This window comes from Triticum aestivum, chromosome 5B (genome assembly GCF_018294505.1).
Source record: "Triticum aestivum cultivar Chinese Spring chromosome 5B, IWGSC CS RefSeq v2.1, whole genome shotgun sequence".
NCBI classification, from domain to species: domain Eukaryota; kingdom Viridiplantae; phylum Streptophyta; class Magnoliopsida; order Poales; family Poaceae; genus Triticum; species Triticum aestivum.
In genome coordinates this window covers 643,516,976-643,589,064 of record NC_057807.1, presented here as the reverse complement: position 1 = coordinate 643,589,064, position 72,089 = coordinate 643,516,976, and the positions used below count along the sequence as shown (strand labels likewise).

The window sequence follows — 72,089 nt, the reverse complement described above, 5'->3', positions numbered from 1 at the left end:
TGAAGTGTGAAGATTCATGGCTTTCAAGCCAAATGATCAATCTTATGGCCACATTCATGGCATAGTTTGTTCAAATGATCTCATATTGTGCACAAGGGTGCATATTGGAATGGCAAACAATGTTGCCTAAGGAAGTTTTCATTTTCTTTGGACGAAAAAACCATTTTCCATTTTCTGAGTGCCTGAAATGAGTTTTTTTTGTGAAGGACCTACCATATATTTGTTGCAAAATTGGACCTAATCAATTTTATAAAATACTAGGACATATTTAATTCACAATTGACAAAATGGTTGGGTGTCAAAAGTTTTGATCCACCTCTGGTGAAAAAGACAAATTCCCGTCGATTCAGTTGGAAGCGGGTCAAATTTGAACTGCAGCTGCCTCATAGTTTGCTCTTTATTTTTTTCCAAAAATCATATCTAGGTAAATAAGTATCTATTTAATGAGAAATACATGGTTTGATGGCGAGACATCGAGGTTTGGACGGTGGCCGAGGGCCCCAACTCTAGAGCGCGTAAGCTCGCATGCCTGCCGCGTGGTCACCGCGTGACCGTGGCGTTGCCATGTGTTTTGGGCTGCCTAGGCATGTCTAGTGGGTTGGGCACTCCCCGGTTAGGTGCTAGGAAGAAAATCACAACATAAGATTCTCACGAGGAGACCGATCGATGCTCAAACATGAATAAGCAGCCAAGTGTTTGATTTGCGGTACGGGAAATGCACATGGCTAATGGGCGTGAGTTTTGGCTGAGGATGATCAGTTACTAAGAACACCGTCTTCACAATTTTTCACCTCAAAAGGAGGAGCCTGGGTGGTACTTGCTTTACAAAGTACCACACTGGACATAAATACGAATGTTGAAGCTGGGCTCAAAATAATGAATGGATTGAGCTGGCATTTGGTGGAGGATGGTTATTTGGGCATAGGAAAGCACTGTAGAAAATGGATACCATTTGGACATGCAAAAGTGGTACTTCCTTCACAAAGTGCTGCTCTGAACAGAATAGGAAAATGAATATTTTGAATTATTTTTGAACTAGGCAAGGAATGTTTTTGACATATTTGATGAAGATATGATCCAAAACATTTATGAGATTTTTTTGGGAATTTTGGGAATAACAGAAATATAGGTTGCTTCACAACCTAGAGCAAAAACTGCCACATGGACATGACACATAGGCAAAATTGATGAGATGGCGCCTAGTCATCACAACCCACCACAATCTACAAGGCTATGACCATCTATATTGGTCATTAACAACTAGAAATAAGGCAGCAGACTAGCACTGTTTGCTTTGTGACCATTTCGTGTAAGGAAATTACGACCTTTCTGACCAAAATGGTCGCAATGGTTTAGGGTTTGGAGCCCCCCAAACAGCTTTTGACCAATTGGTCTGAAATGGTCATAGATCTATGATCAATTCTTCCAGGGTCACTGACAGAAGGTCACTAGTTGACATATTTCTAGTAGTGCAACTAAAGTGGGAGAGACAGACACCCGCTAGCCACCTTATGCAACTAGTGCATGTCAGTCGGTGGAACCTATCTCACGTAAGCGTACGTGTAAGGTCGGTCCAGGCCACTTCATTCCACAATACCACTGAAGCAAAATAAGACTAGTAGCGGCAAGAAAGTTTACAACATCTACGCCCACAACAAATTGTGTTCTACTCGTGCAATAGAGAACTACGCATAGACCTAGATCATGATGCCACTGTTGGGGAACGTTGCATAAAATAATTATTTTCCTACGTTCACCAAGATCAATCTATGAGTTCATCTAGCAACGAGAGAGGGGAGTGCACCTACATACCATTGTAGATCGCGAGCGGAAGCGTTCAAGTGAACGGGGTTGAGGGAGTCGTACTCGTCGTGATCCAAATCACCGGAGATCCTAGCGCCGAACGGATGGCACCTCCGCGTTCAACACACGTACGATCAGTGTGACCTCTCCTCCTTCTTGATCCAGCAAAGGGGGAGAGGTTGATGAAGATCCAGCAGCACGACGGCGTGGTGGTGGATGCAGCAGGGTTCCGACAGGGCTTCGCCAAGTGACTACGGGAGGAGGAGGTGTAGCAAGGGGGGAGGGAGGCGCCTGATGTCAGGGTACGGCTGCCCTCCCACCCCCCTCTTTATATAGGGACCCCAGGGGGGGCGCCGGCCCTGGAGATGGGATCTCCCAAGGGGGGCGGCGGCCAGGAGGGTGGAGTGCCCCCAAGGCAAGTGGAGGCGCCCCCTCCCCTAGGGTTCCCAACCCTAGGCGCAGAGGGGGTGCCCAGGGGGGGCGCACCAGCCCACCAAGGGCTGGTTCCCCTCCCACTTCAGCCCATGGGGCCCTCCGGGATGGGTGGACCCACCCAATGGACCCCCGGGACCCTTCCGATGGTCCCGGTACAATACCGGTGACCCCCGAAACTTTCTCGATGGCCGAAACTCGACTTCCCATATATAATTCTTTACCTCCAGACCATTCCGGAACTCCTCGTGACGTCCGGGATCTCATCCAGGACTTTGAACAACTTTCGGTTTGCTGCATACTCATATCTCTACAACCCTAGCGTCACTGAACCTTAAGTGTGTAGACCCTACGGGTTCGGGAGACACGTAGACATGACCGAGACGGCTCTCTGGTCAATAACCAACAGCGGGATCTGGATACCCATGTTGGCTCCCACATGCTCCTCGATGATCTCATCTGATGAACCACGATGTCGAGGATTCAAGCAACCCCGTATACAATTCCCTTTGTCAATCGGTACATTACTTGCCCGAGATTCGGTCGTCGGTATCCCAATACCTCATTCAATCTCGTTACCGACAAGTCACTTTACTCGTACCATAATGCATGATCCCGTGACCAGACATTTGGTCACTTTGAGCTCATTATGATGATGCATTACCGAGTGGGCCCAGAGATACCTCTCCGTCATACGGAGTGACAAATCCCAGTCTCGATCCGTGTCAACCCAACAGACACTTACGGAGATACCTGTAGTGCACCTTTATAGTCAACCAGTTACGTTGTGACGTTTGATACACCCAAAGAACTCCTACGGTGTCCGGGAGTTACACGATCTCATGGTCTAAGGAAAAGATACTTGACATTGGAAAAGCTCTAGCAAAACGAACTACACAATCTTGTGCTATGCTTAGGATTGGGTCTTCTCCATCACATCATTCTCCTAATGATGTGATCCCGTTATCAATGACATCTAATGTCCATAGTCAGGAAACCATGACTATCTGTTGATCAACGAGCTAGTTAACTAGAGGCTCACTAGGGACATATTGTGGTCTATGTATTCACACGTGTATTACGATTTCCGGATAATACAATTATAGCATGAATAAAGACAATTATCATGAACAAGGAAATATAATAATAATCCTTTTATTATTGCCTCTAGGGCATATTTCCAACATATGAAACATATATAAATTCAGATTTATGATATCCAATTCATTCAACCATTTACTCATAGGATATACGTGAAGCACGTGAGTAAATGACAAACTACTCCGAAAGATATAAGTGAAGAGCACTTAGTAGTCAAATAATTAACTAGCCATGGGAGGATTCTTTTTCATTCAAGATTTCAGATCCAATGATTTTATTCAAACAACAAGTAAAATTGAAAATACGCTCCAAGCAAAACACATATCATGTGACAAATAAAAATATAGCTCCGAGTAAGGTATACCGATAGTTTTGAAGACGAAAGAGGGGATGCCTTCCGGGGCATACCCAAGCTTAGGCGCTTGAGTCTTCCTTGAATATTACCTTGGGGTGCCTTGGGAATCCCCAAGCTTAGGGTATTTCCACTCCTTATTCTCCTCATATCGATATCTCACCCAAAGCTTGAAAACTTCAATCACATAAAACTTAACGGAACTTCATGAGATAGGTTAGTATGATAAAGAGTAAACCATTCACGTTGGTACTTCCAAAGAAAAGGTTCATAATTGTTATCACACAATGCCTACTATACCTTATCATTTCTACAATTTATATTGAAAAATATAAGCCATAGAAACTAGAAAACAAGCAAACTATGCAATGAAAACAGAATCTGTCGGAAACAGAACAGTATGTAATCATCTGAACAGCAACCATACTTCTGCTACTCCAAAAATTATTAAATAAATTGGTGCACGTGAATAATTTGTCTATTAATCATATGCAAAAAGAGTCAACCTAAAAGCACTCTCCAGTAAAAAAATGGCATCTATTCTCGTGAGCGTAAAGTTTCTGTTTTTTACAGCAAGATTGCAAAAACTTCACCCATGTTTTCCCAAAGGTCTTACTTGGCACTTTATTGAAACAAAAAGCTATAAAACATTATTACTACAGTAGCTTAATCATGTAAACACACAAAATCAGTAAGGTTAAATATTGGGTTGTCTCCCAACAAGCGCTTTTCTTTATTGCCTTTTAGCTAGGCATGATGATTTCAATGATGCTCACATAAAAGAAAAGAATTGAAACATAAAGAGAGCATCATGAAGAATATGACTAGAAAATTTAAACATAACCCACTTCCTATGCCTAGGGATTTTGTGAGCACACATTTTAGGGGAACAAGAATCAACTAGCATAGGAAGGCAAAACAAGTATAACTTCAAAACTTAAAGCACATATAGAGGAAACTTGATATTATTGCAACTCCTACAAGCACGTATTCCTCCCTCATAATAATTTTCAGTAGCATCATGAATGAATTCAACAATATAACCATCACATAACGCATTCTTTTCATGATCTACAAGCATAGAAATTTTTCTACTCTCCACATAAGCAAAATTCTTCTCATTCGAAATAGTGGGATCACTAATTCCTAAAGTTGACACTCTTCCAAACCCACTTTAGATGATAGTATTATTAATACTCCAAAATATATAAGTGAAGTTCATTGTGAATTCTACAATTAATATAGACTAACCAATATCCAAGCTCAAAGTATGTAAGTGGGGCACACGAAGCATTCTATAAAACCATACTCAAAAGATTTAAGTGAAGCACAAAGAGCAATTCTATAAGATCATACATAAAAGATATAAGTGAAGCACATGAAGTATTATATAAATCAATGAAGGGCTAACTCATACTAGTATGGTTCTTAAGGGAAAAAACAAAAACACAAAGGACACACATCATGTGAACAAAACAAAAACCGAGGTATACCGATATTTGTTGAAGACGAAAGATGGGATGCCAACCGGGGCATCCCCAAACTTAGATGCTTCAGTATCCTTTGAAATATTTACTTGGGGTGCCTTGGTCATATCCAAGCTTTAACTCTTGCCTCTCTTTATTCTTCTCATATTGATAGCTCCTCGATCATCGAACACTTCATCCACACAAAACTGTAGCAAAAACATTGTGAGATCCGTTAGTGTAATAAAGCAAACTACCACTTTAAGGTACTGTAATGAACTAATTCTTTATTTATATTGGTGTTAAACCTACTGTATTCCAACTTCTCTATGGTTCATACCCCCCGATACTAGCCATAGATTCATCAAAATAAGCAAACAACACGCAAAAAGCAGTATCTGTCAAAAACAGGACAGTCTGTAGTAATCTGGAAGTTTAATAAACTTCTGTAACTCCAAACAATATGAAATAAATATGAAAATTTGAAAATTTGTACAGAAGTAATGTGCAAAAAGTTTCAGACCTATTTGACCTTCCAGTAAAAAATGTAAAATCGCGCGCTACAACCAAAGTTTCTGTTTTTGTTCTGCACATAGTAAACAAGCAATCTAATCATCCTAAAACCAAAGCTTGGCACATTATTTTTATAATACAATGGATATATACAAGGGGGTAATTTTTTACAGAGAAACTTCCATGGAAAATTCGACATTGTTTCCATGAGCATGAACACAAGTGCTCATGGTCGACCCTCACTTCTTCAATGCATAACTTTCCAATCACTTCTCTTTTTGAAAAACTTTTTAGGCATGAGAGGCAAGTAATTTTTTTATTTTCATTCTTTAATTTTTTTTGTATGTTCACCCAAAACTAAAGAGAAACAAAAAGAAAAAACGAAATCTATTTAGTGAAGAAAGCAAACAAGCACACACGAGAATATCAACCCCACGCAATTGCTCCCTGGCAACGGCGCCAGAAAAGAGCTTGATAATCCCCAAGTGTAGGGAATCATCATAGCAATTTCCAAAGGTGGAAGTGATAAGTATGGAGTGTCGAACCCACAAGGATATAAAGGTAAGATCAATATTCTCTCAAGTCCTATCTGCCACTGATATGACTCTACATACACCAAACGTTTGCTTCCAACTAGATACGAGAAATAAAACTACGTTGTGTGTATGAAGAGGATAACTTTGCATAAAAGTAGGTGTTGTTATCATAAAGTTAGAATATATTACTAAATATTATAAATAGCGAGTGTGGAATAATGATGGATCGGTATGCGGAATTATCCTAGGCAATTGTTAACAAGACCGGTAGTCGTCATTGCAATTTCATATGAGGGAGAGGCATAAGCTAACATACTTTCTCTTCTTGGATCATATGCACTTATGATTGGAACTCTAGCAAGCATCCACAACTACTAAAGATCATTAAGGTAAAACCCAACCATAGCATTAAAGTATCAAGTCCTCTTTATTCCCATACGCCATGACCCACTTATCTGTGTTTGTGTTTCAGTCACTCACGCAACGCAGACAATAAGTAAACCAAGGACATATTGCAACACCCTATAGTGGGAATCCCTCATGCTTGCGTGACACAGAGGGCACATAGGACAGCACCAAAATAAAACATACAATCATACCAATCTAGATAATCAATCAACCCAAATACAAAAGATATGTACTCAAAGCATCATAGGATGGCAACACATCATTGGATCATAATATGTGGGATAAAGCACCATGTTCAAGTAGGCATTACAGCGGGGTGCGGGAGAGTGGATCGCGTAAAAGAGATGAGGATGGTGATGATGATGGTGATGTTGATGAAGACGATCACCGCGGCGATGATTCCCCTCCCGATGGCACTCTGGCGCCACCGAGAGAGAGGAGGAGAGGTCCTCCACCTTGTGCTTCCTCCTACATGCCCCCCTGGATGGGGAGAGGTTCCCCCTCTGGTCCTTGGCCTTCATGACGGTGATGGCCCCTCCGGGATCCTCCTCCATGGCCTCCGGTGATGATGGCACCCTCCGGCGGGGTGCCAAAGAGGGCCTAGATTGATTTCTCGTGGCTACAAAGGCTTGCGGCAGTGGAACTTCCGATCTAGGTCAAATTCTGGAAGTTTGCAGATTTATAAGAGAGGTTGGCGTCGAGAACAAGTCAGGGGGGCCCACTGGGAGTCCACGAGGCAGGGGGGCACGCCCCAGGGGGGTGGGCGCTCCCTCCACCCTCGTGGGGCCCACGGGACTCCCCTCCCATAACTCTTCGTTCCAGTATTTTTTATATTTTCCAGAAAAAATCTCCGTTGAGTTTCAGCCCATTCCGAGAACTTTTATTTCTGCACAAAAACAACACCACAGTTGTTCTGCCGAAAACAGCGTCAGTCCGGGTTAGTTCTAATCAAATCATACTAAAATCATATAAAACTATTGTAAACATGGCATGAATAGTTCATAAATTATAGATACGTTGGAGACGTATCACGTCCCCCTCCACACTTTACGCCTCTAGTCATATTCATGTAGTGCTTAGGCGAAGCCCTGCGCGGATCACATCACCATCACCGTCACCATGCTGTCGTGCTGACAGAACTCTCCCTCGACACTTTGCTGGATCAAGAGTTCGAGGGACGCCATCGAGATGAACATGTGCGGAACTCAGAGGTGCCGTACGCTCGGTGCTTGATCGGTCGGAACAAGAAGAAGTTCGACTACATCAACCGCGTTGTCAAATGCTTCTGTTTTCGATCTACAAGGGTACGTGGAGACACTCTCCCTCTCTCATTGCTATGCATCTCCTAGATAGATCTTGCTTAAGCATAGGAAGTTTTTTGAAATTGCATGCTACGTCCCCAACAGTGGTATCAGAGCCAGGTCTATGCGTAGATGATATGCACTAGTAGAACACAAAGAGTTGTGGGCGGTGATCATCATATTGCTCACCACCAAAATGTCTTATTTTGACTCAGCAGTATTGTTGGTTAAGCGGCCCGGACCAACCTTGCATGAACACGTTCATGAGACCGGTTCAACCGACAGACATGCAACTAGTTTTGCATAAAGGTGGCTGGTGGGTGTCTATTTCTCCAACTTTAGTTGAATCGAATTTGACTATGGTCGTTGAAGGTTAAAACATCAAACTTCATAAATCACTGTTGTGGTTTTGAAGCCTAGGTAAGAACGGTTCTTACTAGAGGCCCGTAGCAGCCATGCAAAACTTGCAACAACAAAGTAGAGGACGTCTAACTTGTTTTTGTAGGGCATGCTATGATGTGATATGGTCAAGACATGATGTGATATACATTATTGTATGAGATGATCATGTTTTGTAAAAGTTATCGGCAACTGGCAGGAGCCTTATGGTTGTCTCTTTATTGTATGAAATGCAAATGCCATGTAATTGCTTTACTTTATCACTATGCGTCAAGCCGGTGATGATAGTTGTAGAAGCAATAGTTGGCGAGACGACTGTCGGTGTCAAAACCGGTGGATCTCGGGTAGGGGGTCCCGAACTGTGTGTCTAAGGTTGATGGTAACAGGAGGCGGGGGACATGATGTTTACCCAGGTTCGGGCCCTCTCTTTGGAGGTAATAATCTAGTTCCTGCTTGATTGATCTTGATGAATATGAGTATTACAAGAGTTGATCTACCACGAGATCGTGATGGCTAAAACCCTAGAAGTCTAGCCTGTATGATTATGATTGCCTCTACGGACTAAGCCCTCCGGTTTATATAGACAGCGGACGGGACTAGGGTTGTACAAAGTCGGTTACAGAGAAAGGAATCTTCATATCCGGGCGCCAAGCTTGCCTTCCACGCCAACGAGAGTCCCATCCGGACACAGGTGAGAGTCTTCGGTCTTGTATCTTCACAGCCCATCAGTCCGTCCCATGTCAATAGGCCAAACGCCCGAGGACCCCTTAATCCAGGACTCTCTCAGTAGCGCCTGAACCAGTCTTTCAATGACGATGCATTCAACGTGCAAATTATCTTCGGCATTGCAAGGTGGGTTCCTCCTCCGATTACTTTAAAGGACCCGATTTAAAGAGCAGTATTCGGCTTTCCATTTAATGTTGCGCCCATCGGCTTCCACACCTTCATGACTTCAGCTTCCACGTGTTGAGCGAATACGAGAGGTCGGGGTATTTTTGCACATACCACCCTGACCATGTAAGAAAGTGGTCTATTTAAAGAGATGAGGATCTTCAGATCCATTCCACACCAAGCGAGGAATCCTTAGAGCTTGCTAGGAGAAACCATTCCAACATGTCTAGCGCTCCCAGCTCTTCCTCCCGTCCCCACGGCCCAGGAAAAGGCGATTGGGAGAAATGTTCTGTATCCCAGAGTCAGCTAGTGAAGCTTCAGACACGGGGATTTCTTCCTTCCGCGGATCTACTCCTTGTTCGAGCAGGATTGACTTCCTTCGATGGCGGGGCTCAGGCAGAGAGTTTCCCCAATCCATCCAGGGGGACGAGTGTGCTTCGTCCCCTACTTGTTGAGAGGCGTTGGATTTCCAATCCACCCGTTCCTCTGAGGGCTTCTGGAGTATTATGGCCTCCAATCGCACAATTTCACTCCTGCCTCCATCCTGCACATCACGGGTTACGTTGCTATTTGTGAGCTATTCCTGGGTTGTGAGGCCCATTTTGAATTATGGAGGAAACTATTCTGCCTCGTCGCTCATAGCCAAGAGGGATCAATATTTGAAGTGGGCGGAGCCGAGGTATGGCGCATCGCCGGGACCGAATACCTGTCCGGCACACCGAAGAAGGCATCCGAAGAGTGGCCTTTCGAATGGTTCTATATTGGGGACGTCTCCCTTCCCGACCCAGTCTGAATGGGTCTTCCCGAATTTTTAAGTGTTCCGTTGAAGAAACACCATAGCTGGCGCCTTCGGAGCCTCGGGGAGGAAGATAGCGCGGAAGTCCGTCAATTGATGAGCAAGATAAAAACGCTCGTCCAGTCCGGATTATCAATAGTCGAGGTAATGGCGACTTCCATAGTACAAGGGGTTCAGCCACTCCAATACAGAAGGCTTCCCATGTGGCACTATAACATGGAAGATGATGCCTCCTGCTATGGTCGAAAGGGCCCGGACACCCCCGCGGCTTTGGCCAAAATACTGGCCGAACTATACAAAGGGGAGAAAGAGGAATTCATTCGTATTAAGCGCCGAGACGGATTTTCCATGTACAATCCTCCTAGCTGGGTGAGTTCCAATCCCACTACTCTACCCAATTTACTCCCTGAGTCACTCTCCATGGACATTAATCCGTCCATTTGTAACAGGAATGGCGGAAGATCACCAAGGGGCTCCACAACCCCGCCCCACAGCCAGAGGACCACAACCGGGACCTTGATCCCGGATTCAAAGAGGATCCAGATATATTCATGGAGCTCGAGGATGGGGTGTTCTACCAGGCGAGCTATGACGGCATGGAAGTGGCCATCACCGCCGACTATCCCGGTCTTCTTCCTGCCTCACAAGTAAGTAATCAGGAGTCATCTCTTTCGAAAGAGCTTCCTCATTCTGCCTCACCCATCATACTATCTCGTGCTCCAAAGGGGAGGCGTTCGGCATGCCACTTCGCACCAGAGGCGACTCCAAAGAGAGCGGCGCCCGCACCGGGCAAGCTTTCAAAGAGGAAGGCAAGCAAAGACACATCGGAGCCGTCATCAAAGATGCATGGCTTCGTAAATATGCCCTTTGGTAGTCACATCCAACTGTGACATTATCCGTTCGTGTCTTATCAGGAAGAGCATTCACCGAACTATGTCCGAGAGTCATGCCAGTCACACTCCAAACAGCCAGGTTCCAGACCCTGTCGTAACAACGAGGGCTGATATGGGAGTGCCGCCGGATTGTCCTTTGGCGGAGGATTCGGATGATGTGTCCATCACAAAATCGGAAGTGGAGAGGGCATGAACCATCGGCGCCGGAGGGCCACTCTTCGCGACCCCGGCTTTACAATAGAGGCATTCAATGCCTCCAGCTCAGGTGATGCGTACATCCGAGCTGCTCGAGATGGGCTTGCCAGAGCCACAGACCAATATTTGAGAGATACGCGGGTGAGCTCACATTATATACCAGTAGCCCCCGAGACTTGAAGCAGTTGATTCAGCTGATTTAAGGATCATTGCAAAACCAGGTTCTTGCAGAGAAGAACAACATGTTGTCTCAAGAGCTAGAAAAGTGTCGGACCCAGCTAGCTTCTGCGATGGCCGAACTGGAGAAATCCAAGAAGGCATTGCCTGGTAATGTGTCCCTCCATCGAGAAAATCGAATTATATACCATCAATGCTAACACAGTTGCATATCTTATGACAGGATCTCAGATCCTCTGGGAGAGGCACCGGAAGTCGCACGAGCAGGTGAAGAAGAAGCCAAAAGGCAACTAGCCGCGGGCGAATGTATACTGACACGGGTCAGGGAGGAGAAAAACAAACTCCAGGATTCGAACACCCACCTGGGCGAAGAACTAAAAGATGTGCGGGCCCAGCTGGCTGACTCTGTGAAGGAAAATAAGAGGCTGCAAGGCGGCATATTTAGTATGTGTTCAAACTTACCTCTGCGTAATTTGGCGAGGGCAGGAACTGACAGAGTTATGTCTGTAGGTATGCTGACTGGCCGTCCCGAAGAGGAGATGTCTGGATCTTCGGGCGATCTGCTACAAGAGCTGTCACAAATGCACGGCCGAGCTCGGCAGGCGATGCAAAGTGTCGCCAAGGCCTTATGGCCATCCGCCTTCCCTCTAGGAAGTATGGAGGATCTTGTACAGCTATTGAAGGGAGCGCGACGGCGTTTCCGATTGTGGAAGATACCGTCCTGCCAGGAAGGTGCGCAAGAGGCCTGGGCCATGGTGAAAACACAGTACACCAAGCTTGATCCGAATCATATGGCCCGGGTCGGGCCTAAAGGGTCAGATGGAAAATAAATTCCAGTTAGTTTGGTGTATGACCAGGTAAAGATAGCCGCCAAGTATTCCCAACAGGATTGTAAGCTAGATAGCCTGTTAGATGGCATAGAGGAAGAAATTTTTGAGTCCAAGTGACTATGTACTTCAATTGACAAATTTGTACCTAGCCAGATTGTAAAACGATTATCATGGCGGACCTTTTCGCTTCGACCTCTGGGCCTGAAGGTGTGGGGTGTTTCCGAATACCCGCTCGGTAATATAGACCGGGGTACATGTGGAAATCGGGCGTAGGGGTCATAGTTGCTTGAACAGACAAGTTGTATCCGGCTAGCTATGTTATATTACATTGTAATTGTAAGAAACATCTTCCAGAGAGAATAGTTCTGTTAAGGGTTCCTTTCCCTGGGTGAGCATGCATTAATGTGCATGCCTGAACTATGATTGAAAAATCGCAGCATACGTAACATCTGGGGGTTCATAGTGTAATGAGCAAAATACATCTTTAGTCCATCGACCGAATATTCCCTTAAGAACGCTAGCTTTTGGCTTCACCCAGTCTGAGGTACACATCCGGATGACCCCACAGTAACAATCGCAGAGTTGCTCCCTGATACGTCTCCAACGTATCTATAATTTATGAAGCATTCATGCTATTTTATTATCTACTTTGAATGATTATGGGCTTTATTATACACTTTTATATTACTTTTGGGACTAACCTATTAACCGGAGGCCCAGCCCATATTGTTGTTTTATTACCTATTTCAGTATTTCGAAGGAAAGGAATATCAAACGGAGTCCAAACGGAATGAAACCTTCGGGAGCGTGATTTTTGGAACGAACATGATCCAGGAGACTTGGAGTGCAAGCCAGGGAAGCATCGAGGAAGCCACGAGATAGGGGGCGCGCCCGCCCACCCGGGCGCGCCCTCCGCCCTCGTGGGCCCCTCAAGGCTCCCCCGACCAACTTCTTTCGCCTATATATTCCCTTATACCCTAAAACCATCGAAACAGAAGATAGATCGGGAGTTCCGCCGCCGCAAGCCTCTGTAGCCACCAAGAACCTCTTGGGGGCCTATTCCAGCACCCTGCCGGAGGGGGATCCCTCACCGGTGGCCATCTTCATCATCCCGGCGCTCTCCATGACGAGGAGGGAGTAGTTCACCCTCGGGGCTGAGGGTATGTACCAGTAGCTATGTGTTTGATCTCTCTCTCTCTCTCTCTCTCTCTCTCTCTCTCTCGTGTTCTCTCTATGGCACGATCTTGATGTATCGCGAGCTTTGCTATTATAGTTGGATCTTATGATGTTTCTCCCCCTCTACTCTCTTGTAATGGATTGAGTTTTCCCTTTGAAGTTATCTTATCGTATTGACTCTTAAGGATTTGAGAACACTTGATGTATGTCTTGCCGTGCTTATTTGTGGTGACAATGGGATATCACGTGATCCACTTGATGTATGTTTTGGTGATCAACTTGCGGGTTCCGCCCATGAACCTATGCATAGTGGTTGGCACACGTTTTCGTCTTGACTCTCCGGTAGAAACTTTGGGGCACTCTTTGAAGTATTTTGTGTTGGTTGAATAGATGAATCTGAGATTGTGTGATGCACATCGTATAATCATGCCCACGGATACTTGAGGTGACAATGGAGTATCTAGGTGACATTAGGGTTTTGGTTGATTTGTGTCTTAAGGTGTTATTCTAGTATGAACTCTATGATAGATTGAACGGAAAGAATAGCTTCATGTTATTTTACTACGGACTCTTGAATAGATAGAACAGAAAGGATAACTTTGAGGTGGTTTCGTACCCTACCATAATCTCTTTGTTTGTTCTCCGCTATTAGTGGCTTTGGAGTGACTCTTTGTTACATGTTGAGGGATAGTTATATGATCCAATTATGTTATTATTGTTGAGAGAATTTGCACTAGTGAAAGTATGAACCCTATGCCTTGTTTCCTACCATTGCAATACCGTTTACGCTCACTTTTATCGCTTGCTACCTTGCTATTTTTGTAATTTCATATTACAAATACCTTTATCTACTATCCATATTGCACTTGTATCACCATCTCTTCGCCGAACTAGTGCACCTATGCAATTTACCATTGTATTGGGTGTGTTGGGGACACAAGAGACTCTTTGCTATTTGGTTGCAGGGTTGCTTGAGAGAGAACATCTTCATCCTACGCCTCCCACGAATTGATAAACCTTAGGTCATCCACTTGAGGGAAATTTGCTACTGTCCTACAAACCTGTGCACTTGCAGGCCCAACAACGTCTACAAGAAGAAGGTTGTGTAGTAGGCATCACTGCATTTATGCCCTAGCCGAACTAACTGGAACATAGGGCATAAGCACAGGAGCCAGGCAACCCAGCTTGGCCAAAACTTAAGTCATATCGATGCATATAATGGCGAAGAAAAGGTACATACGAGGAAAGGGCACATATGTGGTGAGCTTAATGCTCGGAAAATAATAATAATAAGCTTCTGTATGAGAAGCCCCCAGGTATGATGAACGTACATATTTGAGGATGTGTACGTCTTAGGTGCATGTTTTAGTCGTACGAAAGCTTTAAGGCTAAAAAAGAGAAAAATGAGAAAGCGAAAAGAGAGGGAAAACATAATGGAAACAAAAGGGAGAAGGAGACGAACAAAGAGTTCGGCGCTAGGCATAGAATCTTCGGAGTCTGGCCGCGTTCCATGGGTTTGGCTCTAGGCGATTGTCTGATGCATCACGCAGGCGGTACGCTCCTCCAGTGAGAACTTTGTCAATGATTGGGCGACCTCGGTTCTCTAGAAGAAATGGAAATCAATGATTGCCCCAACCTTAAATCTTTGCCTGAGAGCATGAAGAACGTCACTGCTCTTAGAAAACTGAAGTTGAATGAGTGCAAAGGCCTGGAAACATTACTAGATCATTGGGATAGTTGACTTCTCTAGCAGGAATTTTAATCCACGACTACCCCAACCTGACATATTTGCCTGAAAACATGAAGAGCCTTACTGCCCTTAGAAAACTAAAGTTGAATGAGTGCAAAGGCCTGGAAACATTACCAGAATCGTTGGGACAGTTGACTTCTCTAGCAGAAATTTCAATCCACGACTGCCCCAACTTGACATCTTTGCCTGAAAACATGAAGAACCTCACCTCTGTTAGAAAACTGGAGTTGGTAAAGTGCAAAGGCATGGACACATTGCCGAGATCATTGGGACAGTTGACTTCTCTAGAAGAAATTTTAATCTTTGATTGCCCCAACCTGACATCTTTGCCTGAAAGCATGAAGAACCTCAGCGCTCTCAGAAATTTGATCTTGATAAAGTGCAAAGGCCTGTAAACATTACCAGGATCGTTGGGACAGTTGACTTCTCTAGAAGAACTTCTAATCGGTGATTGCCAGAAACTAACATCTTTGCCTGAAAGCATCAATAACCTCATTGCTCTTAAAATACTGAAGTTAACAGAGTGCCAAGGCCTGAAGATATTACCGGAATGGTTGGGTGAGTTGACTTCCCTAGAAGAAATTTTAATCAACCATTACCCCAACATGATATCTTTGCCTGAAAGCATGAAGAACCTCACTGCTCTTAAAAGTCTCACATTGCTAGTGTGCAATGGCCTGGAGATATTACCAGAATGGTTGGGACGGTTGACTTCTCTAGAAGAAATTTTACTTGGCGATTGCAACAACCTGACTTATTTGCCTGAAAGCATGAAGAACCTCACTGCTCTTAAAAAGCTAAGCTTGGTAAAGTGCAAAGTGATACGTCTCTGTCATATCTATAATTTTTGATTGTTCCATGCCAATATTATTCAACTTTCATATACTTTTGGCAACTTTTTATATTATTTTTTGACTAAATTATTGATCCAGTGCCCAGTGCCAGTTCCTGCTTGTTGCATGTTTTATGTTTCATAGAAACCCCATATCAAACGGAGTCCAAACGGGATAAAAACAGACGGAGAATATTTTTGGAATATTTATGATTTTCCGGAAGAAGAATCAAAGCGAGACGGTGCCCGAGGGGGCCACGAGGCAGGAGGGCGCGCCCCTGACTCTCGTGGGCACCTCGTAAGGCGGTTACTGCTCTTATTTGGCTGCAAGAAGCTATTTTTCGGAGAAAAATCTGGGCAAAGGTTTCAATCCAATCGGAGTTACGGATATCCGGATATATAAGAAATGGTGAAAGGGCATAATCTGGAAACGCATAAACACAGAGAGACAGAGAGACAGATCCAATCTCGGGGGGGGGGGGGGCTCTCGCCCCTCCCACGCCATGGAGACCATGGACCAGAGGGGAAACCCTTCTCCCATCTAGGGAGAAGGTCAAGGAAGAAGAAAACGTAGAAGGGGGACTCTCTCCCCCTTGCTTCCGGTGGCGCCGGAACGCCGCCGGGGGCCATCATCATCACTGCGATCTACACCAACACCGCCATCATCTTCACTAACATCTCCATCACCTTCCCCCATTTATATTCATAGCTCCACTCTCCCGCAACCTGCTGAACCCTCTACTTGAACATGGTGCTTTATGCTTCATATTATTATCCAATGATGTGTTGCCATCCTATGATGTCTGAGTAGATTTTCGTTGTCCTACCGGTGATTGATGAATTGCTATGATTGGTTTAATTTGCTTGTGGTTATGTTGCTGTCCTATGGTGCTCTCCGTGTCGCTCAAGCATGAGAGATTCCCGCTGTAGGGTGTTGCAATACGTTCATGATCCGCTTATAGTGGGTTGCTTGAGTGACAGAAGCATAAACCCGAGTAAGGGGGTGTGGCGTATGGGATAAAGGGGACTTGATGCTTTAATGCTATGGTTGGGTTTTACCTTAATGATCTTTAGTAGTTGCGGATGCTTGCTAGAGTTCCAATCATAAGTGCATATGATCCAAGAAGAGAAAGTATGTTAGCTTATGCCTCTCCCACATAAAACTTGCTATCGGTCTAGTAAAGTAGTCAATTGCTTAGGGACAATTTCACAACTCCTACCACCACTTATCCACACTCGCTATACTAACTTTATTGCTTCTTTATCTAAACAGACCCTAGCTTTTATTTACTTGCTCTTTATTATCTTGCAAACTTATCCAACAACACCTACAAAGTACTTCTAGTTTCATACTTGTTCTAGGTAAAGCGAACGTCAAGCGTGCGTAGAGTTGTATCGGTGGTCGATAGAACTTGAGGGAATATTTGTTCTACCTTTAGCTCCTTGTTGGGTTTGACACTCTTACTTATCGAAAGAGGCTACAATTGATCCCCTATACTTGTGGGTTATCAAGACCTTTTTCTGGCGCCGTTGCCGGGGAGTCTTAGCATGGGGGGAATATTCTCGTGTGTGCTTGTTTGCTAATCACTTAGTAGATTTTATTTTCTATTCTAAGTTGTTCTCTATCTTTAGTTATGGATATGGAACATGAAATACCAAAAAAATTAGGTGTACTTGCTACTCATGGAGATGGGGAACCTCCGAAACCCTCGATGCTGGTTATGTGAATAATATTATGTACTACTTTGATAATCCTGAGAAAACCCCATTCAATTATGTTATGGGAGACACGTTGGATCAATGTGAATACTTTAGGGATTATTGCTTGACTCAAAAAGGGAAACTATTATGGGATCAAATTCATATGTTTCATTGGTATGCTCGGGAACTATGCTTGAGATATGATTATACTTGTTGCTCTAGGATGAAGGCTCCACACCTTCCCTTTTCATGCAAATTCAATGATGATAAAACCTTGGCTTCTTATGCTAATGGTATATATGATTACTATGATGTGGAACAAATAGAATAATTCATTGCTTTTATGGGTGCTTATGAAATTGAATCTTTATTTAATGAGTGTGAAAATCTTGATGATGTTGTTTACAGACCTGAAAATTTTGATATACTTAAATATTGTTATGAGAATTATGAATACAATTCCGATATTGATGTGTTTATTGAGAAAGTCTCCGCTGTCCAAGAAGAGACTAATATTTTGCAGGAGTCTATGGAAGAAGAAAATGATGAAACTGTGAGCTCGTTGGATGAAAAAGATGATGAGGAGAGCAAAGAACAAAAGGAGGAAGAGCGGATTAGCTACTCGTGCCCACCTTCTAATGAGAGTAACTCTTCAACTCATACATTGTTTAATTTCCCTTCGTGCTTAACGAAGGATGATTGCTATGATGATTGTTATGATCCCATTGATTCTCTTGAAATACCCCTTTTTGATGATGCGGTCCTCCCCTGCTCAGGCGGTGATGGCCGGCGGCGGTGCGCCTCGGCCGGTGGCGGTCCGGCATTCTGGTGTGGAGGCCGGCGGTGCTCGCCGTGGTGGTGCCGCCTCTTGGCAGCGGGGTGGTCCGGTGGTGCTGGCCGGTCGGGGGCGTGTCCCCGGCCCAGATCTAGGCCCGTAGGGTCACTTCTGGGTCCTTGCGGGTCGGCTCCGGCACGACCGCGACGTTCTCTGTATGGGGAGGCACGGGAGTGGCTTGGACTGGGACAGTGACGCCTACGGTGTACCAGCTGCTGCGCAGAGGCGGAAGTTGTCCGGGCCTTTGAGGGCCCGGCCGGGCCTGTGGGGCCACGGGCCCGGTAGGCTCCTGCCATGGCGTCCGGTCGGCTACCATCGTGGACGGTGGAGGTGGGGGCCTCCCGTATGCCGACGGTGTTGTTGCCCTAGTCCCGGCTCCTCTTCTCCGTTGTGCAGACCATCTTCGCGGTGTCGTGCTGAGACAGCGTGGGAAGCTTCGTGTCCGTGTTGGCGCAGTGTGGTGGTCGATCTGGTGGCGAGCTCCGGAGTGCCTGAGGTAGAGGCTGGGATCGGGAGAAATCTCTGTTGGCATGGCCGACACCGACACGGTGGCGCCTGAGGGTGCCGCCGGACCTTCCTGAAGGGTGTTGGGGCTATCCTTCCTCTCTCCTTGCTGTGTACCGGGGGAAACCCTTGGCAGCAGCGTCGTCATTGTCGTGTCCCTTCTTGGAGGTGTTGTTGGGTACCGGCACTTCGGAGTCTCGGAGCTTGGTGGGCGATCTCCGGTGGACGCAGTGGTCACGAGGCTTCATCGTTTTTGTCTATCTGCCATTATCGGCATTTGTTTCTTCTCTTTTTTTTCTCTTTCCTTTCTTTTGGGCGTGTTTGTGTTGCTTCCGCAATAGCCCTATCGTCGGATGTATCGGTTGGTTGCTTTGTAATACAAAGCGGGGGGAAACCCTTTTTCTTATTATGCTTGTGGCCATGATGCCAATACGAATGATGCTTATGGAGATGAACTTGCTATAGTTCCTTATGTTAAACATGAAATTGTTGCTATTGCACCCACGCATGATAGTCCTATTGAAGATTACGAAGCGCTTTGAATTTGAATAAGACCATGCTCCTTCTTTTTCATAAAATGGGTGGTTTGGTTGTTGATCCATTAATCAAATAAATTAGGTCGTAAGATCGAATCAAGAATTTCATTATATCCATTTCTTATACCTTCTATTTTATATGATATTTCATAATAATAAACCATAGGGATAGGGTCTAGAATTATCTTTTTGAATTCTCCCGACTACACTATATCGGAGAAGTTTGTGCTTATTAAGGATTATATTGATGGGTTGCGTTTTACTACTACACATGATGATCTTGATAGATATAATATGCATGGGCTTGCTGCTCCTACTTGTAATTATTATGAGAGAGGAACTATATCTCCACCTCTCTATGTTTCCCATACGATGAAATTGCAAGAAACTGTTTATACTATGCATTGGCCTTTACTATGTGTGCATGAATTGTTCTTTTATGACATGCCGATGCATGGGAAGAGAGTTAGACTTCATTGTTGCTTGATATATGTTACTTTGTGCTCACTACTAAATTATAAATCATTGTTAATTAAATATGGCTTTGATATACCGTGGGATCCGGGTGGATCCATTACTTGAGCACTATATGCCTAGCTTAATGGCTTTAAAGAAAGCGCTGCTAGGGAGACAACCCGGAAGTTGTAGAGAGTCATTTATTTATATTTTGTGCTTTCATATAGTCTAAAAACAAAAAAAATAAAGAGGGGAACCCAATAACTTTTCAAAAAGGAAAGTGAAAGTGAGAAAGACAAGCATTGTTGAAGTGGGGGAGCTCCTTGAACTTTGTTCATGCTCACGGAAACTTTGTGAATCTTGATTACAGAAACTTTTCAACAAAAATAATTATCCCCTTGTACAATTCCATTGTATTATAAAAATAATGTGCCAAGGTTTGCCTTTAGGATGTTTACCATGCTTGTTGGTTTGTACGGTGCAGGACGGAAACTTTGGCTGTAGTGCATGATTTTATATTTTTTACTGGAACGTCAAACGGTTCTGAATTTTTTTTCACTGTCTTTCTATACATTTTTTTATTGTTCCTAATTTTTGCAGAATTTTTGTGTACCAGAAGTATGGTGAATGTTCAGATTGCTACAGACTGTTCTGTTTTTGACAGATTCTGTTTTTGATGCGTAGTTTACTTGTTTTGTGAAACTATCAATTCCTATTAGTGGATTATGCCATGGAAAAGTTATATCACTGTAGCTACAGTGTAAAAACAAAATATGAATTGGTTTTCAATATTACTTAGAGTACTGATTTGCTTTATTATACTAACGGATCTTACCGAGTTTTTTGTTGAAGTTTTGTGTGGATGAAGTGTTTGATCGAGGAGGTCTCGATATGAGGAAAAGGACGAGATACAAGAGCTCAAGCTTGGGGATGCCCAAGGCACCCGAAGTAAATATTCAAGGAGACTCAAGCGCCTAATCTTGGGGATTCCCCGGAAGGCATCCCCTCTTTCTTCAACAAGTATCGGTTTGTTTTTGGATTCGTTTCGTTCATGCGATATGTGCAAGTCTTGGAGCATCTTTTGCATTTAGTTTTCACTTTTCTTTTATGCACCATGCTGGTATGAGATAGTCCTAGGTTGATTTATAGAATACTCATTGCACTTCACTTAAATATTTTGAGTATGGCTTTATAGAATGATTCGTGTGCTTCACTTATATCATTTGAAGTTTGGATTGCCTGTTTCTCTTCACATAGAAAACCGCCATTTGTAGAATGCTATTTAGCTTCACTTATATTTGTTAGAGCGCGGGCATAGCTTTTGTAGAAAGAATTAAACTCTCTTGCTTCACTTATATCTATTTAGAGAGATGACGGGAATTGGTCATTCACATGGTTAGTCATAAAATCCTACATAAAACTTGTGGATCACTGAATATGATATGTTTGATTCCTTGCAATAGTTTTGCGATATAGAGATGATAATATGTGGGAGGTACTAGTAGATGGTTCTGTTTAGTAAGGATATTGGTGTTAAGGTTTGTGATTCCCAAAGCATGCACATATGGTCTCCTAACTATGTAACCAAATTGGCGCGCATTGTATTTCGATTGTTTATCTTTGCGTGAAGGTCGGGGCACGCGATGGTTATCTCCTACCAACCTCCCCCCTAGGAGCATGCGTAGTAGTACTTTGCTTCGAGGGCTAGTGAACTTTTGCAATAAGTATATGAGTTCTTTATGACTAATGTGAGTCCATGGATTATACGCACTCTCACCCTTCCATCATTGCTAGCCTCTTCGGTACTGTGCATTGCCCTTTCTCACCTCGAGAGTTGGTGCAAACTTCGCTGGTGCATCCAAACCCCGTGATACGGTACGCTCTATCACACATAAACATCCTTATATCTTCCTCAAAACAGCCACCATACCTACCTATCATGGCATTTCCATAGCCATTTCGAGATATATTGCCATGCAACTTCCATCATCATCATATATACATGACTTGAGCATTCATTGCCATATTGCCTTGCATGATCGTAAGATAGCTAGCATGATGTTTTCATGGCTTGTCCATTTTTTGATATCTTTGCTATGCTAGATCATTGCACATCCCGGTACACCTCCGGAGGCATTCATATAGAGTCATATCTTTGTTCTAGTATAAAGTTCTAATATTGAGTTGTAAGTAAATAAAGTGTGATGATCATCATTATAGAGCATTGCGCCATTCAAAAAAAGAGGCCAAAGAAGCCTAAATAAAAAAGGGGGGACAAAGAAGCCCGCCCAAAAAAGAAAAAAAGGCGCAATGTTACTATCCTTTTACCACACTTGTGCTTCAAAGTAGCACCATGTTCTTCATATAGAGAGTCACTTGCGTTATCACTTTCATATACTAGTGGGAATTCTCATTATAGAACTTGGCTTGTATATTCCAACGATGGGCTTCCTCAAATGCCCTAGGTCTTCATGAGCAAGCAAGTTGGATGCACACCCACTTAGTTTCAGTTTGAGATTTCATACACTTATAGCTCATAGTGCATCCATTGCATGGCAATCCCTACTCCTCACATTGACATCAATTGATGGGCATCTCCATAGCCCGTTGATTAGCTGCGTAGATGTGAGACTTTCTCCCTTTTTGTCTTCTCCACACAACCTCCACCATCATACTCTATTCCACCTATAGTGCTATATCCATGGCTTGCGCTCATGTATTGCGTGAAGGTTGAAAAAGCTAAAGCGCGTTCAAAAGTATGAACCAATTGCTTGGCTGACATCGGGATGAGCATGAGGGGTACCTTGTGTTAAGAAAAGGGAGCATAAAAGACTATATGATTTTGTAGGGATAACGTTCTGAAGCATTGATATTTTCAAAGCCATGATTGTTTGTTGGGATGCCCTAAGTATTACTGTTTTTATGTCAAATGATAGACTATTGCATTGAATCACTCGTGTCTTAATATTCATGCCATGATTAGATATATGATCAAGATTATGCTAGGTAGCATTCCACATCAAAACTTATCTTTTTATCATTTACCTACTCGAGGACGAGTAGGAATTAAGCTTGGGGATGCTGATACGTCTCCGTCGTATCTATAATATTTGATTGTTCCATGCCAATATTATTCAACTTTCATATACTTTTGGCAACTTTTTATATTATTTTGGGACTAACTTATTGATCCAGTGCCCAGTGCCAGTTCCTATTTGTTGCATGTTTTATGTTTCACATAAACCCCATATCAAACGGAGTCCAAATGGGATAAAAACAGACGGACAATAATTTTGGAATATTTGTGATTTTCTGGAAGAAGAATTAACGCGAGACTGTGCCCGAGGGGGCCGCGAGGCAGGGGCGCTCCCCTGACCCTCGTGGGCACCCTGTAAGGCAGACACTGCTCTTCTTTGGCCACAAGAAAGCTAATTTTCGGAGAAAAATCTGGGCGAAGGTTTCAATCCAACCGGAGTTACGGATCTCCGGATATATAAGAAACGGTGAAAGGGCAGAATCTGGAAACGCAGAAACAGAGAGAGACAGAGAGACAGATCCGATCTCGGAGGGGCCCTCGCCCCTCCCATGCCATGGAGACCATGGACCAGAGGAGAAACCCTTCTCCCATCTAGGGAGAAGGTCAAGGAAGAAGAAGAAGAAGAAGGGGGCTCTCTCCCCCTTGCTTCCGGTGGCGCCGGAACACCGCCGGGGGCCATCATCATCACCGCGATCTACACCAACACTGCCATCATCTTCACCAACATCTCCATCACCTTCCCCCATCTATATTCAGCGGTCCACTCTCTCGCAACCCGCTGTACCCTCTACTTGAACATGGTGCTTTATGCTTCATATTATTATCCAATGATGTGTTGCCATCCTATGATGTCTGAGTAGATTTTCGTTGTCCTACCGGTGATTGATGAATTGCTATGATTGGTTTAATTTTCTTGTGGTTATGTTGCTGTCCTATGGTGCTCTTCGTGCCGTGCAAGCGTGAGGGATTCCCGATGTAGGGTGTTGCAATATGTTCATGATCCGCTTATAGTGGGTTGCTTGAGTGATAGAAGCATAAACCCAAGTAAGGGGGTTGTGGCGTATGCAATAAAAGGGACTTGATGCTTTAATGCTATGGTTGGGTTTTACCTTAATGATCTTTAGTAGTTGCGGATGCTTGCTAGAGTTCCAATCATAAGTGCATATGATCCAAGAAGAGAAAGTATGTTAGCTTATGCCTCTCCCACATAAAACTTGCTATCGGTCTAGTAAAGTAGTCAATTGCTTAGGGACAATTTCACAACTCCTACCACCACTTCTCCACACTCGCTATACTAACTGTATTACTTCGTTATCTAAACAGCCCCTATCTTTTATGTACTTTCTCTTTATTATATTGCAAACCTATCCAACAACACCTACAAAGTACTTCTAGTTTCATACTTGTTCTAGGTAAAGCGAACGTCAAGCGTGCGTAGAGTTGTATCAGTGGTCGATAGAACTTGAGGGAATACTTGTTCTACCTTTAGCTCCTCGTTGGGTTCGACACTCTTACTTATCGAAAGAGGCTACAATTGATTCCCTATACTTGTGGGTTATCATAAAGGCCTGGAAACATTACCGGCATCATTGGGACAGTTGACTTCTGTAGAAGAAATTTCAATTGGCAGTTGCGCCAATCTGACATCTTTGCCTGAAAGCATGAACCTCGCCGCTGTTAGAAAATTGATGTTGATAGAGTGCAAAGGTCTGGTAACATTACCGGGATTGTTGGGACAGTTGACTTCTCTAGAAGAAATTTTAATTGGCGACTGCCCCTACCTGATATCCTTTCCTGAAAGCATGAAGAACCTCACCGCTCTTAAAAAATTGATGTTGACCAAATGCAAAGGCCTTGAAACATTACCGGGGTCGTTGGGGCAGTCGACTTCTTTAGAAGAAATTGTGGTCACCAAGTGCCCCAACCTGACATCATTTCCTGAAAGCATGAAGAACCTCACTACTCTTACAAAATTGAGGTTTGAAGAGTGCAAAGGCCTTGAAACATTACCGGGATGGTTGGGACAGTTGACTTCTCTAGAAGAAATTATACTCAGCGATTACCCCAACCCGACGTATTTTCCTGAAAGCATGAAGAACCTTACCGCTCTTAGAAGACTTTGGTTGAAAAATTGCAAAGGCATGGAAACATTACCGGGATGGTTGGGACAGTTGACTTCTCTAGAGCAACTTATCACCTGCGATTGCCCCAACCTGACATGTTTGCCTGAAAGCATACGGAGTCTCTCTGCTTTGAAGCTACTCAAAATTGTTTGGTGTCCAAGGCTGATTGTGAGGTTCCATAGGGAGGATGCCTACAAGATTCGTCACATCCCCACAGTCGAATTCTGGTGATCAAGGAGTTAAAAACTGTGAAGCAACCATTGTACAAAGTTGTTGGTCTCTTATGCAGAGCTTGTTTTCTGAGGTCATCGTTGATTTGTCGCCTAGCCACCTGTCCCATCTTTTGCTCCCGGTGAATACATATATGGTGCTCTACTACTACATACCAACAGGTGTTGGAGGTTGTCATGTTGGTGCCAGGTGCTGTAGAGGAAGTAAGCGGTCCGGAGGCTTCTTTTTCAAGTGTTGTAAGCATTTATACCATGCATGAGCACTTTGTCCCCTTCTGTTTTCTTATACATGTAGTCTTACTTGTAGCTAATCTTGTCAACTTTTAGAAATCAAACTTGCATCGAAGAACTAACTATGAATTACTGAGTACAACTTCCTATTCATTCTCTTCTTTGTTCCTACTACTTAACTTGGAAAAATATTTGCTACTGTGCCCAAATGGATTATACCATGCATTAGCTCATTTTCTTTCTTTCTGTATAGTTTTTCAAGGGCAGAAACATATAGAGTTGTAGCTAATCTTGTCAACTTTTAGAAACAGAACCTGCACCCAAGAAATAATTAAAGGGACTTGCCTTTCATTGTTGGCTGCACAACATACTCGGAATGTAGTTTCTTATTGGTTCTCTTCTCTCTCGTTTTTTCTGATAGCTTACTGGTTCTCTTCTCTGTTTTTTCCACTTACATAACTACAAGTTGACATCCGCATGACTGCTATTGGTCAATCATGCGCGCAGGGTTTACATTGCTGTTCCATACTTGCCGAATCTCACACAAGATCAATTTCACAATGCAAAAGATGAGGCAAAGCTCAATTCCAGGGAGCAGTTACTTTCGGACCAAGAGCTCTCAAGTAGCTGACTGACTAATGTTGTTCTACTCTAGAGTACTTGTCCATGATTACTGTTGTGATTCAGAAAGGGATTAAAAGGTCATGGTTCTTGTGCCCGAGGAGAGAGGAACCCCTGCTATATATTCCCCGTCGGCTCAAATCCTGTAAGATTGTTAATTTCAACTCAACCACTTTTTGGCAATGCTCCATTCATTCATGTATATAATTTATCTATCGTGTACTGTTTTTAATTTCTACTCTATAATTTTAATGTGTCTATTGTCTTCCAGATAGTGCACACCTTGGGCCTGCCCCTGGACAATACTAGGTACCGGGTGTGCTGCTTCAGGTGACTGGGACGGGCATGATGAATAATTGGGTGCCCAGGGAATGGAAGACAACAATAGTGCGCCGTCTCATTTTGCCATGCTGGTGGACTGGGAGCAGCCATGTACGTAGAGGATATATACTTACTTACTCATCTTCTCTCGATGGTTCATGAGATATATTTACTTCCATGGACATGGAGCAGGCTGCAGGAGGAGGATACCTCTGTTCATGTGTTTGTTCCGCACGAGTGGAACATGGTGGAAGTTATGGATATCATGGCTGCAGCTGAGTAATTCCATCTCAACCCCGGACTCCCTCTGCTCTTTGGTCGGAGGATGGTGAGGTGGAGGTCTGCAGCGACAACCCTGAACTCCTCGGCTCCTTCTCTGAGACCATTTAGCGGTCGCCCACCTCTCCATCTCTGCTCCTAGTGGTTACATACTAGGGCATGGTGTTCTGTGCTAGAGTTGGTCCCAGCTGCGGCAGAGGAGAGGAGGTAAGCGGCCTGGAGCCTTCTTTGTTTGAAAGAAGTAATTAAAGGGACATGCCTTTCATGGTTGGCTGCACAGCAGACTTGGAAAGACTGATTAGTAAAACTTCTTATTTGATTCTCTTCTCTGTTTCTACTGCTTACTTAGCTTGGAAAAGGAAATGTCATTTCAAGCATACAAATTTCATCGTGCCGTAACATCCAGCTGACATGTACATGGCTTGGTCGAGTGAATTGCAGAAAACTACCACATTTCAGCTTAGGTTTGCAGAAAACACTCTTCTACGTTTTTGCTACAGAAAACACTGATTTTTTTCTAATCTTTTGCAGAAAGCACCAAACCTCCTATTCGGGCAGTTTAAGCACTATTATGACAGATGGGACCCTGTCTTGTTGACGTGGCTCACGGCCGTGAGCTGACACCATCTAACGGCGCTACAGTGTCGGTCCGCCAATAGAAACCAGCTCGATCCAGATCTCTCCTCTGCCTCTCCCTCTCCCCTCATCACTCTGTTCTCCTCTCCTCACTCTGTTCTTGTCCCCCGACGCCGCCACAGCGCCGGCCGCCGATCTGCTGCTACCCCGTGGCCATGGTGTCGTGGAGTGATGAGACCAGTGAGGATTCAGTCATGAACATCTCCTCCTCCTGCGATGGCATCATCAAGGTCAGTTTGCTACAACTAGGGTTAGGGTTAGGTTTAGTGATTCGGGGATTTTGTGAATGAGCTCGAGCTGAACCTAGGTTTATCTTTGCTTGCTCCCACAACTTCCATCTACGATGCACGACCCGAATTTCAATGGCACTGACGCAGATGTGAATGTTTTGTGCGAACACGGCGAGCCGGCCGAGCGCTTAGTTGCATTTGAAGGGATGCACACTGGCAGCAGGTTTCTAGGATGTACTAAGAAGGTATGATCCTTAATAAAGGAAGGTGTTCATTGCTTAATGTTTTGTTTACGTAGTTGTTAAGCTTTGTTTAGTTTGGTCTTTCTTTACCTTTATCTGACATGCCTTGTCATCAAATGGTACACATTGTTTATTGTGGTTAGTGATTACTGCTTTGTTTATCAAGTTGTTAAGCTTGGTTAAGTGCTTAGTCATTGTTTAACTTGTTTTATCCAGTGAGTGGATGGTAGTCATTGTTTATTATGGTCAGTGCTTAATTACTTGTTTAACAGTGGTCATTGTTTATTTGTTTGTTGTGTGATATGTTTGATGCACATATTAGACCCCTGAACATGTTTGCTTATGGAGTATGGCACTTAACAGTGGTCTTCATCCTACTCACTTAGATGATTCTTTATTGTTTTATTGTTTATTTTACAGGAAGGCATAAACTGTGGAGTAGTTCAATGGATTGATTTTGAATGGCCAGACTCAATGGAGAAGGCATTGGCCAAGTTATGGGATATGTATGAGGAGAGTAAGCCAGGTAGAACCAATGACAATCTGGAGAGTTCCTTTGTAATTCACAACCTGACTGAAGAGAAGAAGAAACTACAGGAGAATTATGATAGTTTGTATGCTGATGTCAATGCTCTCTTGGATGCCCAGCAACAGAGGGGTCTGGAGTTAAGCAATCAAAAGGAGCAGAAGCAATGTCTTGATGTGAAGATTGCAGAGCTAGAAACTATAGTGGGCAACTTGAAGGCAGAGCTGGCAAAGAAAGAGGAGGAGAAGAAGAAAGTACGGGAGGACTATGACAGTTTGTAGCTGATGTGAATGCTCTCTTGGATGCCCAGCAGGAGAAGGGTGTGGAGTTAAACAATCAGAAGGAGCAGAAGGAATATGTTGATGTGAAGATTGCTGAGCTAGAAACTGTAATGGGCAACTTGAAGGCAGAGCTATCAAAGAAAGAGGAGGAGAAGAAGAAGCTGCTGCAAAAGTATGAGACTCTAGTGAACCTGACAGGTGCTCAAGCCAATGTGATTAGGAACTTGAAGTTCAATCATTTGAAGGAGAAGGAAAGGCTGACAGAAGAGAGGCTTAAATTGCAGCATCACATTTCTGAGCTTCAAAAGTCTGAGGAGAAGATAAAGCAGAAGCTTCAGGGGGTGAAGGCCATCTTAGATGAGTAGGGGTGTCTTCTAGTATGATAATCATCTATCTGTATGTAGATGATAGTCTTCTATGCAAAACTTTAGTATGAACTTGGTCCTCAACTACTTTAACTATGTATTTTGTGATCCATGGTGTTGGATCCAGTAGTGTTGTAATGTAGATGATAATAATCTATTTAGTACTTTAGTTTGAATTTGTGAACCTGGTAATTAAGTATGTATGTTGTGATCCATTGTGTTGGATTCAACCTTGATGAACCTTTATGAATGTGAGTCAAATTTGATGTTATATGCTTTATGTGCTTAGTACAATTTGGTTTTATATGGTTTAGATGATTATCATCTATTCAGTATTTGAGTATGAATCTGTCAACCACGTAATTTAACTTACTATTTTGTTATCAATGGTGTTGGATCCAATTTGACCACCATTTCATCGATTCATCGACATAATGGCCCTAGGGGTACCTTGACCACCATTTCATCGATTCATCGACAAAATGGCCCTACGGGTACCTTGACCCTCATTTCATCGATTCATCGACAAAATGGTCCTAGGGGTACCTTGACCACCATTTCATCGATTCATCGACAAAATGGGCCTAGGGTATCTTCACCCTCATGTCATCGATTCATCGACAAAATGGCCCTAGGGGTACCTTGACCACCATTTCATCGATTCATCGACAAAATGGGCCTAGGGGTATCTTCACCCTCATGTCATTGATTCATCGACAAAATGGGCCTAGGGGTATTTTCACCCTCATTTCATCGATTCATCAACAAAATGGCCCTAGGGGTACCTTGACCCTCATTTCATCGATTCATCGACAAAATGGCCCTAGGGGTACCTTGACCCTTATTTCATTGATTCATCGACAAAATGGCGCTAGGGGTACCTTGACCACCATTTCATCGATTCATCGACAAAATGGGCCTAGGGGTACCTTGACCAACAAGTGTATAATTATCAAAACACCAAGACCATCATCAACAAGTGTATAATTTCCTAACAACAAGACCATCATCAACAAGTGTTTAATTTTCCTAACAGCAAGACCATCATATGGATCAAATTGAACATGGTAGCAGCAAGACCATCATATGGATCATCAAATTGAACATGATAACAGCAAGAACAACATCATAGTGCATAATTCTCATAAAAGCAAGACCATCAATAGTAGTTATTACAGTACCATAACACCAAACCAACATGAGTTGTTCCCAAAATAGATCATAGCAATTAGCAGTTTTGCTTGATCACATCATCAACATTTTTTCCAAAGCACATTAGTTCCCTGAAGCATAAAAGTAATCCTTCAACCTTGATGATTTCTTCCTCTGTCTTGGTGGCAAGAAGGTTGTCCTTGTTGGTGCAGCTGAGCTGCTTGGCCTCCTAGCTGGAGCTGTTAAGTTGCTTGGCCTGCTTGCTGGAGCTGCTGAGATGCTTGCCACTGGTGGTGCCTTGCTTGCTGGAGCTGCAATAGATGAAGCTGCAGTAGTAGATGTGGTACCCTCCTCTGTCCTGTTTGACTGCATTTGAAAATGGAAGCAAGTTAATACATTCAAGTGGTACAAAACAGAAATAGATGGCGGCAAGTATGGCAACAGAGACTAACCTCATGCATGTTCTTTCTCATTGCTAGAGCTGGCTTTAGTGTTTTGTGGCAAGATGTGTATCTGTGACCCACAAGATTGCAATTGCTGCATGTAATTGATGCCATCCTAGATGTATATTTAGGTGCTGGTGGCTCAAACTAGCTCCTTCTCCTTTTGGTTTGCTTCTTCCCAGGTTTATCCTTGAAAACTGGGGGTTCTATGTCTCTAGTTTTGGTCTTAGGCCAGAGGTCAGGTCCAGGTACAGGAAATATGATGGGACTGTATGCAGCCAGATACATAGGCTTTTTGAAGAAGTCATGCACAAAATCTTCGGGCCTTAATTTGGCTTTGGTAATAGCAGAGACTACATGATTGCATGACACTGCAGTCATATCCCATTTTCTGCACCCACATGTCCTTTGCTGCAAGTTAACTGCATAGGTATTCTCATTGCTTGTCACTTGGTAAATATTTGGCCCAGCCATCAATGCTTGACAGTTCCTAGAGTGTTTCTTTGCTTCTTCAAGTAACTCAGCATATGTTTGGCATATTTCCCACTTGGCTAACTCTGTCTTACTCCTATTTGCATTGAACCTGACCATCAACTTAGTCCCGATTCCATCTACCATGGTCTTTATTGGTTTACCCCTCACATCTAATATCATCTTGTTGAACACCTCACTAATATTGTTGACAACTAGGTCAGTTTTGCAATTGAAGTCCATGGCATATCTAGCCCAAGCATGTCTAGGAATTTTATTTAACCAAGTCCAGGCAGCCTTACACTCTACTTTAAGAGCATCCACTGCAGCAAGATGGCCATGTTCACTATAGGAGTAACTTGCCTTATCCATGTACTTCTTTAATTCTGACCCCCTAAAACCAGCAGTCTGGAAGTTTTGGTAGATGTGTCTAAGGCAGAATCTTTGGGGCAATTGGGGAAAACTTGGCTCACAACTTTCAGAAGATCCTATTTGGAGAAATTACCAGACTTACTAATAAGCAAAGAATATTAACTACTTCTAGCAATTAGTATGAACAACTTATATCAACTAGTAATGAGCAATGAAAATATTAACTACGTCTAGCAATTACTATGAACTACTTATATGAACTAGTAATGAATGAATATTAACTTACTAATCAAAATCTATGAACTACTAGTAAGCAATTGCTATGAACTACTAATACTAAGCAAATTCTATGAGCAAATTCTATAATACCTTCTGTCTATCAGAGATTATGGTGTAAAAACCAAATCTCCTAGATTCTCCACCAATAGCTGCCTTCAGTTCTGTGAGAAACTAGGTCCAACTCTTTGTGTCTTCTTTGTCCACAACTCCAAAGGCAATGGGATAGATGTTATTATTCCCATCCCTTCCTGTGGCGGCAAGGATATGTTGGCCAGTAGAGAGTTTGATGAAACATCCATCCACACCGGCAATGGCACACAAGATGTGTTATAAACAAAGTATGGTGCACCACATTTATGTCATATATAACACAGTTTAGTAGTCACCTATGAATGGTCTGCATCCATTCAGAAATCCCTCCTTGCAAGCATTCAAACATATGAACAAACCATGGAACCTTGGATTGATGCTTGGATGGTCTTTTAGGAACTTAGTAGTGACAATGCACCTACTACCTGGATTGGTGTCTAACACAGCCTGCAAGTAATCCCTGATCTTGGTGTATTGCCCCCTCTAATCTCCTTGCACCACCTTAATAGCATTGTTCTTAGCCCTGTAGGCCATATGAGTGCTGATCTCAACTCCATACTTGCTCTTCAGATTTTGCATTATTGTACTTATTGGTGTGTTCAGTTTTGTTCTTATTGCTACTAAAACTTGATGTGTAACCCACTTTGTAGTCACCTTGGTGCTCTCTGCTACAGCTGGACATGTGTGCAGCAAATTTGTTTTTCTAATGCAGAAAGTTTTCTCTTTTCCCACCGCAGAAGCTGCAATGAAGAAAGGGCAGTCTTCATGTGTGCACACAGCTATAATTCTGTCATTGCAGTTCCTATGAAACTGATAGTTTCTGTTCTGTGCTATATGGAAAGTGAGAAGTGCCCTTCTAAATTGGTACACATTATCAAAGCATAACTTCTTAGCAAACTGCAGCTCTGGGCTCTCTCTATCCTCATGATACCATACCCTTGGTTTGGGTTTTTAGCCCTAGACTTACTGCCTAGCACAAATGCTAGGGGTACAGCCCCATCATCTTGCTCCTCCTTTAAATCACCAGGATCTGGATCCTCATCAGATGATGGTACCCAAACATCCTCAAACTGTTGCTCCAAACTAGCATGTGATCTTGTGGTTGGCCCCTTTCTTACATTCAACTTCTTCCTCTTTTGCCCCTGTGGTAGCACCTCCTTTTCAAGTTCCTCATGATCTCCATGCTCCTCTTGCTCTGCATTTTCCTCATGCACTTCCTCTTGTATCTCATAAGGTTCATCTACATCTGTGTCACCTTCAAAGTGAAAGAGTGGGTCCTCTCTCTGCATCCTTAGCTCAGCCATCCTAGTCATGAAATCCTCATCTTCCTCCAAGTTAGAGTCATCTTCAATTAGTAGCACATGAAGTTTCTTTTCACTGCCTGCACCCTCTCAACATTCTTCTAAATCTCTGAATTTTTGATCTCCTTCTATGCTCCATACTTCTGTCTAACTCCTGTTGCTCCATGTCAACATCATCTCCGTTGCCTTGCTCAATATCAACATCCGCTTCATTGCCTTGCTCCATATCAACATTGTGGCTCTGCTGTGTGGAGAAAAATTGGATTGGTTCAGGCTCCTCAACTACTGCATCTCTTTTTGATACTTTGGATGGTGACTTGTAAACCACCCCAACATCATTCACCTCATATACAATGCTCTCTCCAACATTGCCTATAGGAACTTGCTGATCACAAACATAACCTCTGTTTATATCTGCAGGTTTGGGCTCACTACCCCTAACTATTGTTAGGTTTACTATGTTCTGATATTTATTGGCAATGTCATCCAGCATCTCATCCACCTTGTCATCATCACATATCTCCTCCAAACCAGCTACTCCCAACCCAGCATCCCTCACATAATACATATAGTCTTTACTTCCATATCCTGCTGTATCTATGAGTGCTAACAGATTGTAAAAAGTGATGTATGAAACACACATAGTCCTTTCCAAGTTATCCATATCATGAAAGTGCAGTCTAACCTCCCAAACATCATCAGACAAGCTACAAAAAGGTACAATTATTGTACTTATTAATTAAACACTATAGTACTAACTACGAACAATACAAGTGAACAATTTAAAATATACAATGCATACCAATTTAAATAAGAGCTAACTGTGACCCTAATGTCTACTAAATAAATAGTGCATCCTAACCCAAATAGCAATTAAAATAAACTCTACATGGATACTAAAAAAGTGCAGAGCTATTTGTCTACTAAACAGAGCATGGGAATAACACTCTCTACTGAACTAAAAATTATCACTATATTGTCTCCTAATCAGAGCATACTAATATCACTACAATCTAATTTATAGAGCAGATGAACACTTAGTACTAGGCAAAAGATCCATTTCTGATTTACACACCTAACCCTAACTATGGAATCTACAGAAAATGAGGGGGGTGGGGGAGGCAGAGGAGATATCTTACTCCACACCGCCGAATGCAGATGCCCAGTGGGGGCTCCCCATCGGAGTAGCCTGCACAGCACGAGCCAGAGCACCGGCGGCACGATACTCCAGCGACGGGGACGGTGGTCTGCTCCGCGGGGCCTGGCTAGGGTTAGAGCTCCCGCAGACCTCCTCGGGTGGCTTTGGATCTCTGCCGCCAAACAACCCTCATGCGCCGTTGCCACCTCCGCCATCCACTCCGCTGCCGGCGTCCGGGCTCGCCGTTGCCATGAGTGAGACAGAGAGAGGAGAGCGCGCCGTCGCGGGGATGGTGGGGAAATTTTCAGATGCGGGAGAAGTGTCGATTCGATCTGGTCTCTTGACCTAGCGGGAGCGTCGGTGGGCACTGTAGCGCCGTTAGATGGCGTCAGCTCGCGGCCGTGAGCCACGTCGACAAAACAGGGTCCCACCTGTCATAATAGTGCTTAAACTGCCCAAACAGGAGGTTTGGTGCTTTCTGCAAAAGATTAGAAAAAAATCAGTGTTTTCTGCAGCAAAAATGTAGAAGAGTGTTTTCTGCAAACCTAAGCTGAAATGTGGTGGTTTTCTGCAATTCAATCTGGCTTGGTCAATCGTACGTGCAGGCTTAAGTCACATTTTTGCAGAAGATGGATTTCACAATGCGAAAAACGAGGCAGAGCTCAAGGAAGAGGGCAGTTTCTTTCAGACCAAAGCTCGTTGGGATTCTCAAGGAGCATATTTTGATGGCGGAAGGAAGAGCTCTGGAGTGGCTGACTAATGTTGTCCTACCCTAGTGCTTGTCAATAACCACTGCTGTGGTTCTTCTGCCCGAGGAGTCCGAGCCTGCTATATATTCGCCGTCAGCTCCGAGGCTACAACCCCGTAAGGTTATTCCTCACCTGCTCCATTCTTCCATGTATGTAATTTTTCGGTTCTGTTACAGTGTTACTGCTCTTACTTTCTATACCTGCTAATGTGGCTACTGTCATCCTTTCCAGAGAGGAGCGCTCATCTTGGGACTGGCTGTGCAAATTGCAAAATACTAACGGGTGTGAACACTTGCTCGGCATCACCGATCCTGCCCGTCGGTTGCTGTGTGAAGGTTGCTCATGGCGCTTCCATGGTTTTCAGAAAAAAAAGAGACAAAATTGGTGCTATAAAAACTCGGTGCTTGAAGCAATTTGGAGGTCCATTTTTGTATTTTTTTCCCAAGAATACTCTGGATGGTAGTTCTTTGCGGAACTTCACATGTGAGTAGAATAGTTGACCAAGTTTGTTTTTTATTTTCTTTTGGCTACTTTCAGCCTTTTACCATAACATTGTACTAGATCGGTAACGCGCCTTGGCATGAGGATGCCGGTCCCTACGTTGCGGTCATGTAGGTAATGCTCAAGTTAGAAATAATCCAGGTTTAGCTTATTTATTCAAACACATTATAACAAAATAAAAGAAAGAAGAAACATTCACATATGATAGAAGGAAAACATTATGTAGTGCAACATCACCATGAGATTATCATAAGGCAGAATCGAGTTTAGCGCGTTCATGAGATAGCAAGAGCCTGAATGTTAATCTACAAATTCTAAAACCATACATCATCGACAACATAATATAATTAAAATAGTTTTTTTACATATAGGCCATTTCATTATTTATAGGAGATAAACAAAACATATAGTATCATATCAGAACATTCAGTCCCATGACAAAATAAAGGTGATTAATTAACATGCCATAACTGAGATTCTCCAAATCCCATGTCTCAGTCATGAAATAAATTCTTCAAAAGATTGGAAGTACCACAATGGGAAAATAATCACTGTCAATGCAAGGTATTACATTCATTTGCTTTGCTCCATATGAACTGAATTTCTCTATTAAATATCAATGTCCAACCTTGGAAGCAAAAGGTTTCAGTTCTCATCAAAACCACTCCATTAGTAATTCAATACATCAGTTCTATCTTCACTTTGTCATACTAACAAAGTACTAAAACCCTTATACATATGTAAGGATAACTGCCAACAATCAGGACTGCAAGCCACATGGCAGGATGGCTGGAGACCCCATCTGGTTCCGGCGGCAACCTGCAAGTCAAGAAAAACGGGAGGAGCAGAGAAAGGTGAACCTCCAGCAGCGGCGTGAGCAGCAAGGTGCACCCCTCCCAAAAATTTCACGGTTTGCTTAGGTCTGGATAAGATTTTAGAACATAGATGCAATCCGACAGGGAGGCCACAAGAAACTATCTATATCTATCCTCGCAAAAATCTATTATAAGCTCCAGTGCACTTAGAATTGAGGATCTTTCTTAAAATTACATAGCAACTGACAAGCATACAACATCGCATGAAAATCCGATTCCCCGGTTCATCAATCTAAACAAACATGTGGACTGGTAATCAAACAGTTCCTAGAATCAGAATAATTTGTTGTCAAGACATCAAAAGTAACTACCAGTTTCCAAAACCCCACTATATGTTAGTAAACATATGGTTGCCACATAAGAGTATTTTCTGCACAAGGAAAAAATATATTTATGATTGCTTAGTTATGACCACGTCAATATAGGCTATACAACACATACATCAAGTACTCACCCCAATGGGGAATTCACAAACTATTTTCCATAAAAGGTAAGTATGGGTAAAAAACAAAACAATTAATGGTTGCTTCAATTGCTCAATTATTTAAAAGAAAACAGAAGACGCGCAAAGCTTTGGAGCACTTGAACGGGGTTGAAACTTTTAAGCCTCATGTTCCCAAGAAATTTTTGTAACCATGAAGAAACTAAACAATATATCAGCTAAAGAGCAATACCTGCACTGGCCAATGATGACATGGTTTCCTTCCTTGACCTGGAAGCAAGGAGATCGGCAGCCTTGTGGCACGAGGGTGCGACATTTTGCTGAAGCAAGTAGTACTAAGTTAGTAGGAATCTACGTATAGCATATGAATTCAAACATGATAACAAAATAAAGTGAAGAAGAAACATTCATTTGTGATAGAAGGCATAAGATCATAAGGCAACATCAAGTTCAACATAGATTTATAATACATGCATTTAGATTTAACTATACAAAGGACATGAAGCATCATCCCACCCTACAGAAATTAATAACACATTTTTTCCTTGGAAAGGTTACATGAGCCAGGCATTAAACGATAAAGCACATGGACATGAAAATAATCTTAGAGACAAACGATAAAGCTATGTTTTCTACTATCCAGGATATGAACTAAAAATCTCATGGAGAGTATTAAATTGTTCCAAATATCATTCCAGGACCCAGAAAAGAGATTATTAATTTGATTTACTCAAATGCTTTGGTACTAAAGCTTCGCTGCACAAGATGCACCAGCACCTTATAAATTGCCATCTGCACTAAAAGGACCAGCATATGGACTGCCAGCCAAACAAAAACAATATAATTAGTTGTGCCCTTCAATGCTTAAAAGATACATGGAAAAGCAATTACAAAATTATAGTAAGAATAAAAACAACCTGCGAACTGCTATCTTTATAACCAACAAGAGAACAGAAATGTTCCACTTTCATGAAGCTCAGAATTTTAAAAATGTACAGAAAAGGCATAAATGGTGCATGGGATTTGAGCAAAATATACAAAAATACAGAAAATCTATTCGGTCGCAACCAGGTGGACCGAGGAAGTAACTAAGGGACCAATTGAACCAAAAACAAACTAAGTAACCAAATTATCACATCAAGATGCTAACAGTACAACAGTGAAATCATTACATAAGACAACTATAAATACTGGGAGCGAGTCTATCTAGCATAATAAAGTTCAACCTACTTTTAACCAGATTAAATCAAGGACCAACAACAAACAATAAATATCAAGAACAAATTATATGCAATAAAGATAGGAAAGAGAAGAAATCTATACACAAGACGGCTATAAACAGTGGAGCATAAATAAGCGACACCTTTAAATACAAATAAAGGGTCCATTGCATGGTGGGCTCAGATTCACCTTTCCTCGATCATATAACCTACTCCCGTCATCTCTTATCACCAGATCAATCTGTTTATACAATGGAGCTGCCCTGGTTACCTCTCAACAAGAGCGGCCATCCAAGGACAGAACAATAAGTATCACCTGATCAAAAAGGATTCGAGAGACAAGAGGGAGGATCCAACTCGATACTCACAGGTGCCTCGATTGCTCAAATGCACACTTATTTCAATCACGATTAATCATCATCGCCCTAGAAAGAATGGCCTCCTTCACCTTATCGACGCACAGACTAACCAGGAGCCAGCACACACAAGGGTAAAAGCTGAAAAGATGAAAATGCCCTCGGCAGGGCACGATAATTATCGGCGGTGGCACGACATATTTGACCGTTGGAGCGCGCCGACTGGCCGTACATATCACGGTAACGATTCATTGCTACAGTGCAACGGCTTCCATCCAACGGCCCAACTCGTCCCACCGTGAGATACTATGGCTGGAAACGCATCAAGCAGTTCAATCGGACGGCCGAGACTCGCTAAACTCTGAGAGAGCCAGGAACCTACTGCGGTTCTTATTTCTGGATGTGTTCTTAAATTCCTACAAACCAAAGAGGCGCTAAATACAAACACAGAACGACAACAACATAGCACACTGTGCTTGAGACCAGAACTGCATTTGAATGGGCTCAGATTCGCCTTTGCTCGATCATGACCCTTCCCCTAGTGTCTCCATCGGCAGATCAATGTGTTCTCACAAGTGTGAAACTGCCCTGGTTATCACTCATCAGAAATGACCATCCAAGGGCAGAGCCACTAAAATAAGCACATGATCAAAATGGCTTAAAGAAACAAGGGGAGATCAAACTTAATACCCACAAGCGCCTCGATTGCTACAGAGCATGCTTATATCAGCCATAACCGATCATCATAGCCCTGCGCCAGCTAAGTGTCTCTTTTTGATCCAGCGGGCAGGCAAGATCCAACGGCCCAAAACGCATCTGAAATCAAATCCAGGAGCATAGCTATAGGACCAGGGCATCCACATGTAAACCAGAGCATTACATGAGCTCCTATGATAGCAAGTAAACATGAACAACAACATGCAAACCCTAGAATAGCATGGATCCACAACTACAGAGCTCAAGTAGGAACTGATGCATGAGTAGGGCATAGAGCATCAACCAGACGAGCACCACATAACATAGCCACGGCCATGCCCCATACAGTAGCCGAAGCAGGTAGGAACTGATGCATGAGTAGGGCATAGAGCATCAACTAGACGAGCACCACATAACATAGCCACGGCCATGCCCCATACAGTAGCCGAAGCAGAGGAGTGGGAGGAAGATGGAGCTCACCGAGGGAGGTTGTAGCAGAGGCAGTACTCAGTGGGTGCCGGGGTTGCGCCTGAACGCCGTCCAACCGGCGCATAACTGCAACAAAAACCAGATCCACAAACTGTGAGATTTGGGTAAAAAACAAACTTAGCAGAAGAATGCAATGGGTGGAACTCAAACGATAAATTATATGAACTTATTGACAAAATAATTGGTGGTCTAGAAGCAAAGTACGTAACATAAAAAATCCTTTTTACAAAGAGAACTTCTTATCCAACAGTAGACCGATATTTCCTGCTCAACAAAATAAATATTTTGGAAGTTAATGCAGTTAAGAAAATCAGCATGTAAAATAAGCAGATGTTGCCTGCATAGCAATTGTTTAGCAGTTGTATCTCATTGAATAACACATACAAAGCTCTGATGTCTTATTTCTAAGGATATTATTCATCTTTTGACAGTTGGAAACGAAATGTAAAACTGACATCAAATGGGAATTAATATTTTATATTGGAATGCCTACTGGTCTTGGAGAAACATTCTTACACTTTGTTTACATTATTCGGCATTATTGCAACATTTCACATACCACTTCAGCCCAAGAGTTGCCAAACAAATCAAAAGAAACAAAAAGGAAGTGAACATGCATCTATCAAAAGAGCTATATATTTCATAATTAGCAGAGTACATCAAACACAAGCACACCTCATGAGATAGATATGTCAATTCTAGCTAGTGCTCTGCTCTTTCCCATACAAGAAAAGAAAGATTGCATCTACATATGAAAAATTAAGTTCAATTGCTTTCAGCACATGGATCAAATCAACAACAAGCTATAACAAACTTCAACATAGGCCAGCAGTGAAACGATAGGGGATTTTTTTACCAAAAACAACGGCATCAAGCTGCTACTTGCCGCATGGCTTGTAGGATTAGGAACTTGACTAATACATACTTCAGGTAAGAAGGAAGCAACACACGGGCATGGAGGTGGCAGAGCTTTTACTTCCTCTTTTCCTCCGGCTCCATTCTTTTTCCACATCCGAGGAACAACATCCACGTACCAAGAAACGACCCTGTCATGAAACCCTAACCACCACAATGTGCAGCCGAAAATAACAACCAGGCGTGAGCCACGTATATGTGCACAACAGCAGGGAGATTGAAAGACCAAAAAAAGGAAGGAAGAACACACCTTTCCAATGGTGGCAACCGAGCAAATGGCAGACGACGTGCGGCGTCAGATCCGGAACCAGAGGTGGAAGGCGAGGAGGAGCAGCGCCGAGGCGACGACGGAGACGATTAGGAGCAGCGCCGAGGCAACGGCGGAGACGATGAGGAGCAGCATCGAGGCGACGGCGGAGACGATGAGAAGCCGCGGCCGCGTCGACCCCCCTAGGCCACGCCGCCTGCGCCGACCCCCCTGGGCCACGCCGCCCGCGCCGACCCCCTGGGCCACGCCGCCCGCGCCGCGTGCCATATGACGCCGCCTTTGCCTCGCCTTCCTCCTTCCCTCCCGTGGGAACCGGGGCCGGGGCGGGGCGTTAGGGTTTTGGCGGCGCCAGATCGAAGGGATGGGAGGAGGAGGACGTGAGGAGAGGAGGAGGACGACGACGGGGAAGGAGGCAGCGGTGGCGGCGCTAGGGGCGGGAGGAAGAGGAAGGGAGGCGGGTGCGTGGGAGGGAGCGAGGCGGCTGCGGGACGGAGGAGGAGCCGACTAGGTTTCTCCACGGGCGTGGCCCCCTTTTATATCCCCATGAAGTGAAATGACGAAAATGCCCCCAGCGGGGCAGACTATTTACGAGCGGTGGCACGAAACGGGTGAAACTGTTCATTGCAACAGTAACTTTTTTTTATCCGACGGACGAGGTCATTCCAGGGCTCGATCCGACGGCTCAGATCACATCAAGCGCGCAGATCCAACGACCAGGAAGCCCAAATCGCTGAGGAGCCGGGAGGATCGTCTGGATCCTTATTTCTCGATTTTCGCTTATAATAGTCATAAAGAACAACCTTCTGTGTTTCACATGTAAAGATGACCCATTTTCTTGTTGGGCAGATGCTCCTCTGTTTGTAGAAGTGATGTTACCAAGTGCTATTTTTGCTCATATTAGGTTATACATATACTAAGGTGAAACAATGGTTATTACTAACATATATTAAAATCACAGTTAAACAATGCTATTGCACAACCAACATATATTACAGTTCACAGGGAGTATCATAAAATGGAGCAGCTCTGGAAACCTGTGATCATATTGAACAAGCAGGCAAACACAGCGAAGCCCGATGTCCGTGACCTACAGCTACACTACACCATGGAAACACAACACCAGCAGAGTCGACAGAACAAAAAATGCAGCTATATCACACCGCCAACGCAATCTGTCTCTTCATTTAACAGGTACAAGTAGTGGTCCTCGAGGGGACGGTCCTGCGGCAGCGCGTCCTGCTCTCTTGTTACATGCGAGGCGGACTCCTTGAACCTCTGCAGGCGCACCCTGCTGTATGCGTCGATGTTCCGTTGCGAGATCAGGAAGAGCTCCACCTCCGTGACGAACCGTGCTGTCCGTCCAAGGAGGAACGGCCTAGCAGCGTCCGACAGTAAACTCCTGAACTCTTCCCTTGTATGTTCCGGGGAAGCTTGCTTTGAGGCGTGCAGTTTTTCTTGCGTTTTCATGAAGGACTCGATCAGGCCGTGGATGTGGTAAACTATGGCCTCGACATTTTCGTCCTGTGGAAGATAATTTCTCAACATAAGTTACCATTAATAACAAGATCTGCCAGCATCACACTACTATATATCCTGGAATGTGCAGGATCAGCCTGATTCCTTTTGTCTTTGACCATTATGAATGAGTAATGGGTAATATACATTACAAATAAGCACCAGTTGGATGTTTAGTATGCATTCTCTTTTTAAACAAGCTAGGTCGACCTAGTGTACATGGCAGTGCAAATATAGTTCTGCTGAGCTACAGAATAATGGTGTTGCTACAGCGTAACACTATACCTGCGTAAGGGCCTGAATTTCCCGTCTCAACCAAGTTTCAAGCCATACGTTTTTCCGGAGATACTTTCGCTGCTTCCAGTACTGAAGCGCACTGGCTGTATCCTCTGAAATCTCTGCATCAAACATCAGTGTTAGAAAAACAAGGCTTATCGACATCTGAAATTAATTCTAAAGCTGTGAACAGAGAAGTAAAACAGTACAACAAATGAACACAATACCTCTTGTGTTATAGAACTGTGATATCAACTCGTGCGCATCTGCAAGATATCTGCGCCATAATATAAGTGAGATCAATACCCGCACCCACTCATACTTGAACAAGTTTTAGTCTGTAATCAGAATAGTGACACATGCTCAACTGCTGAATGCAGGCATGCACAACGAGACTGATACCGACCTCTTCCCCTGGTCCTGCTCTATGTAATGCCGCGCAAATGATTTGCCATCGAAAGCATGAAGGATCGATACACTCTTTGTCTGCAAGCATCACAAGGATACAATAATATCAGGACCAAGACTGTCTCAGGCAAAGCAATATCCGGTCAAGTCCATAGATATAGTTCATCGCAGTAACCAACAGAAAACGGCACAGATATAAATAATTCGGGCACGGGCCTAACCAATTTTGCTTCTGAGCAGCACAATGAACGAACAAAACTTACAAATGCCTTCTCCCTGAACCATATTGTTTATTTAATAGAAATCGGAGGGGGAGGCCCCTCTTTCATTTACAAAAAAATGACTTCTCCCTATATGATTTAATGGGCATGTTCTCTCGTCCCATGCGTTGCAAGATGATAAGAAGTTGAAGCGAGCAAAAGTTTATAAAATGGTGCTAGACAAACCACCTGCTGTTGGAGAAGCAACAAAATGGGGGGCTCACCTTGCAAAGGGGGCATTTCACATTGGACAAAGGTTCTTCGTGCTTGCTCGCCACAATGCTCACCCACTGGGTTATGCACTCGTAACAGAAGGAATCTGAAGAATTCAGCACAGTCGGTCAGAAACGGGTCTCGAACCACTACAGGAATCCTCTGCCCCAAACCCCCAGTTTCCGCAGAGCGCCTACGAACACAATAGAAACCTACAGGGTGTTTCCCCCCTCTAATCTTTCTGCTAGAAGTAATTCGAGAACAAAAATAATCTGGAGTTGAAGCTCAGTTCGCGGCCAATTTATGCGTGGGGTGGGGGGGAAGGAGGAGGAGGAGGCGACTCACGCAGGCAGGTGTCGAGGTAGGCCTCGTCCTCGAAGCCCTCGAGGCAGATGGGGCAAGCGCACGCGACCGCCGCCGCCGGGCCGCTACGGCCACCGCCGGAGGGCGAGGCGGACGCGGCGGCAGAGGAAGTGGAGGCGGCCGCCGCCATGTCCATGTCTGGAAGTCTGAGCTGAGACGGATCGGCATCGCCCAAGTAAAATACAGGGGAAGAGGGGAGAGTAAAATGCATGCACGGTCCTAATTCTTTTTCAAAAGTATCGATTGAGTCCTAATTTTTTGAAAATGCATATCTGGGTCCTACTTCTTTTTAAGTTGTTCACGCGAGGTCTTAATTTCGCCTGACCGCCGCTGACCTGCTCGTGTGGCGCTTTGACCGCCGCCACGTTGACTCGAGGGCCCACGCGGGTAACGACCAGCAGTGCGTTTTTGCAAAAGAGCCCCCCAACCCTAATCTCTCTGCAGCCGTAGTCCTTTTCCTCTCCACTTCCCCACCTGTCTCTGCTATGGTGAAACAGGGGCGATCAACGGCGGTGGCTGGTGAGAAGAGGTGGCCATCGCAGGCGCTTGTCCGGTGGCGGCGCCGCTAGGATGGCGCCCATGCTGCGGCGACCCGGAGATCCTCCTCCGCGATACGGTTAGTGGCGTGCCCGTAACCCTAACCCTCAATCCTCTTTTTCTTCGGATTCCGATTTAGCTCGAATCAATGGTAGTATTTGACTAAATCCCTCGTTATCTAGGACCACAAGAGGAGGTTTTTACCATAGAAATCAACTATGCTGGATTTTTCTGCGAATTTGGCTGATCGAGGACGTATGTCGATGGGAAAGTTGCTTCATTCATCTTCTTTTGGACATCTGCATACACCACAGTCTCAACAGTGGTCTGCATTGCTCCTGCACATTCCTCTTGCACCTCTGTTTCTTCACTTGCAGTGACACCAGCTGGACCAAAAATGCTCAATCCACAGTTGACGTACCCAGTTGTCACCAAAAAATAAAACTAGTTGTCTGGTCCATCTTCCCAGTAATAATGTTGGCAATGATTTGGTGGAATCTGACATAATTTAAGTAACAAAATTCGGCCAAAAAGAAACACAGAAACATCAAATCGATTGGGGCACTTGTACAAAATCTTACATGGTGATTGGTGCACTTGTAGAAAATCCTGCCAGGATTTGCCTCCGATTTTGACACAAGACGAATCGTAGATCGAATGCGGCAGCTAGGGCATGGTACCAACGGCAGCACACCCGCTGGTGCCGGCGATGAGATGGGCGGCGAGAAAAGGGCTAATGCTGGAGGTGGAGGACGCGCTTGGGCATCCTTCTTCCCGCGGTGCTTCACGGCAGACGAGCTAGCGGCGGCGAACATGGTGGCGACGGCGCGGCGCCAGAGAGAGGGAGAGAGCGAGCAGAATACCTAGGGATTGGGGAATGAGGAAAGCATAAACTTCAGGGGCCAAATTGCTTAAATTCCCAACCTCCAACCGCGGGAAATCTCCCGCGTGGGCCCTCGAGTCGACGTGGCGGCGGTCAAAGCGCCACGCGAGCTGGTCAGTGGCGGTCAGATGAAATTAGGACCTCGCGTGAACACTTTAGAAAGAATTAGGACCTAGATATGCATTTTCAAAGAATTAGGACCCAATCGACACTTTTGGAAAAGAATTAGTACCACACTTGCATTTCACTCAAGAGGGGAAGAAGGAGCCAGCGGGTGCGGGTCGGCTCTCATCTGAACTGTCCGCTCACGATCGGACGGCAGATCTATGGAGCAGGGGACCCAACCAGAACGGACCCGGTTAATCAAATCGCGAGGGGTCATTACGCTAATCTCCTGTTCTAATCACCCATCTCGCGGCCACACTAATCTCGCGCTAATCATACTTAGCGCGCGGTTACTTGCCGCCATTATAAGAGCGAGCCACTCACGTCGCCTCCGCCACGCTCTCTCTCCCTCTCTCTCTCGCTTTTCCATCCGGTTGTTGCGGCGGCGGCGGCGGCGATGGCGGCGGAGGACGTGGAGTTCGTGGACTACGAGCGCGGCGACGGCGACGAGGACGACGACGGGATGGAGGACGAGGAGGAGGAGGAGGACGGGGAGGTCTCGGCCCGCGCGCTCCCCGTGCCCCACATCGCCGCCCCCGCCGTGCCGCGCACCAGCAGGGGCCGCTTCGTCGGCCGCAGCCGCTCCGTCATCGCCTCCACCCGCGACCGCTTCGACTCCATCCCCTTCGCCGCCAGCTCCGCGCACGGCGGCCCGCAGCGCTGTGAGGACCCCCTTGCCCTCCCCCCCCCCCCCCCCCCCCCCCCCCCCCCCCCCTCTTTTTATCGGCCGTGATCTCTAGGTTTGGAGTCTCCGGCAGAGGGTTCCCGATGTTTTAGGCGAGATCGAGTGTTGTTTGGGGTTGGTTTCGTTCGGAATCGCGAGGAAAGTTTGCAGGCTAGGGTTTGTGATTGGTGATTTAAATTTCGTGAGGGTTTATGTAGCACTTCTGTTCGATGTCATGCGTGGTAGGTGGTACCGCGCGTGCTAGCTGAATTTCGACATCGCTTCAACAACCAGGGCTGTTTGGTGCTCCATTTCGGACTAACTATGGAAATTAAAGTCCTTCCTTTTGCCTGCATTGTTGTATGCTTCTTTGAAGATGCAAATGTATCATCATAATGTGGTGCTCTGCTGTATGATTCTTCATGCTGAGAAGAAGCCTTTTTCAGTTATTGCTCTTCTGCAGGTTTGGTAGGTGTGGTTATGTGTCATGCATGTCTTTGACAGTTATAGCGAAAGGTTTCTGTAGAAAGGAAGAAAATGTAATCACGTGAATCAATTATGTACACTAGTTAGAGCATTAGTGTGGATTGCTGGTGTTGTAGGTGATGCTTACTGTCCCTTTGACAAAAATAAAATAAAAATCAGGATGGCCTGACTCTATTTGGTGGACTGTATGTTCACTTGTTTAGTAGGCTAGTAGCCTCTAGGAGCATACATGATACGTTCCATCAGAAACTGTAATGGTTTGCAGGAAATGCTAAATTTCTTTTATTATTAGGATGAGGGATTTGGAATGCTAAAAATGTAGGATACCAAAAGTGGATTTTATGACTGCTATAAACTGAATTTCTAGCTACAGTCATGTAAGCCTCCTTTTGATGTTGTAGTTGAAAAGTGAGAATTAGAATGTTTTAGAAGGAGAAGATAGGATTGGAGAGTTTTAAACGAACTGTTAGATATACAAACGTTTCATGAACTTCCAGCTAAGACTAATTTGTTGGGATGCATCTTTGAATAATGTCTCCCTTGCATTTGCAGTTTTCGCCTTCTTCATTTGTCGCGCGCTGTGCCTCATAATGCAGTCTAGCATTATTATGTTTATTTTCCTTGCCGGTGTTACTTGTTTTATGCTAAAAAATGTAGCTGGTAGTCTTTCAAACTTTTAGTGTTTTCTTGAAGCCGAAAGAATTAACAAGTCAAAACATCAAGAAGTGACAGAACTGAAACAGAACATCTGAACAAATTTTGTATGACTACACAATGATATAGTGATGGTTGATCCAATGGGCATATGACACTGCTTATTTTGTTTTCCACCTTGTATGCCAGCCCTTGGCATTCTGGTTACATCGGTCATGTACTACTAGGTAAGCAATTGTCACCCCAGTAGTGCAAAATGATTTGCCTCAAGTTTTTATACTGAGGAACATCTTACATGAAGGCATGGCCGTTCCTGCTAGTTCCTGGTTACTTGCATGCTAGTTTTCCATATCATTGTTTATAAGACGGTAAGGCGACCTAAGGTGAGCACCAACCGCCTTGACGCCTAAGCGCCTAAAGCAGGCATAATTGTAAGGCGCTGCCAGGGCGCCTTGCCGCCTAAGCGTCTAAGGCGGGGGACGCCTTATAAACAATATTCCATAGTCTATAAAATGTAATCCAGCATTGGTAACAAATCATCTACAGGTTTGTCTGATCACTAGCTGTGGGTTCTGTTTCATGCTAATCTATGTGGTTATCCCATACTTGGCTTCTGCTCTCATACTTTTCTAATAGATTATTTGCTGTTATAGTCAACTTCTTCTGCATATATTGCCATTTTGACCATTTTCTGGCATTAGTAATGGAAAACTCTGTTACCTTGTAGCAATTGAAGGATGGATAATAATTGTCTCAGGAGTCAAAGAAGATGCAGAAGAAAGTGATCTGTATGATGCTTTTGCTGAGTTTGGTGAGGTCAAGGACTTGCATCTCAACCTGGAGCGCCGCACTGGATATGGCAAGGTAAATTTGATAGTCTTTCTAAAATAAAGGAGGTCCCTTCTTTGCTGGTGGTGCAATTCCGGATGAGCCACATGAAAGCAAATGCACTGATAACTTGGTACTTGAAGCTATGCTTACCGCTTACCGGTCTGTACTGAATTATGTCTTGGAGTGGTCCTGTTTAGGAATTTGGATCAATGGGAGTGGTTGGACTCCTGCAAAACCGTGATCAGAAAACTCTAAAGGACATAAAATTGCTTGATATATGCTGCGTGCAATGTTGCAAGTTCTTGAATACAAAGTCAGCTTCTAAGCTTTACTATTTTTACTTTCATTTTTGGCCATGCCTTTTTCTTCTCACCAATTTGTGCAAGTATCATGGGGTGTGACAGGCAGTTCTGTCGAAATAAGCACCAAGAGTTTGCCAGAATTGCATTCATCTTACTGTAGTGGCACAAATGGTTGAGATTATTGTTTACACTTGCGAAGAAAGTTTCTTGCCTACATATACAATTGGCGATTATGCCAAATATGCCTTTTTGTTTGTGAAGAAGCTCTCTAATTTCTCACACCTGTGTTTATCTGCTCAACACAGGGATATGCATTGGTTGAATATGGAATTTTTGAGGAAGCACAAACTGCAATCAGAAGAATGAATGGGACAGAGCTGCTAACAAAGACTATCCATGTTGATTGGGCATTCAACAGAGGTCCTATACAGAACGTCATGAGTGCAGGGTGCGAACTAAACGTGTTTTGTCCTGCATTTCCTCTGGTTGATAAATCTTTATGCCAATTTTTGATATGATACTTAATTTGGACCACATGCTTGTTACTGACAGTGTCTTCTTTGTGTGATCTGTATTTACATTCTATAATTGTATATTTGTCCTTGCCATTGCCCTGTCACAAAATTCTTGCAAGCTAGAGCTATTGTTTTTCATTTCCTCGCTACTACACGACAATATTACTTTCTTCTGTAAACCTAACAACCTCAAAGATTATAAGGTGATTGAATAGTCTTTCCTGGAGAAGGTTCAGCATTGGTGAACCCGTATCTCATCTGGTTTCGTGAAATGAAATGCTTAGTAATGCAGTATAACTAGTTTTCTCAGTTCATATTGTTGGGATTAGATACGGCTATCTTCCCTTGGTTTCATGATTATGTATAGATTGCAAATGAATAACACGTGTTTCAGTAATCATCCTAGACTGAATGTATGCTGTAAAAGGACAGTGCGATCACCTATTTAAGCTACGTTATTTTATTGCCTAATCTAAACTGTAGAGAAGACGATGCTTTTACCTCCCCTAGATGCCATGTCCGTCTGTGCTGTAGATGTGCAACTTCTGTCACCAGCCTCTATATTTATAGAGTAGAGATCTGTATTGTGCAAGTGGAATTCACAGTTATGCTGTTGATGTTGATGGTCTCCTCTATTTGTCTCTGCAATCTACTGATGACTGGTTTTCCTTGCTGACAGGCCAGCACAGCGACGATCGAGGACTCCGCCTCGAAGGCTTGCTGCCATGACATACTGAGAGGGAGCTGCTAGGCCTGCAACCTTGGGCCAGCATTGGTCAGTGTTTTTTTGGTAGTCGCCAGGGATTTGCTATGTCGTAGTAGATGTTAGTCTTATTAACCGTCGTCTTCCGGCAGCAAGCGGTAACCGAACAATGAACCGGGTATGTATTGTCCAGAAACCGAGTCCTGATTCTGCTAGCCTGTACTGAGCTTGTTCAGCGGCTTGGCTCACGAACTTTGGTATATTGAATGCATGATGCAAATTGGATGGATCAATCTGTTTCGTCTTTTTGAACTAACACATCCTTTATTAGATGACCACAAGATGGTTTAACCAGCACATTACATGAAGAGCTCAGGGGTTGGTTGAGTGAACCAAAGCCGTCGGTTTCCCAATCCCTGGAGTCTGCATAATTTAGGTAAATTCAGTCATGCGCTACGTGATCAGACTCGCAATGAGAGGCAGTTGCATGGCCAAGCAACACTCGGTAATCCTGAAGAATTACTCATGCAGAAGCTTGGTAGCTGCATCAACATTGCTCCATTTCTGACTTGGCAAATTCATCTTCAGAACCTCTTTCGCCCCGGTGGGCGTTTTGGTGAGGTCCTGTGAATTGGGATCGCATGCGGTGGCACAGCCCCACGTCTCACCGCATGGAGTACCTGCAGATGAGCTGCTCTAGAGCTCTCTGACAAACTCTAGAGCTCTCTGCATGGAGTACATGCGGTGGCACAGCCCCACGTCTCACCGCATGGCGTACTTTCGTGGCTTTGTGTGCAGTGCAGGCCTGAAAGGTGCGCCCAGGGGTCGACTTGACGAGTTGCCATCGCCGGTCTACTTCTCTGCAAGGTCTCTGCGTGCGTGCCCCCACCCCAACATCTCGAGTCATTTTCCGCTGTTCCGGCGTCCCACGTTTGGTCAGCTCCACTGCTGAAGCTCGAGTTGAAGGGGATGTCCTTCTGTCAAAGGGAGATCCACCGGTACTCCTGTTTCTGCTTTCAGGTGGTCCTCACTCGTATCCACCACACCACAGGACACGGTTCAGGTGGTCCTCGTACATATCTATCTATCTATGCCCTATCCATTTGGGAGCCAATTGTACATGGCTTGGCTACCAGTGCTGGTCGTGGACGACGACCCATCCCATGTTAGTAGCTCGTGTGTGTAGATGGAAACTGATCGTGCCCATTGGCGGTGGTAACATGCCAAGTTGCTGTTACCACGCACGCACGCACGCATATATGCCACCACTGGAGTACTGTTGCAAGTGCGGCGGATCCATCCCATCTGGCTCAGGCTGGCTCGCCATCTCCATCTCCATCCCGTCTTCGCCTTGGGAGCCGGTAGTAGCCGATAGGCCCCTGACGTGACAAGAGTGGCGCCAGCACGAGGCGCTCCGAGCCTTTGGCCGCCACACGCCCGCTCCCAAGGTGAAGCCAGAGGGACGATCGTCGTCCTCATCCCTGTCGCTCTCCGACTACTGGTCTCGCCGTCCTCCCTCCGCCAATGATTGCTCCGGCCACCACCACCACCTCCTCCACCAGGTGACGTCCATCTCCCGGACCGGCATCTCCCCAGCCTTCACGACTGCTAGCCTCCACGGCTGGCTCCACCATGGACTCGACGCGACGCGAATCCGGCCGGACGCGGCCGCCGTACAAAATGTGGAGCGGAGACGCCGCGCCCGCGCCAGACCAGCATCGAGAGGGAGAGGGGATTCCCGGGTGGACCGACGGAATCGACCAAAGCGAGAGCACCAACGGAGCCGATGCATGGGTCGACGTGGAGCGGTGTCGACGCCCCACGGGCTGCCCGTCGCGTCAACCCCCCGGCCACCGTCTCGTCCCGTCCCATCACCCCGCCTGGCCCTTCCCTGGCCTTGGCGGCGGTGGCCTCCTCCCTCTCCGCGTCCTCATCGCCGCGCGCGCACTTGGCCGTAAAAGCGCGCGTGTTTTTTTCCGTGCAGATTACGATGTACCGCCCGTCCCCTGCCCTGTGCGATTCTAAGTTGATTTCTACATTTCTACGTTGCGATTTTAGGAGTGCATCTCTTGTTCAGTCAGTCAGTCAGTCAGTCATCGGCCGTAGTCGACGGCCAGAATCTTCATCACCGAGCCAAAAAGGACAACGTGGGGAGGACCAAGACGGAGACGCGGCACTCTCGCCACGGCCACCTTTGAGTGACGCGACGCCGTCAAAGCCACAAATCTCTCTTGCTTTGCGTCTCGTTTGTCCGCTCTGCGAGTTATGGGCTCGGTGCCTCGGTCACCGTACTCGGCTCATCTTCTTTCTTTTGGGCCTCTCTTGCCCTTGTCTTATTGGTTGTGGGAGTAGCGGTCGAATACACAATAGGATTGAGACGGAGCTGGATGTGTCAGGACGTGACACATCCTCCTCAACAATGGAAAGGCCGGCGAGGGCACCTACGACCCGAGTTTGCTCTACCGCGAGGTCACAGGCAACCTCATCATCGGCCTCCGTTGCGCGGCACGCCATCCCTCGATCCAGGGCGCGCCGCCGCAGTGGAAGCATCTGGAGCATCAGTACACTTGCGCATTGCTGCCATTGACCTTAGACTCGGAGACAAGGGTCCATCGCCAGCCTGCCTCGGAGGCTCTCTGGGCTACGAGTCGGGCCCTCCTCTTAACGCGTTGTTGATGCAGTGACGATGTGGATAGGCGGCGTCCGCTTAAGCCGCATGCGGCGCCAGCGCTAGATGCCATCTGGAGTGGCAGAGAAGGCGTCCGACTAGTGGACCCACAACAAGCTGACTTCGACACGGAGCTCGGCCATCCTACCAGGACCGACGGATTGCAAGCAGGACAACTATCTCCTCCTTATCCAAGCAGGCGATCAACTCTCATTCGACGGATCCGGACCGACCTTACTCAGATGCGCTGCTAACCATGCCGAAGATGACCAGAGATGTGCACAGAGGAGCCGGAGTGGGAGGGGGAGCAAACTTGAAGTGAAATGGACAGAGAAGACTGGCTAGGGTTTGGTTCGAGGTGGGTATAGGAAAGGAATTTTATGGGGTCGGAGTAGGCCGGTCCGACGTGTCCGACTCATCTGGGTGGCCCCAACTCCTTTTCACACATGGGTTGGGTTTGAAATGTGTTGGACAGCTCGGACATATGAGTTGAGTTTGAGGGATCCGATTGGATTGATTGTTTTTGGTCCAAGCAATGTTCAAGTGTTTAGGGAGAAATAGGGGGGGGGGGGGGGGTTCTCTACTGGAATGCTCATTTGTCCGCTCTGTGAGTTACATGCTCGGTGCCTCAGTGACCATACTTGGGTCATCTCCTTTTGGGCCTCTCTTGCCCCTATCCTTTTCTTCATGGTTGTGGAAGTAGCGGCCGAATATGCAATAGGGTTGACACATATATGATCAGCGCCGGAGCTCCACATCCTCCTCAACAATGGAAAGGCCGACGAAGGCAAGAACAACCCAAATTTGCTCCACCACGAGGTCACGGGCATCCTCATCGCCAGCCTTCATGCGCGGAACGCGCCTTCTCCCTTTACAGTGGGCACGCCGTCCCTCGATCCAGGGCGCATCGTCGTAGTGGAAGCATTTATGCCTTTGCGCATTGCTGCCATTGACCTCAGACTCGGGGATAATGGTCCAGCACCAGCCAGCCTTGGAGGCTTTCTGGGCTATGATTGGGCCCTCCTCTTGATGCGTAGCTGATGCGGTGACGACCTGGATAGGCGGCGTCCGCTTACGCTGGACGCAGCGCCACCTCTGGATGCCATCCAGAGTGGCGAAGAAGGCGACCGACTGGTGGATTCGCAACGGGCTGACTTCGACGGCGGAGCTCGGCCATCCTACTGGGACCGACAGACCGCAAGCCGAGCAACTATCTCCTCCTTGTCTAAGCAGGCGGCCAACTTTCATTCGACGGATCCGGACCGATCGGACTCAGATGCACTGCTAGCCATGTCGGAGATGACTAGAGATGTGCGCGGAGGAGCTGGAGTGGGAGGGGGAGCGAACTTGAAGTGAAATGTACTAAAAAGAATGGTTAGGGTTTGGTTCGGGGTGGGGATAGGAAAGAAATTTGATGGGGTCAGAGTAGGCCGGTCCGATGTGTCGAACACGTCTGTGTGGCCCCAATTCCGCTTCACATATGGGATGGGTTTGAAATGTGTTGGACAACCCAAACATATGAGCTGGGTTTGAGAGATCCAATTGGATTGATTGTTTTTGGCCCGAACAATGTGCGATCGAGTGTTCAAGGGGAAATATGGGGGGAAGGGGAGCTGCACCGCTCCTCATCTCCGCTGGACCGTTGGATGCAGGCCTTCGACTGTGATGTATGAGCCATTGGACAATACTGGACACATTGCATACTATTACTACTAACTGCCTATTGCAAGGAAAAAAAAATCTAATCTATATATGGTATAAAAAGATTTAAAGGGGCAAATTTAGTTAATCTTGACCATGAAACCAGGTCAATCCTATGATCTATATAGTTTGAATGATAAGTGTTCAACATGTTTAGCATGTAATAGATATCATACCAAATATTAAACTCAATGCTAATCACATAATTAATACACAAATACTACCTTTGTCCGGGTTTATTAGTTCCCGTCGTATTTTGCGTCAAATTTTGACCGTATGTTTGACTAACAAAATATAAGTATATCGTAGATTTGTATTTGAAAGTAGGTTCCCATGGTACTATATTTGTTGCATACTATTATTTATAATTTGCTAGCCGAATATATGGTCAAAATTTGAAAGAAAATACTATAGGAACTAATCTAGATGGCTTCACTGCATTCAACATGTTCTACATGCAACTAATATCCTACCTAATATTCACGCACAATAAATATATTGCACATACACATTTACTAGTCACAACAAAAGCAACAAAACCGGAGCTTATCACTGGCGATGGACGATAAAAGTGTTGTCTGAATGGTGAATGGTTCATTCTATTTGTAAATCGGCTCACTTGTCCGGAGTTAATGTCTTTTACATGTTTCGTATACATGTCAGAGCATCTACAACTGGTATATAGGCAAGAGCATCTACAATCGGATTAGGAAAATTCGACCTTCTAAACATCTCCGCGGACTGCGCTGGCCAGCCCCTCATTTGTCCTCTGAACAACCACACCCTCGTGTCCAAACCCTCATATTCATACAAAGCTACGCACGTCCATCATATAGCACCAATTCATCATAATTTGACAATTCAATACATGTCAATCTTTTTTCAATAATTCATAGGTAGGCGATACAAGATGAATCATTCGCCTCTCGCTTTTGCATGTTGATCTCCTTCTTCCTCATGTGAAACCACTTCTATCTTTCCCCATCTAAGAGGCTAGCGTCCTGCAACTTGATCCTCGAATCGTCTATGTCCCTTGCAAGATTCAACCTCTCTCTGTCAAGCTCAATTGTTCTGTTTTCTCATTTCCAAGCTCTCATTTTGCATATTTCTTTTGCTTCTCCAAGTCTATCTTCTCTCTCTCAATCTTCAACTTTTCTTTCACCCTTTCCTGGTCAAACTTCATCCTCTCCCTTTGCACATCCAAGAAGAGCTTGTACCTCTCCTCATTTTCTTCCTCCTAGGAAGAAAAATGCCCGCCCATTTGGTGGATATTTTGCTTGCTTGGCCCTCTCCTTCTCTCACTTGTTTTCCATCACTTGTCGGTTCCTCTTTGGCACGGTCGCTTGTATGCCCACCCATCCACTTTGCTCCTCTTTGTCATCTAATCAAATACAAAAACTCAGGTGGGGAAGCCCCCTCCCCCCCGAAAGTTCAATTTTTTTGGGAAAAAACCAACCGTTTCTGCACATGTGGCAACCCAATCAAATAGAATAATACAAAATTTAATAGGTAACAAAAGGTAAAAGTCAAAACTTTATAAACAACTTATATATAAATCCCCAAACACAGAACTTCAAAAAAAATTAGAGACATTCATGAAAATCAAGACATCTGATGGTTTCTCATGAATGTTAATTAATACTTGACGTTTTTCTTTAAGAAAATATTTCAAACATTATCATTTCATGGTAACTTATAAAAAATAACGTGAATTGAGCGTAGCTCACATGGGTTAGATTCTTTGTTGTGAAACTAGCCCACTAGGGTTCAAGTCCTAGACTTCACACTATTACTAGCATTTTCTTGCATTTATTTTTGGCATTCTGACTATATTTGTTTAGTAGGAGGAGATCCTCTCATGGACTATGAAAGTGCTAGTATTCGACTAGAGGGGGGGGGGGTGTGAATAGGTGATTCTTATGGAAGTCTTCAAAACATGAGGGCTTTGAAGACAAACAATAGAAATGAACCTATTGATATGCAGCAGAAGGTAGACTACACTAGACAGGCCATAGTCAAGTAAGCAATGTAGTGAAAGCACGAAGACTATCAGCAGCTAGGTAGTATGGATCAGGATGGAAGATAGTATGAAGCCAAACAGTACACAGTCTTCACACTGTGAAGTCAATCAGAACAGGCAAGAGGGCAAAGACTTCACGAAGACAAACTGTAAGTAAAGACAAAGAGAGGAAGGATAGAACCAGTTGCTTGGAGAGTACAAGGGATTTGTTGAACCAATTCAAGTTGTTGTGACAACTGTACGTCTGGTTAGGGAGGCAAGATTCAACTCAGAAGACCATGTCTTCACCTTATTCCCCTTGAGCTAAGAACACTTAGTCCTCGCCCAATCACTCTACTAAGTCTTCAAGGGAGACTTCCAAACCTTCACAGACTTCGTTCACTAGAAATCCACAATGACTCTTGGATGCTCAGAATACGACGCCTAACCGGCTGGAGGATTCACAATCCTCAAGTGTAATAAGTCTTCAGATCACGCGGATAGAAAGACTTCAGTGATGCCTAACACTCTTTGGCTCTGCGTGTTTTGGGCTTTGTCCTCGCAAGGATTACTCTCTCAAATGCTTTGGAGGTGGGTTGCTCTCAAACGACAAAAGTCGTGCACTAAATCTGAGCAACCACCAATTTATGGTGTAGGGGGTGGGCTATTTATAGCTAGGAGGCAACCCGACCTGATTTGTCCAAAATGACCATGGGTCACTAAGGGACTGACACATGTCCAGCGGTCGGATTTCAAATAGACGCGGGAGCGTAGCTTGGGCTACAAGCAAAGCTAACTCATCCAGCTCTGGATAAGATTTTCTCTCATTGTCTTCGCTCGAAGACATAGGATTTGGTTGAACATCACTTCAGTCACTCTGACTTTGTTCACTTGGACCCCACTTAACAGTACGGTGGTTCCTATGACTCAACAAAGAAGAAAAGGAAACTAGGAAACAACTATGTCTTCGCACTCCATAGTCTTCATACGATGTCTTCTCTTGTCATAGTCTTCAATGTGAATATCTTCACGGACCACCATTGCCTTCAATGTCTTCATACATTTTTAGGGGTCATCTCTGATAGGTAAACCGAATCAATATGGAACTACTACCTGTGTTATCCTGCAATTCTCACAAACACAGTAGTCCCTCAACCAAGTTTGTTGTCAATACTCCAAAACCAACTAGGTGTGGCACTAGATGCACTTACAATCTCCACCTTTTTGATGATTGATGACAAACTGGTTGAAGTTTTCAATGGGGATAAATGTATGTGAAAGTTTAGTGTTGTTAGTATTGTCTTCATACATATGACGAGGCTCCCCCTGAAGATGTGCATATAAACAATTTGCTTTTGAATGCAAATGCACATGGCAAGTTTTGCTTTGTTGAGGCCATATTCAAAGTGTGAATACAATACATTATGCATATAGAAATATAATGAAGATAATGATATGCATAATGGAAAATGGACGTCTGCAGAATGACTTCATGCTGAATTTATCATCGCAACATAGAATAGCAGAAAAAGTAGCAGACGACCATCGAGTTTAAGTGTTACAACTCAAAGAACCAAATGTATCAAAAGACGAGAGTTGTAAAACTTGGCAAAATAATGCAACCACCCATAAGGACCCGCTTGAAGACTATCAACTCATATGCTTCTCCTCCTTTTGTAAGTATTGACCAAAAACGTTTGAAGACATAGAGCGTCTAATCGTTTCCAGAAGGAGTAGGGTCGGCGTTGTAGTTTGGTGGTGCAGAGGGGCCTGGTGCAGAGCCGAAATGCAGTGTAGCCATGGTTGGTGAAGTGGCGTCGTCTTCTTCATCGACGACATTCCCAACAACAGTTGCAGCCGAAGATGAATACTCAGAATCTTCAAGTGCGGTGCCAGCTTGCATTTGCTGGAGGCCTGGAATCAAACTTGAAGCTCTCGGTGAAGCCATCTGCTCGCAGATCGTCTTCGGAGAATATCAGAGTGAGGCTTTTCCAGGACCGTTGTGCATTCTCATGGGCAACAAATGAGTTCTTGGTGGCCAAGTTGCGAATGCGATTGACATCCACCAAGAGACTCTGCATATGACGCATCAGCCAGTCGTGGTGCTAATCCTGCTTTTTATGTAAGGCCACAAGCAGTTCACGGTCATTGAGTACACGAGAACGCTTCTGAGGCCTTTGGGCAATCGTACTGGCAGTGGCTTCAGTATTTGCACAATGAGGCATACGCATATTGCCAGCCAGAGGATAAGCAGTAGTTGCAGCATTGGGAACATGAACTCCTTCTATAGGTTGCGAGAAGCTGTGATGATCAATATTTTGATGACATAGAGGTTCCTTGGCAGGCTCGGGGTAGATGGCTTCAACTGACAGATCAACCTCAGACAGAAAGACAAGATGGTTGCATGCTGAAGGCTGATAATCGACAGAAGAATGGTGTTTGATTAGGCGCATTACCCATGGAGCATAGAACTTCAAGCCAAAGAGATCAATCCCAGATGCAACAAGTTGTCTGATGAAGAAATCCTGGGAGTTGAATATGATGCCATGGACAATGTAGAAGACCAAAGTATTCATGGCTCCTTCAGGTTTGGCTTCAGAAGAATGTCCCTTGATTGGCCGTAGAGTATGCCTCAGTATATGATAGACTATGTGGGGCAAGTACTCGAGGTCCTTGACAAAGAAATCATTGGGATATTCTACATCTTGAGGCAATGGCTTCATCAGGCTAAGCATCTGACTCATATTGGGTTCAGGCCGCTGAAATATACTCTGCAGTTCTTCTCTGTGACGCTGGCGTCCCAGCAATAGCTTCACAATCAAGACACATGTGAGGGATGATTCAATCTTGATTGTAGAGGACACATGAGTAATAGCTGCACTGTTGATGGCTCTAGAAGCGATTAGACGAGATCTTTGGTTTCGAGTATGGGTTCTTGGCACTGTCAAAGAATGTATTATGTGCCCTGAAGCTCTTTACATTGAATGATCCTGGAGATGTAGCAGCACCTGGAAGCCTTGGCAGCCTCGGCTTAGGCTTCTGAACTTGCGGTCGCTGCTCCACGTGATAATCATATTGTGGTCCGGGAGCAGTGGGAGGAACCATGATTGGCCAGTGAACTGTGACCAACTCCCCCTCACGATTGTAAGCTGTTTCCATAGTGTGAGGCCTTGGAGGAGGAATTGCACTGTCAGTGGAGACCGGCGTCACAGAAGCTTCAGGATTCACATTGGCTTCAAGCACAACATTAGCTTCAGGATCCATAGGATCTTCAGCCAAGACAGGGTCATTGGCTTCAGCAGTGTTTGTGGCAGCCTCATTATTCTCAACCTCCATTTGGTCAATGACCGGAGGGTCTTGAACAATCACATTCTCCTCGGGAATGACTTGATCTGGGGCGGGAGGTGTGGCAACTCTCTCTTCTCTTCTCTCTTCTTCATCGGCTGATGCGGCCGGAATGTCTTCAGCAACTTTCGCTTCAGACACAGGAACCGTCACAGAAGGATTCTCTTTAGGGAACACTTGACGTGCCACTGAACTGGATTGTTGTGAATCTTTTTCTGGGATGGTTGACATGGAGACCGATGGCCTGAGACCTTTGCGAAGCTGTTGGAACACGGGCGGCGCCTTTGGCAATGGTGTGGTCTCCATGTAGTTGTCGTCATTCAGCACTTGATTGGTAACTGGTGCTGGTGGAGTACGAGGTGTTTCATCATGAACTGGGGTTTCTTCTTGCGGGCGCTCAGCCCATGAATCATCTTGAGCGATTGGCGTCAATCGACAACCAATGCTGGTGTATTCGCTGCTCGTTGGAGAAGGCGATGATACCAAGTGGTGCTTGAGTTGAGGAAGGACTTCATCATCAACAACATTGTCTTCATGACCAATGTCTTCAGCTGCGTTGGGGTCAACAGCTGGAACTTGTCCTTCTTCACGAGCCTCTGTGGAAGTAGGCTGGTGGATCACAACACGTCGATCCTTGTTGGTGGCAGCAGGAGGAGCAACTAAGATGGGTTCAACAATGAGAGGTTGAGAAGCCACAACACGCTCTTTCTTTGAAGACTTAGTTCCCTTAGTCTTCAACTTTTTCTTGGTAGGGGCATCGTCAGATGCGTCCTTGTGCTTACGTTTCTTGGCTTCAGCTTTAGCTGCCCTTGTTTTCTTCAGCTCTGAAGCTGCTGAGGGGACCTTGGGCTTCGAGCCTGTCATGCTGGCAGGGAAGACAATGCGAGGTTCTTCCCGCCTTGGTGCAGTTTGGGTCACAACAGGCTTCTTTGGTTTGGCAGCCATCCTGGGATCGATACCAGGGTGCCCAAGAGCTTTGCGCTTTTCAGCTTCATTGTGTGCTTGAACACATTTCTCAGCAAGGTACTTCATGCGTTCTTGTGAGCCTTTAGCTTCATTGCGCTTCTTGTGGAATTCCTCCTTGAGGTCATGCATCATCTTCTTGAAGATTTGAACATCTGCCATGCTGAGCTTGGCCATGTTCTTCTTGAAGTGAGCCTTCTCATAATCAATCTTGTTTTTCAGCTCAACAATCTTCTAAGCTAAGGCCAATTCACCAGCAATGGCTCCATGGAAGGTGACGCTGATGTCCATAGGGAGCTGAAGATCATCAATACTGGTGTCTTGGTTATCGAACCACTCATCGATGAAGTTATTCAGAATATCAACATCAAAGAGGGGCAGATCGTTGAAGATTTCTGCCTCTTGCTTGCTCTTGATGAGCATTTCCAGAGCATCATCACCAAGATCTTGATAGATCAATGGCTTCATCTTCGTTGCACAGAACAACAAACGGAGTCAGGGGTTGCCCAGTGGCCTTCTTGGGCAATGGCTTCTTGATCCTCTTGGACACGCGAGGTAAGTCTTCAGACTGCACACTGGATTCAGGCGGTGCAGTCTTCAGAGTCTTCCTTATTGAAGCTTTTGGTGAAGAAGATGGCTTGGCGGCTTTTGTCTTCTTCATCTTTTTCTCTGTTGGAGGTGAGGGAACATCTTCAGAATCAGCTTCACCACCAGATTGATCCACAGCTGCTCTCTGAGCAGCAGTGTGAGACAGAAGCCCATCAAAATTGGCAAAGGGGCCAATTCTGTTCTCATTAGCTTCACGTGTCCCGTCAGATCTTGGAGCGGAGGGGCCAGGGTTGAAGTTGAGGCCGAACTCCTTGTGGTTCTTGGCAGCTGAATCTTTAGGAAACTGATAGTTGCGCTTGAATAGATTATCGTCACAACACCATAACAGAGAATATGGGTTGGCGACTTCAGGCTGTGGTTCTCTGAACATGCAAGGATAGAATGTTTGCTCAATGGCTTCAGCCTTGCTCTTTGGCACCAAGCCACGATAGAGGCAGTCACCCCATGGTTGCTTGATGGCATTCTTTTCAGCATATTCAGGCGCGACGAACCTGTACTTGAACTATTCCTCAGCCCAATATCTTCGGATCCACTGTATCCGATTTTTGCGTTGGTTGTAACTCTCCTCAGGATCTGACTTGTACTGTTCATATAGATTAGGAGGCAAATCTAGTGCAGTGTTGCCATGGTGTTGCCTGCCACCCTTGCATGCAGACTTCTCTGAAGCCATGATATTCAAGCTGACTGGCTTCAACATAGTGAATGGCTTCCGTCTGCTAGTCAGACAAGAACTGGCTTCAGGTGATTCAATGTGACGCTGTAGGAATTCTGCAAATGAATGCAGACTATGAGAACCAAGGGATTCTCCCACGGACATGTACCTGTGACATCATTAGTGTAAGTGCATCTAGTGCCACCCCTAGTTGGTTTTGGAGTATTGACGACAAACTAGGTTGAGGGACTAATGTGTTTGTGAGAATTACATGATAACACATGTAGTAGTCCCATATTGATTCGGTTTACCTATCAGAGATGACCCCTAAAAATGTGTGAAGACATTGAAGACAATGGTGGTCCATGAAGATATTCACATTGAAGACTATGACAAGAGAAGACATCATATGAAGACTATGGAGTGCGAAGACATAGTTGTTTAGTAGTTTCCTTTTCTTCTTTGTTGAGTCATAGGAACCACCATACTGTTAAGTGGGGTCCAAGTGAACAAAGTCAGAGTGACTGATGTGATACAAATCCTATGGCCGATGTGACTGATGCTCAACCAAATCCTATGTCTTCAAGTGAAGACAATGAGAGAAAATCTTATCCAGAGCTGGACAAGTCAGCTTGGCTTGTAGCTCAAGCTAAGCTGCCGCGTGTGTTTGAAATCTGACCGTTGGACACGTGTTAGTTCCTTAGTGACCCAGGGTCATTTTGGACAAATTAGGTTGGGTTGCCTCCTGGCTATAAATAGCCCACCCCTCTACACCATAAATTGGTGGCTGCTCAGATTTGGTACACGACTTTCGTCTTTTGAGAGCAACCCACCTCCGAAGCATTTGAGAGAGTAATCCTTGCGAGGACAAAGCCCAAAACACCCAGAGCCAAAGAGTGTTAGGCATCACTGAAGTCTGTCTGTCGACGTGATCTGAAGACTTATTACACTTGAGGATTATGAATCCTCCAGCCGGTTAGGCATCGCTTCTGAGCATCCAAGAGTCATTGTGGATTGCCGGTGAACAAAGTCTGTGAAGGTTTGGAAGTCTCCCTTGAAGACTTACCAGAGTGATTGGGCAAGGACTAAGTGTTCTTAGATCAAGGGGAATAAGGTGAAGACGCGGTCTTCTGAGTTGAATCTCAGCCTCCCTAACCAGATATACAGTTGTCACAACAACTGGAACTGGTCCAACAAATCCCTTGTCCTCTCTGAGCAACTGGTTCTATCCTTCCTCTCTCTTTACTTACAGTTTGTCTGCATGAAGTCTTTGCCTTCTTGCCTGATCTGATTGACTTCACAATGTGAAGACTGTGTACTGTTTGGCTTCATACTATCTTTGATCCTGATCCATACTACCTAGCTGCTGATAGTCTTCATGCTTGCACTACATTTCTTACTTGACTATGGCCTGTCTAGTTTAGTCTACCTTCCGCTGCATATCAATAGGTTCATTTCCATTGTTTGTCTTCAAAGCACTCATGTTTTGAAGACTTTCATAAAAATCGCCTATTCACCCCCCTCTAGTCGAATACTAGCACTTTCAATTGGTATCAGAGCAAGGTGCTCCCTTGTTCTGTGTGATTCGGTTTAACCACCTGGAGTTTAGCTATGTCGACTGCAGGGATAATCAAGGTCTCCGCTACATGCCCTGTCTTCGATGACACTGATTACCCCTACTGGAAGAATAAGATGCGTATGCATCTTGAAGCCATTGACGTCGATCCTTGGTATGTCGTCAAGAACGGCGTTCCCAAGACCGGTGAAGGTGTTACTCCTTCTGATGTCAAGAAGTTCGTCCAACTGGACTCAGCTGCTAAGAATATCATCTGTGGTCGTCTGACCAAAGGGCAGTATGGTCATGTGAGTGCTCTGGATACTATGAAGCTAGTCTGGGACTGGCTCTCCAAGGTCAACGAAGGCGTCTCAACACAGAGAGATTCAAGGATTAGTGTTCTTCGCAATCTCTTCAACCGCTTCAAGAGAAATGACAATGAGAATGTCCAGCTCACATTTGATCGCCTCACTGATATCACTAATGAGCTTCTTGCTCCCGGCGCCATAGAGATCACCAAGCATGAAATCGTCAAGACACTGTTGAGATCACTTCACAGCTCATTTGACACCTTGCCCCTCATGATTCAAGAATGCCCTGACTTCAAGACTCTCGATCCGTCTGACATACTTGTGAGACTCAACACACATGAGTTCCAGCTATCTGAGAAAAGAGATATCTATGGTCCCAACTATGGCTGTACTCGTGCTTTGAAGGCAAAGGCTGTCTCCTCATCCGAAGAAGAATCTTACTGCAGTTCTGGTGATCCTGAAGACATTGGAAAGGAGCTTTCTATGCTTGTGAAGAAGTTCCAGAAGTTTTCCAAGAAGAAAGTCTTCAAGATCCAGCTCTAGAAATGACGAAGCTTCATCACGTGATCCCAAGAAGAGAACCTGCCACAAGTGCAATAAACCTAGTCACTACATCTCTGAGTGTTCACAGTGGGACAATGAGATAAAGAAGAAGAAGAAGAGCAATGAATATGATTCCGATGACAACAAGAAGAAGAAGAAATCCTCAAAGTATTCTTCCAAGTCTTCATAAAAGTCTTCATCACACAAGAAGAGATCATCAAGCAAGGGTCATGCTTTTGTTGGCGAGGAGATGGATTCAGAGGAGGAGTCTGCATTTGAGGAGGCATAGGTGGTGTCTGAAGAGGAATCTGATTCTGGAGTAGCAAGCATGGCTCTAGCTTCTGCATATGTCGCCAAGTCCATCTTCAACACTGAAGACAATGGCCTCGTCAACAACGCTGATGCCAAGAATAAGGATGACTCTACTCCCACCTCTGCTTCATGGCACGTGGTGCCAAGGTAAACTCACGTGATGCTTACTTTCAAACATCAAGTGAAGATGACTCTGAATGTGAATCTAAACCTAGCTACAAAACACTTGCTATTGCAACTGAACAACAAAATGATATGGAACATATTCAAAAGTTGTTAGACAAAAGCGATGACCTGTTGGACGCGGAAATGACCCAAACTCAGTCCTTAATTGAAGACATTAAAAATCTTCATGTTAAGTATCAGGAACTTGAAAGTTGTCATGAAACGCTCTCAACTTCTCATGAAAATCTCTCCTATGATTATCTTCAAAGGAAGCAAGAGCTTGAGAAATTGAGATCGACTCATGAAGATCTTCAAAAGGAGAACGAGTCACTCCGTGCTCAACATATCAGTTCCGCTCAAGAAGGATTTGAACTACCATGTCTAAAATGTCTTGAGCGTGATAGTGATGTCTCTGTTGCTGAATGTTCAACTGTTGCTACTACTGCAATATCTTCAACTGCTAATGTGGTAACTAACCCCTCTGCTGAGGATACCACTGCTATTGCTGATGAGAATGCCAGGTTGAAGACATTGCTTGAGACAGGAATGCACAAAAGTCTCAAAGGGCATCAGACACTATGGATGTCCTCAAAAAGCAGATTCTGAACCGAAACCCTAGGAAAGAGGATGTTGGGTTCGAGAGGAAAATGAATGTTGATGGTTCTTACTGGATGCCTGAGCAGTACCTCAAAACCATAATGGTTGCTGCTAAGGGACCTTCAGTGGATCCATCTACCTTATCTGGTTTCTCTTGTGTTGACCCAATTATTATTGATGAATCCTTTGATGCAAACTATAACCTGTTCAGGAATCAGAATGGTGAAGTGTTTGCCAGGTACATTGGTACTAACTGCAGGAATGGACCACCTCTTAAGAAGATCTGGGTACCCAAAAGTTGTCTTGAAAGTGTTCCCATGAATGTCATCATGACACCACCCGGGAAGAAGACAAATCCCGGACCAAAGGCTTCATATGGTCCAAAGGCTTCATACAGACAGAGGACTCACATGATTCACCCTAACGCCAATGTTTTGCAGGGAAACCACACTCACTCTTTTAAATATGAGTGTCTTTTGTCAAACCGCTATATTCATAAGACCAGAACTATTCTGCTTATTCTTATGAGTATTATTCACCTCCTGCAAGGCTATTTGCTAGGGCACCAAAGCCAAAGTTCTCAGATGTTGCACTTAGAATCATTGCTTCTAAGCCACCCCTGAAGATGTGGGTGGTTAAGAAAACTTAACTCTCTTTTTGTAGGGAAAGGTCTCCAGCCGGAAATCAAAGGCGTGTGATGCTTATGCTGGGGACCTTAAACGTCTTGTGGCACGCAAGATAAAATGTCCAAATGGTCTTACTATGTATTTCGTCCCGAGATTCCTTGACAATCATCCTATCTATCCTAACCAAGATCTGAACTTTCATGTTCCGCTTGTTCATCAAATGTTTCTGCTTCGCAACTCTCTTGGTGAAGCCTATCCCCCAAACTGTACTGTAGGATATGACACCAAAGGCTTTAGAATGGATTATGGATAGTGGCTGCACCAACCACATGACTGGTGATCGAAGTCTTCTAATGGATTCAACCCTACGCCCGTTTGATAAAAGTCACACCACATTTGCTGACACTGGTAAAAGTAAGGTAGTGGGTCTTGGTTGAGTTGCAATCTCAAAGGATCAGCACATGGATAAAGTGATGCTTGTTAAATCCCTTGGTTTCAACTTAATGTCTGTGTCAATGCTATGTGATTTGAACATGATTGTGATATTTGGAAAATATCATTGTCTTGTCCTTATGGAATCTGACAAATCTCTAGTCTTTGAAGGGTATCGAAAAGATGATCTGTATATGGTAGATTTCTCAGCAGGACCACAGTTAGCCGTATGTCTTCTAGCAAAAGCTTCAGAGTGCTGGCTCTAGCATCGAAGGCTAGGACATGCGGGGTATGAGGAACTTGTACTCTCTCGCGAAGAAGAAGCATGTAGTGGGCATCGAGGGCATCAAGTTCAAGAAGGATCTGTGAAGCTGGGAAGATGACTAGGGCCAAGCATCCCTCGAAGACAATCATGATGACATCACAACCCTTCGAGCTGCTTCACATGGACTTATTCGGCCCTACTCATTGCCCTACTCTTACTACCACTTCTTATATCTATGGCTTCGTCATTGCTGATGATTACTCAAGATACACATGGGTGCATATAATCCTCTACAAGACTGAAGTGCAGGATGTCTTCAGACGATTCGCCAACCGTGCCATGACGAACTATGGCATCAAGATCAAGCACATCAGAAGTGACAACAGCACAAAATTCAAGAACACCGGCCTCGACACTTATCTTGATACACTGGGCATCACTCATGAGTTTTCTGCTCCTTACACACCTCAGCGGAATGGCATTGTGGAGCACAAGAACCGAACCCTCATTGAGATGGCTCGGATGATGCTTGATGAGTACAAGACTCCAAGGAAGTTCTGGCCTGAAGCCATTGATACTGCATGCCATGTCATCAACCGTGTTTATCTTCACAAGCTTCTAAAGAAGACATCATATGAGCTGCTAACTGGTAAGAAGCCAAACGTCAGTTACTTCAGAGTATTTGGTGCTAGGTGCTGGATCAAGGATCCACATCACACTTCAAAATTTGCACCAAAAGCACATGAAGGTTTTATGCTTGGTTACGGAAAGGATTCGCACTCCTACAGAGTCTTCAACCTCTTTCACTATAAAGTGGTTGAAACTGTGGATGTGCGGTTCGATGAGACTAACGGCTCACAAAGAGAGCACTTGCCAATTGTGCTAGATGAAGTTCCTCCTAGTGAATCTATCAAGCCCATGGGTACTGGAGAAATCATACCTTGAGAAGCTCAGGCTGAAGATGAACTCATTGTTGCACCAAGTCAACCTGAAGACAATGCTCAGCCTGAAGTCAATATTGAAAGTGAAGACAATGATCTGCAAGGGCAAAGTCTTCGTCCAGTTCATCCCCGTGTTGCAAATTAAGTACAGATTGAGAAGATAATTGATAGCATCAGTGCACCTGGTCCACTCACTCGTTCAAGAGCAACACAACTAGCAAATTTATGTGGGCACTTCGCATTTGTCTCTATATCTGAACACAAGAAAGTTGCTGAAGCCTTTATGGAACCTGAATGGATTCAAGCTATGCAAGAAGAGCTTCATCAGTTTGAGCTGAACAATGTATGGGAACTGGTCAAGTGTCCTGATCCTCGCAAGCACAATATCATTGGCACCAAATGGATCTATCACAACAAACAAGATGAGCATGGTTAAGTGGTCAGGAACAAGGCTTGTCTAGTTGCTCAAGGCTACACTCAAGTAGAAGGAATTGACTTCGATGAAACATTTGCTCATGTGGCAAGGCTTGAAACTATTCGCATACTGCTAGCCTATGCCAACCATCACAACATCCTTTTGTACCAAATGGATGTGAAGAGTGCCTTTCTTAATGGCAAGATTGAAGAAGAAGTGTATGTTGCACAACCACCTGGCTTTGACGATCCAAAACATCCTGATATGGTATACAAGCTCAACAAGGCACTGTATGGCCTCAAAAAAGCTCCTCGCGCTTGGTATGACACACTCAAAGACTTCCTGAAGAGCAAAGACTTCAAACATGGTTCTCTAGATCCGACACTCTTCATGAAGACATATGACGGTGAACTGTTTGTGTGCCAAATCTATGTGGATGACATTATCTTCGGCTGCACTGACAAAAGTTACAGTGATGAGTTTGGGCACATGATGCAAGAGCAATATCACATGTCTGATGACCCACAAGTATAGGGGATCTATCATAGTCCTTTTGATAAGTAAGAGTGTCGAACCCAACGAGGAGCAGAAGGAAATGATAAGCGGTTTTCAGCAAGGTATTCTCTGCAAGTACTGAAATAAGTGGTAACAGATAGTTTTGTGATAAGATAAATTGTAACGAGCAGCAAGTAACAAAAGTAAATAAAATGCAGCAAGGTGGCCCAATCCTTTTTGTAGCAAAGGACAAGCCTGGACAAACTCTTATAATAGGAAAAGCGCTCCCGAGGACACATGGGAATATCGTCAAGCTAGTTTTCATCACGTTCATATGATTCGCGTTCGGTACTTTGATAATTTGATATGTGGGTGGACCAGTGCTTGGGTACTGCCCTTACTTGGAAAAGCATCCCACTTATGATTAACCTCTATTGCAAGCATCCGCAACTAAAACAAAAGTATTAAGGTAAACCTAACCATAGCATAAAACATATGGATCCAAATCAGCCCCTTACGAAGCAACGCATAAACTAGGGTTTAAGCTTCTGTCACTCTAGCAACCCATCATCTACTTATTACTTCCCAATGCCTTCCTCTAGGCCCAAATAATGGTGAAGTGTTATGTAGTCGACGTTCACATAACACCACTAGAGGCTAGCCAACATACATCTTATCAAAATATCGAACGAATACCAAATTCACATGACTACTAATAGCAAGACTTCTCCCTTGTCCTCAGGAACAAACGTAATTACTCACAAAGCATAATCATGTTCATAATCAGAGGGGTAATAATATGCATAAAGGATCTGAACATATGATCTTCCACCAAATAAACCAACTAGCATCAACTACAAGGAGTAATCAACACTACTAGCACCAATCCCGGACTTGGAGACAAGAATTGGATACAAGAGATGAACTAGGGTTTGGAGATGAGATGGTGCTGGTGAAGATGTTGATGGAGATTGCCCTCTCCCGATGAGAGGAGCGTTGGTGATGACGATGGTGATGATTTCCCCCTCCCGGAGGGAAGTGTCCCCGGCAGAACAGCTCTGCAGGAGCCCTAGATTGGTCCCGCCAAGGTTCCGCCTCGTGGCGGCGGAGTCTCGTCCCGAAAGGTTGCTTTTTTTTCTCATCGAAATACTTCATATAGGAGAAGATGGGCGTCGGAGAGCCACCAGGGGGCCCACGAGGTAGGGGGCGCGCCCAGGGGGGCACCCTCATGAGCAGGGTGTGGGCTCCCTGGTCTTCATCTTTGGCGACGATTTTTCTTTATTTATTTTAAGGTATTCCGTGGAGTTTCAGGACTTTTGGAGTTGCGTAGAATAGGCCTCCAATATTTGCTCCTTTTCCAGCCCAGAATTCCAGCTGCCGACATTCTCCTTCTTCACATAAACCCTGTAAAATAAGAGAGAATAGCCATAAGTATTGTGACATAACGTGAAATAACAGCCCATAATGCAATAAATATTGTCATAAAAGCATGATGCAAGATGGACATATCAACTCCCCCAAGCTTAGACCGCGCTTGTCCTCAAGCGAAAAGCCGATAACAATAAATATGTCCTCATGTTTAGAGGTAGAGGCATCGATAAAAATAAAATACGGACATGAAGGCATCATGATTATTTCATAACAGCAATATACATAGATTTTGTCATATGATTACTCATGTTCAAGTGATGATCTTTTCACAAAGCCAAAGTATGAATCAGAAACCTTATTGGGCACTAACAATTATAATCTCAGTCATTGAAGCAATTGCAATTTATCATAACACCGGAAAGAGTCTATGTTAGAGCTTAAAAGCAAATCCACATACTCAACTATCACTTAGTCCTTCATGATTGCTAACACTCACGCAATACTTGTGGTTACGGAGTTTTTAATCGGACACAGAGAAAGATATGGGCTTATAGTTTTGCCCCACAACCTTTTACCTCAAGGGTAATGTCAACAATAATAATTCATCCTCCCCCACATCCAATTAGATATATATATATATATATATATATATATATATATATATATATATATATATCATGTTCATTCCAACATGCTGAGCTTGCCAAAGGATAAAATGAAAAAAGAAAGGTGAAGATCACCGTGACTCTTGCATAAGGTAGAGAATAATAATTAAAGATAGGCCCTTCACAGAGGGAAGCAGAGGTTGTCATGCGCGTTTAGGTTTGATGCACAAAATCTTAATGCAAAAGAACATCACTTTATATTGCCCCTTGTATGTGAACCTTTATTATGTAGTCCGTCGCTTTTATTGCATCCACAACAAGTTTGTACAAAGCTTATTTCTCTGCACTAGTAAGTCATGCATATTTAGAGAGAAATTTTTATTGCTTGGACCGATGACAACTTACTTGAAGGATCTTACTCAATCCATAGGTAGATATGGTGGACTCTCATGGCAAAACTGGTTTAAGGGTATTTGGAAGCACAAGTAGTATTTCTACTTGGTGCTAAGAATTTGGCTAGCATGAGGGGGAAAGTCAAGCTCAACACGGTAGAGGATCCATGACAACATACTTTATCTCGGATGTAAGAAAACATAACTCATTATGTTGTCTTCCTTATCCAAGCTCAACTCTTTAGCATGTCATATTTTAATGAGTGCTCCCAATCATAAAAGATGTCAATGATAATATATCTATATGTGAAACCTCTCTTTCCTTATCACTTCCTATTAATTGCAATGATGACCAAAGCTATATTTGCCAACTCCCAACAACTTTTAATCATCATACTCTTTCTATGTGAAGTCATTACTTTCACTAAGATCAATATGAACTATTTGATTCTTTTTATTCTTTTTCTTCTAATCACCCAAGATCATGGCAAAATACTCAAGCCCTTGACTCAACACTAATCTTTATTATATAGCTCACGGACTCGATTACAAAGAAGGATCATAAGCAAAACTCAAAACTAGATCATGCCATGACTTTATTCTACCAAATCAAGATACTACTAATAGGATCGAACTAAGAAAAACGGTAAAGATAGGAGTTGTGATGGTGATACGATACCGGGGCACCTCCCCCAAGCTTGGCAGTTGCCAAGGGGAGTGCCCATACCCATGTGATTATTTCTTCGGAGGTGGTGAAGTAGGAGTTGTTGCACTTTTCTTCTCTAGCTTACGCCTGAGGCTAAAATTTTCCTCCCTCAGATCCTCATTCTCGAGCTCAAGTTTCATTATCTTCTTGCATAGTGTTGCCTTGCTGTCCAGGTTCAGGCAGTGGGTAGTCCTCTTCATCAGAGCTTGTCCCCTCCTTCCTCTTTGGATCATAGTCTTCTTCTTCCTCGGTGGTCCAGCCATAGTGTTCCACGTCCCCATATACTCTTGGATTTGCAATATAATCAGCTATGTAGCTCTCTCCCTCCGAATCTTGGGACGACATCTTGTTCCAATCTGCAGCAGCAACGGCTCGAAACGAAAATAGAGGATATTTGCGTGATATGAGAGTCAAAACCTTTGGGAGTATATATAATGAATTTTTACCAACCAAAATACGTATCGTGCAAGGAAACGGAGTCCGAAGGGCACACGAGGTGCTCACGAGGTAGGGGGCGCGCCCAGGGGGGTAGGGCGGGCCCTCCACCCTCGTGGAGGCCTCGTGTCCTTCCCGGACTGCCACTTATTTTTCTATTTTTCTAAATATTCCAAAACGGAGAAATATTGCCTTAAAAATTGTTTTGGAGTCTGTTTACTTACCGTACCACATACCTATTCCTTTTCGGGGTCTGGAACGTTCTGGAAAGTGTCCCTTATGTATTCCTCCGGGGTTACGGTTTCAATAATATTAGTTTCAACATTTATAGGATTAACTAAGATATAGTGTTTGATCCTTTGACCGTTTACCACCTTCGGATTTGTGCCTTCAAAGTTGTTGATTTTTATGGCACCGGAACGATAGACCTCTTCGATAACGTAGCGACC

At 44.5% G+C, this 72,089-nt stretch overlaps 2 protein-coding genes and 1 long non-coding RNA gene across 4 annotated transcripts; 1 reads left to right on the top strand and 2 right to left on the bottom strand.

Annotated features, from left to right (window-relative positions):
• Positions 1 to 35,994: 35,994 nt before the first annotated feature.
• On the bottom strand, positions 35,995 to 41,244 carry LOC123117351 (uncharacterized). The gene is made up of 3 exons (XR_006457349.1): positions 40,745 to 41,244; positions 37,051 to 40,638; positions 35,995 to 36,320 (listed from the first exon to the last, which is right to left on the bottom strand). It is a non-coding gene; the product is annotated as an uncharacterized lncRNA (long non-coding RNA).
• A 471-nt stretch (positions 41,245 to 41,715) lies between these two features.
• LOC123117350 (uncharacterized) lies at positions 41,716 to 43,972 on the bottom strand. The gene is made up of 6 exons (XM_044538117.1): positions 43,780 to 43,972; positions 43,446 to 43,540; positions 42,960 to 43,039; positions 42,781 to 42,830; positions 42,563 to 42,675; positions 41,716 to 42,283 (listed from the first exon to the last, which is right to left on the bottom strand). Exons 1-6 carry the CDS (start codon positions 43,931 to 43,933, stop codon positions 41,912 to 41,914), a joined length of 864 nt encoding a protein of 287 aa, XP_044394052.1. The 5' UTR covers positions 43,934 to 43,972; the 3' UTR covers positions 41,716 to 41,911.
• A 1,738-nt stretch (positions 43,973 to 45,710) lies between these two features.
• On the top strand, positions 45,711 to 49,830 carry LOC123113865 (RNA-binding protein Y14B). 2 transcript variants are annotated; one of them, XM_044535185.1, is made up of 4 exons: positions 45,727 to 46,044; positions 47,914 to 48,050; positions 48,625 to 48,767; positions 49,514 to 49,830. In XM_044535185.1, the coding sequence occupies exons 1-4, from the start codon at positions 45,780 to 45,782 to the stop codon at positions 49,569 to 49,571; spliced, it is 603 nt and encodes a 200-aa protein (XP_044391120.1). In that variant the 5' UTR covers positions 45,727 to 45,779; the 3' UTR covers positions 49,572 to 49,830. The 2 variants fall into 2 exon arrangements, with proteins under 2 accessions (XP_044391119.1, XP_044391120.1); XM_044535184.1 differs by lacking the exon at positions 49,514 to 49,830 and having other exon boundaries at positions 45,711 to 46,044; positions 48,625 to 48,852.
• Positions 49,831 to 72,089: the final 22,259 nt, after the last annotated feature.

Bases quoted from the DNA above. Each gene is read 5' to 3' on its own strand.
- LOC123113865 (XM_044535184.1), top strand. From the start codon at position 45,780: ATGGCGGCGGAGGACGTGGAGTTCGTGGACTACGAGCGCGGCGACGGC. The intron at 46,045-47,913 runs GTGAGGACCCCC...GTTACCTTGTAG, and splicing joins GCACGGCGGCCCGCAGCGCT to CAATTGAAGGATGGATAATA. The intron at 48,051-48,624 runs GTAAATTTGATA...TGCTCAACACAG, and splicing joins GCCGCACTGGATATGGCAAG to GGATATGCATTGGTTGAATA.
- LOC123117350 (XM_044538117.1), bottom strand. From the start codon at position 43,933: ATGGACATGGCGGCGGCCGCCTCCACTTCCTCTGCCGCCGCGTCCGCC. The intron at 43,541-43,779 runs GTGAGTCGCCTC...TGAATTCTTCAG, and splicing joins CTACCTCGACACCTGCCTGC to ATTCCTTCTGTTACGAGTGC. The intron at 43,040-43,445 runs GTGAGCCCCCCA...TGATGCTTGCAG, and splicing joins TGAAATGCCCCCTTTGCAAG to ACAAAGAGTGTATCGATCCT.